The sequence below is a fragment of the Aegilops tauschii genome, chromosome 3, assembly GCF_002575655.3.
Source record: "Aegilops tauschii subsp. strangulata cultivar AL8/78 chromosome 3, Aet v6.0, whole genome shotgun sequence".
NCBI classification, from domain to species: Eukaryota; Viridiplantae; Streptophyta; class Magnoliopsida; order Poales; family Poaceae; genus Aegilops; species Aegilops tauschii.
Window position 1 is genome coordinate 555,651,383 of NC_053037.3, and position 72,089 is coordinate 555,723,471.

General features: G+C 46.6%; 3 protein-coding genes across 3 annotated transcripts; 2 read left to right on the forward strand and 1 right to left on the reverse strand.

The window, feature by feature from the left end:
- Positions 1–16,011: 16,011 nt before the first annotated feature.
- LOC109769961 (histone-lysine N-methyltransferase, H3 lysine-9 specific SUVH4) lies at positions 16,012–26,499 on the forward strand. Its single transcript, XM_020328668.3, has 16 exons — positions 16,012–16,145; positions 16,619–17,088; positions 17,182–17,247; positions 17,379–17,456; positions 17,547–17,601; positions 17,748–17,857; positions 20,351–20,530; positions 20,823–20,921; positions 21,404–21,502; positions 21,910–21,959; positions 22,121–22,209; positions 24,508–24,670; positions 24,746–24,851; positions 25,467–25,649; positions 25,775–26,005; positions 26,097–26,499. The coding sequence occupies exons 2-16, from the start codon at positions 16,639–16,641 to the stop codon at positions 26,208–26,210; spliced, it is 2,073 nt and encodes a 690-aa protein (XP_020184257.1). The 5' UTR covers positions 16,012–16,145; positions 16,619–16,638; the 3' UTR covers positions 26,211–26,499.
- Positions 26,500–26,952: 453 nt separating this feature from the next.
- LOC109769990 (trihelix transcription factor ASR3-like) lies at positions 26,953–28,266 on the forward strand. The gene is made up of 2 exons (XM_020328696.4): positions 26,953–27,722; positions 27,822–28,266. Exons 1-2 carry the CDS (start codon positions 27,212–27,214, stop codon positions 28,187–28,189), a joined length of 879 nt encoding a protein of 292 aa, XP_020184285.1. The 5' UTR covers positions 26,953–27,211; the 3' UTR covers positions 28,190–28,266.
- Positions 28,267–30,984: 2,718 nt separating this feature from the next.
- On the reverse strand, positions 30,985–32,554 carry LOC109769989 (acyl transferase 4). Its single transcript, XM_020328695.4, has one exon. The coding sequence runs from the start codon at positions 32,399–32,401 to the stop codon at positions 31,097–31,099; it is 1,305 nt and encodes a 434-aa protein (XP_020184284.1). The 5' UTR covers positions 32,402–32,554; the 3' UTR covers positions 30,985–31,096.
- Positions 32,555–72,089: the final 39,535 nt, after the last annotated feature.

Consider the following 72,089-nt stretch of genomic DNA (forward strand, 5'->3'; position numbering starts at 1 on the left):
CTAGGTGGTTTCAGCCTGCCCTGTCGCTCCGCCACAAAGTAACAGTCGGGGGCGTCAGGAACCCAGGCCCACCTCTACCGGGATGGAGCCACCAGTCCTTTCAGCCCCCTCATCAGAATCACTTGCGGGTACTCCTCGAGCCGACCCGACTTTAGTCACCACATGTGTCATGTATATAATGTATATAGTATATACCCGTGATCACCTCCCAAAGTGATCACGACCCAGTAGTATAGCATGGCAGACGGACAAGAGTTTAGGGCCACTGATGGAACACCAGCATCCTATACTAAGCAGTAGGATAGCAGGTAAGGGTAACAACTGTAGCAACAATGACATGCTATGCATCAGTATAGGATTAACCGAAAGCAGTAACATGCTACACTACTCTAATGCAAGCAGTATAGAGAAGGAATAGGCGATATCTGGTGATCAAGGGGGGGGGCTTGCCTGGTTGCTCAGACAAGGAGGGGTCGTCGGTGACGTAGTCGACCACAGGGGCATCAGCATCGTCACGGGGTCTACCGAAGAGAAGAGGGGGGAGAAACAGTAAATACATAGCAAGCAAGTGCATAACAGGACAACAGGCAGAGCTAGACGTGTTCTAACGCGGTATGAGGTGATACCGGTGAAGGGGGGAAACATCCGGGAAAGTATCCCCGGTGTTTCACGTTTTCGGACAGATGAACCGGAGGTGAAATGTTGCAGGTTCACTACGCTAGGGACGCGTGGCGGACGAACGGACTGCGTATTCGGATTCGTCTCGTCGTTCTGAGCAACTTTCATGTAGAAAGTATTTTCATCCGAGTTACGGATTATTTTATATGATTTTCTAAAGATTTAATCATTTTCTGAATTTTAATTAATTATTTAATTCAACATTATCCAAAACAGTGTTGCGATGACATCATGCTGACGTCAGCAGTCATCTGACACGTGGGTCCCACATGTCATAGACTGATTCGGGTAATTAGGGTTAACTAATTAATTAACTATTAATTAAACTAATTAATTAAATTAGATTAATCTAAACAGGGTTAATTAACTAATTAATTAATTATTTTTATTTTTATTTTATATTTATTTATTTTTTAATTCTTTTTTTATATAAACGTTCTCAGGGGCGGGCCCCACTTGTCATATGCACAGGGGGTCTTAGCGGGTTAGCGGGCAGGGGCGTGCGGGCTGGCGTCGCCCGTGCTGAGGCCGAGCCCGACCGGGGGGGCAAGGCAAGGCCGCGGCCGGAGCGGGACTGAGCGGGCGTGGCCGGCGTGGGCGACGACCGGCGACTGCGTACGGCAGCGGCGAAGGGAGGGACTGGAGCGGGGGCCAGCGCGTCGGAGGCGGGTGCAGATGGTCGCGGTGGCCGACGGGGTGGCCGCGGGCGGTCCTGAGTAGAGGGGGCGAGCGGGGTGGAATACGCGCGCGGTGGCGCGTGCGGGCGGTGACGGAGCGATGCAGAGCAGCGGCAGGGGAGAGAAGGAGGAAGGAGCGGTGCGGTGCTCACGGTGATTGTAGGGGCACGGGCAATGGGGCGCGGGGGGGGGGGGAGGACGGGGTCAACTGCGAGCGACGACGGGGAGGTAGTCCGGCGAAGAAGAATCCGGCGGAGAGGATGATGCAGAGGCGGTGAGCTTGAGGCCGGGGTCGGGGAAGGCAGAGCAGAGCACGTCGGAGCTCGTGGGCGTGCTCCTAGGCGACGGCGAGCCCGTGGGGCGCGCGGGTGACGACGCCCATGGCGAAGGCGCCGGGCGCTGGCGGATCTGGAGGGGGGCGCACGAAGGATGGTGGAGGGAACTGCGGGCGAGCGCCCACGCGTGCAGGCAGGCCCGTCCACGGCCTGGCGTGGCCAAGGGAGGCGCGTGGCGCGAGCGACACCGGCGAGGTAGAGGCGGGGCGGCGGGCAACGACGCTAGGGGCAATGCGGTCGGGGCGGTTTGCCTCGATCCAGAACATGGGGAGTGGGGGAACGAGAGGAGGAGTGGGGATGCGGTAGGTTAGGGTTTTGGTAGGTGGGGGGATAAGGGAGCGGGGGTGGGCTGGCCGGTTGGCCTGGTGGCCTGGCCCAGTGGGGCTGTGGCCTGCTGGGCCGGAGCCCAGTGGGGGGGGGTTGCTCTCTTTTTTTTAGCTTTGTTTTATTTCTACTTTTTTTTTCTGCTTTCTTTTATCTATTTAATAATTTATAGTTTTACAAAAGTAAAACCCGTACCTAAAATAGAGTTACAACTACTTTCACAGAAAGTTTTACCCCTGATCAAAATAGTTTAGCAATTTATAATATTCAAAAGGTATTTATTTAATAGTTTTACCTACTGTTTTAATCATTTAAGTGCATTTAAACCTTTTATAAAAACATATTTGAAAATCTTTACCGTTTGACTTTATTTTTAGTTTGAATTTCGAATTGATTTTGAACTAACACGAGATTAACAACAGTAATCGTGGTGACGTGGCATCATTAACGTGGGATTACTGTAGCCTAATTATCCGGGCGTCACATCACTCAGTCAGCCTTCAAGGTAGACTTCTGAAACCTTTACAAACTTGTTCACCGGCAATCCATAAATGACTCTTGGATGCTCAGAACATGACGTCTAACCGTCTGGAAGATCGCATTCTTCAAGTGTAACAAGTCTTCGGTTCGCTAAAAAATGTGCTCAATCTTTGAGCTCTAGGTGTTTGGAATTTTTCTCACGGGAAATCTCTCTCGAAAGCTTCGAAGGTGGGTTGCTCTAAAATGACAGAAGCCGTGTAATAACTCGGAGCAACCACCAACTTATGGTGGAAGGGGGCTGCTATTAATACTCAAGGGCAAACCGACATGATACGACTAAAATGAACCTAGGTCAATGGCCAACCGACATGTTTACAAACGATCAGATTTAAAACACATGTGACAACCTTACTTGGGCCACAAGCAAGGCTGAGTCAACCAACTGTGAAATAGACTTTCTCTCAAAGTCTTCACTAGAAGACATGGGATTTTAGGGTGAGCACCACGTCAGTTTCTGACTTCGTATCACCTCGCCCCCACTTAACAGTGTCGTGGTTCCTATGACTCAAGAAAAAAGAAAATGAAACTAGCAAAAGACTAAGTTTCGTCTCATTGTCTTCAAGTGAAAGTTTTCGTGTACCACCATTGTCTTCAAAGTCTCCAGACATTTTTAGGGGCCATCTTCGACTAGTTAAGCCAAATCTCCAGGGACTTCTATCTGTGGTATCATGTGTACACTCACGAACACATTAGTTCCTTAATCAGATTTGTCATCAATACTCCAAAAGCAATAAGTGGTGGCAAGAGTTGCACTTACAGAAACCATCCACGCTGAAACCATTATCGTGTCCACAAAATGCTCATGCTGCACTTTCCTGACTATGTGTATTGTTGGCTGGATTTCAGCGAGACCAACCGTGAAATGCGGCTGGTACATACTCATTATTTATAGCATGCTGCTAGTAATTGTAGTTCATGCTTTCGCGATAGCTGTAACGCCCCATCCACAACCATCGTTTTTCGAACGTTACGCCTGGCTGGATCTAGACTATCCCCACAAACCAATACTAGTCTTTTCTGTGCACTTTATCCTCACTCGTGCACACCCGGGAGCAACTTTCCGGTCGGTCACCATCCTCAAATCAATCCAGGCCAAGCATGCTTAATTTTGGAGTTCTTTGCGAATGAGCTCCCGAAAAAGAAGGAATTCTTTATTGTTATGATTAGTCTATAATTCCTATTAAGTCAGGCTCTCACATACACCCCATCTCAAAGGAAGTGACATCCTCGTCGGCCCATCAGAAACGTTCCCTCTTGGTACAGGTATGCACGTCTAGTCCGGCACACGTGCCATGCCGTTTGCCACAACGGGCCACAGGCGCCACGAGCCACATGCCCGCAAACCTGACCCGCGCATGCCCGTGTAACCGCAATGGCCGGTTCTGATACCAATTGTAACACCCCGACCACAGCCACCAGTTCCCGGCCATTACGTCTGGCGGGGTCTAGACCATACCCACAGGCCAACACTAGTCTTTTCTGCACATTTTGTCCTCACTCGTGCGCACCGGGGAGCAACTTTCCCGGTTGGTCACCCATCTTAAAATCGCTCCAATCCAAGCACCCATAACTTTGGAGTTCTTTGCGAATGAGCTCCCAAAAAAGAAGGAAATCCTTTGTTGATATGAGTAGTATATCATTCCTATTAAGCCAAGCTCTGACAATAGCTCATGACAATCCATACATGTATTCGCATGCCATGAAACGTCGGTTAATCTATGAAAGGTTGACCCGGGTATCTATGTTACCCTCCACCTGTGGAGTTTCGAAGCATACGCCTATTTTTTCTATATTTTTTGCAACACCATTATAATAACACGAAGAACTTTGACGACACTGTTTTTTTACACAAAAAGGAGAGGTACATAGATGGAGTGAAGAGATGAAGCACTGTTCAAAGGACCTATTGTATCCCTACTTCAACACGTTTAGCTGTAAATAAACATCTAGAAGACCTATTCGTTGTCTACAATGCTCAAGGGATTCGTTGCAAGGAAAACATTTTTTTCCTACGAGAAAACGAATAAACTCAAGATCCAATCTACTAGATGCTAGCAAGGAGTGGGAAAAGGTATACGTACCCTTGTAGAACATGCACGTTTAACGATCTAAAGATCGTGGGCGATGTAGTCGTACCTTCGTTGAATCAATTCCATGTAGCACCGCACTAATGATGCCTTCGAATTGCACACACGTCCAGCTTGATGTTGTATCCTCCTTCTTGATCTGGCAAGCGAGGGGGAGAGGTGGATGAGATCGATCTCGGCAGCACGATGGCGTGTGATAACCCACAAGTATAGGGGATCAATTGTAGCCTCTTTCGATAAGTAAGAGTGTTGAACCCAACGAGGATCTAAAGGTAGAACAAATATTCCCTCAAGTTCTATCGACCACCGATACAACTCTACGCACGCTTGACGTTCACTTTACCTAGAACAAGAACAAAACTAGAAGTACTTTGTAGGTGTTTTTGGATAGGTTTGCAAGAAAATAAAGAGCACGTAAATAAAAAGTAGGGGCTGTTTAGATAAAGACACAACTAAATTAGTTTTAGTAGAGAGCTTTTTGTTACGAGAAAGTTATTTGTCCCTAGGCAATCGATAACTAGACCGGTAATCATTATTGCAATTTTATTTGAGGGAGAGGCATAAGCTAACATACTTTCTCTACTTGGATCATATGCACTTATGCTTGGAACTCTAGCAAGCATCCGCAACTACTAAAGATCATTAAGGTAAAACCCAACCATAGCATTAAAGTATCAAGTCCTCTTTATCCCATACGCAAACAACCTACTTACTCGGGTCTGTGCTTCTGTCACTCACGCCACCCACCATAAGCAAATCATGAACATATTGCAAACCCTACAGTGGGAATCCCTCACGCTTGTGCGACACGGAGAGCACCATATGACAGCACCAATAATAAAACATGCAACTCAAACCAATCTTGATCATCAAATAGCCCAAAGGACAAAACAGATCTACTCAAACATCATAAGATAGCCATACATCATTGGAAAATAATATATAGCGTTGAGCACCATGTTTAAGTAGAGATTACAGTGGGTAAGAGAGAGGTTACACCGCTGCATAGAGGGGGGAAGAGTTGGTGATGATGGCGGTGAAGTTGTTGGTGAAGATTGCGGTGATGATGATGGCCACGGCAGCGTTCCGGCGCCACCGGAAGAGAAGGGGAGAGGGGGGCCCTTCGTCTTCTTCTTCCTTGACCTCCTCCCTAGATGGGAGAAGGGTTTCCCCTCTGGTCCTTGGCCTCCATGGCGTGGGAGGGGCGAGAGCCCCTCCGAGATTGGATCTGTCTCTCTATTTCTCTCTGTTTCTGTGTTCTGGTATTCTGCCCTTTCACCGTTTCGTATATATATGGAGATCCATAACTCCGATTGGATTGAAACCTTCGCCGTGATTTTTTCCCGAAAATTAGCTTTCTTGCGGCCAAAGTAGAGCAGCAACCGCCTTACGGGTGGCCCACGAGGGGGGCAGGCGCGCCCCCTGCCTCGTGGCCACCTCGGGCACCGTCTCGCATTGATTATTCCTCCCATATTCTCCAAATATTCCAAAAATATTCTCCGTCTGTTTTTACCCCGTTTGGATTCTGTTTGATATGGAGTTTCTGCGAAACATAAAACATGCAACAAACAGGAACTAGCACTGGGCACTGGATCAATATGTTAGTCCCAAAAATAGTATAAAAAGTTGCCAAAAAATATATGAAAGTTGTATAATATTGGCATGGAACAATAAAAAATTATAGATACGACAGAGACGTATTAGCATCCCCAAGCTTAATTCCTGCTCGTCCTCGAGTAGGTAATGATAAAAAGATAATTTTTGATGTGGAATGCTACCTAGCATAATCTTGATCATGTATCTAATCATGGCATGAATATTAAGATACGAGTGATTCAAAGCAATAGTCTATCATTTGACATAAAAACAATAATACTTCAAGCCTACTAATAAAGCAATCATGTCTTTTCAAAATAACAAGGCCAAAGAAAGTTATCCCTACAAAATCATATAGTCTGCCTATGCTCCATCTTCACCACACAAAATATTCACATCATGCATAACCCCGATGACAAGCCAAGCAATTGTTTCATACTTTTGACGTTCTCAAACCTTTTCAACTTTCACGCAATACATGAGCGTGAGCCATGGACATAGCACTATAGGTGGAATAGAATATGATGGTGGAGGTTGTATGGAGAGGACAAAAAGGAGAAAGTCTCACATCGACGCGGCTAATCAATGGGCTATGGAGACGCCCATCAATTGATGTCAATGTGAGGAGTAGGGATTGCCATGCAACGGATGCACTAAGAGCTATAAGTGTATGAAAGCTCAAACTGGAAACTAAGTGGGTGTGCATCCAACTTGCTTGCTCATGAAGACCTCGGGCATTTGAGGAAGCCCATCATCGGAATATACAAGCCAAGTTCTATAATGAAAATTCCCACTAGTATATGAAAGTGATAAATCAAGAGACTCTCTATATGAAGAACATGGTGCTACTCTGAAGCACAAGTGTGGTAAAAGGATAGTAACATTGCCCCTTCTCTCTTTTTCTCTCATTTTTTATTTTTTTTATTTTTTGGTGGGCTTCTTTGGCCTCTTTTATTTTGATAACCTCACATGGGACAATGTTCTAATAATGATGATCATCACACTTTTATTTACTTACAACTCAATATTACAACTTGATATCTAGAACAAAGATATGACTATATATGAATGCCTCCGGCGGTGTACCAGGATGTGCAATGATCTAGCATAGCAATGACATCAAAAAACGGACAAGCCATGAAAACATCATGCTAGCTGTCTTACGATCATGCAAAGCAATACGACAATGAATGCTCAAGTCATGTATATGATGATGATGGAAGTTGCATGGCAATATATCTCGGAATGGCTATGGAAATGCCATGATAGGTAGGTATGGTGGTTGTTTTGAGGAAGATATAAGGAGGCTTATGTGTGATAGAGCGTATCGTATCACGGGGTTTGGATGCACCGGCGAAGTTTGCACCAACTCTCCAGGTGAGAAAGGGCAATGCACGGTACCGAAGAGGCTAGCAATGATGGAAGGGTGAGAGTGCGTATAATCCATGGACTCAACATTAGTCATAAAGAACTCACATACTTATTGCAAAAATCTATTAGTCATCGAAACAAAGTACTACACGCATGCTCCTAGGGGGATAGATTGGTAGGAAAAGACCATCGCTCGTCCCCGACCGCCACTCATAAGGAAGACAATCAATAAATAAATCATGCTCCGACTTCATCACATAACGGTTCACCATACGTGCATGCTACGGGAATCACAAACTTCAACACAAGTATTTCTACAATCCACAACTACCCACTAGCATGACTCTAATATCACCATCTTTATATCGCAAAACTATTGCAAGGAATCAAACATATCATATTCAGTGATCTACAAGTTTTATGTAGGATTTTATGACTAACCACGTGAATGACCAATTCCTGTCAACTCTCTAAATAGATATAAGTGAAGCAAGAGAGTTTAAATCTTTCTACAAAAGATATGACCACGCTCTAACAAATATAAGTGAAGCAAAAGAGCATTCTACAAATGGCGGTTGTCTAAGTGAAGAGAAACAGGCAATCCAAACTTCAAATGATATAAGTGAAGCACATGAAGCATTCTATAAAGCCATACTCAAAAGATATAAGTGAAGTGCAAAGAGCATTCTATAAATCAACCAAGGACCATCTCATACCAGCATGGTGCATAAAAGAAAAATAAAAACTAAATGCAAAAGACGCTCCAAGATTGCACATATCGCATGAACGAAACGAATCCGAAAACATACCGATACTTGTTGAAGAAAGAGGGGATGCCTTCCGGGGCATCCCCAAGCTTAGACGCTTGAGTCTCCTTGAATATTTACTTTGGGTTCCTTGGGCATCCCCAAGCTTGAGCTCTTGCCTCTCCTTCTTCTCCTCACATCGAGACCTTCTCGATCATCGAACACTTCATCCACACAAAACTTCAACAGAAAACTCGGTAAGATCTGTTAGTATAATAAAGCAAATCACTACTCTAAGTATTGTTGCAAACCAATTCATATTTTGTTTTTTCACTGTGTCTACTGTAATATAACTTTTTCATGGCTTAATCCACTGATATAAATTGATAGTTTCATCCAAACAAGCAAACTATGCATAAAAAACAGAATCTGTCTAAACAGAACAGTCTTTAATAATCTGAACATTAACCATACTTCTGATACTTGAAAAATTCTGCAAAAATTAGGAAAAATAAACAATTTGTATAGAAAGACAGTTCAAAAAGAATCAGAACCATTTGAATTTCCAGTTAAAAATGTAAAATCCCGCACTACAGCCAAAGTTTCTGTCCTGCACCGCACAAACCAACAAGCATTGGAAACATCCTAAAGGCAAACCTTGGCACATTATTTTTATAATACAATGGAATTGTACAAGGGGATAATTATTTTTATTAAAAAGTTTCTGTAATTAAGATTCACAAAGTTTCCGTGAGCATGAACAAAGTTCAAGGAGCTCTCCCACTTCAACAATGCTTGTCTCTCTCACTTTCACTTTCCTTTTTGAAAAGTTTTGGGTTCCCCTCTTTATTTTTTTTGTTTTTAAACTTTATAAAAGCACTCAACAGAAATACATGACTCTCTAAAACTTCTGGGTTGTCTCCCTGACAGCGCTTTCTTTAAAGCCATTAAGCTAGGCATATAGTGCTCAAGTAGGGAATCCACCCGGATCGCAAGGTATATCAAAGCCACTGCATAGAGGGGGGAAGAGTTGGTGATGATGGCGGTGAAGTTGTTGGTGAAGATTGCGGTGATGATGATGGCCACGGCAGCGTTCCGGCGCCACCGGAAGAGAAGGGGAGAGGGGGCCCCTTCGTCTTCTTCTTCCTTGACCTCCTCCCTAGATGGGAGAAGGGTTTCCCCTCTAGTCCTTGGCCTCCATGGCGTGGGAGGGGCGAGAGCCCCTCCGAGATTGGATCTGTCTCTCTGTTTCTCTCTGTTTCTGTGTTCTGGTATTCTGCCCTTTCACTGTTTCGTATATATATGGAGATCCATAACTCCGATTGGGCTGAAACCTTCGCCGTGATTTTTTCCGAAAATTAGCTTTCTTGCGGCCAAAGTAGAGCAGCAACCGCCTTACGGGTGGCCCACGAGGGGGGCAGGCGCGCCCAGGGGGGCAGGCGCCCCCTGCCTCGTGGCCACCTCAGGCACCATCTCGCCTTGATTCTTCCTCCCATATTCTCCAAATATTCCAAAAATATTCTCCGTCCGTTTTTATCCCGTTTGGATTCCGTTTGATATGGGGTTTCTGCGAAACATAAAACATGCAACAAACAGGAACTGGCACTAGGCATTGGATCAATATGTTAGTCCCAAAAATAGTATAAAAAGTTGCCAAAAAGTATATGAAAGTTGTATAATATTGGCATGGAACAATCAAAAATTATAGATACGACGGAGACGTATCAGCGTGGTGGAGGAAGTATGGTCGAAATCCGATAGAGCTTTATTAAGAACTGCGCGGATGAGTGACGTATGGAACGAGAGGGGGGCAGCCAGTGATACGTCCATTTTGCATCATGCTTTTATATCAATATTTATTGCATTATGGGCTATTATTACACATTATGTCACAATACTTATGCCTATTCTCTCTTATTTTACAAGGTTTACATGAAGAGGGAGAATACCGGCAGCTGGAATTCTGGGCTGAAAAAGGAGCAGATATTAAAGACCTATTCTGCACAACTCCAAAAGTCCTGAAACTTCACGAAAGTCAGTTTTGAAATATATTAAAAATATTGGGCGAAGAAAGCACCAGAGGGGGGCCACACCCTGTCCACGAGGGTGGGGGGCGCGCCCTACCCCCCTGGGCGCACCCCCTGCCTCGTGGGCCCCCCGGCAGGCCTCCAGTGCCCATCTTTTGCTATATGAAGTCTTTCGCCCTGAAAAATATAAGAAGGAAGCTTTCGGGACGAAGCGCCGCCGTCTCGAGGCGGAACCTTGGCGGAACCAATCTAGGGCTCCGGCGGAGCTGTTCTGCCGGGGAAACATCCCTCCGGGAGGGGGAAATCATCACCATCGTCATCACCATCGATCCTCTCATCAGGAGGGGGTCAATCTCCATCAACATCTTCACCATCACCATCTCATCTCAAACCCTAGTTCATCTCTTGTATCCAATCTTTGTCGCAAAACCTTAGATTGGTACCTGTGGGTTGCTAGTAGTGTTGATTACTCCTTGTAGTTGATGCTAGTTGGTTTATTTGGTGGAAGATCATATGTTCAGATCCTTCATGCATATTAATACCCCTCTGATTATGAACATGAATATGATTTGTGAGTAGTTACGTTTGTTCCTGAGGACATGGGAGAAGTCTTGCTATAAGTAGTCATGTGAAGTATTCGTTTGATATTTTGATGAGATGTATGTTGTCTTTCCTCTAGTGGTGTTATGTGAACGTCGACTACATGACACTTCACCATTGTTTGGGCCTAGGGGAAGGCATTGGGAAGTAATAAGTAGATGATGGGTTGTTCGAGTGACAGAAGCTTAAACCCTAGTTTATGCGTTGCTTCGTAAGGGGCTGATTTGGATCCATATGTTTCATGCTATGGTTAGGTTTACCTTAATATTTCTTTCGTAGTTGCGCATGCTTGCGAGAGGGGTTAATCATAAGTGGGATGCTTGTCCAAGAAAGGGAAGTACCCAAGCACCGGTCCACCCACATATCAAATTATCAAAGTAACGACCGCGAATCATATGAGCATGATGAAAACTAGCTTGACGATAATTCCCATGTGTCCTCGGGAGCGTTTTCCTTTATATAAGAGTTTGTCCAGGCTTGTCCTTTGCTACAAAAAGGATTGGGCCACCTTGCTGCACCTTATTTACTTTTATTACTTGTTACCCGTTACAAATTACCTTATCACAAAACTATCTGTTACCGATAATTTCAGTGCTTGCAGAGAATACTTTACTGAAAACCGCTTGTCATTTCCTTCTGCTCCTCGTTGGGTTCGACACTCTTATCAAAAGGACTACGATAGATCCCCTATACTTGTGGGTCATCAGCCAGCAACCGGGGTGTGTGGTACTGCGGCCAGCTCATTCCTCCTCTATTTATAGGCGTGGGGGAGGAGGCTTGGCCCCTCCTCCAAGACTCTAGGGAATACGCACCATAGGGGGGAGGAAATCTCCTCCTTCCTTCCCCACCAATCGTGATCCCTCCATTTTAGGGATCTTGATCTTATCCCTTCGTGATTTGATCCTATTCCTTTTAGGGGGGGGGGTATTTTGGTGTGCATGGACCAGAGGTATGGTGCCTTGGCCCACCACCCACGTCCAGGTGGGTCCCACTTCGGAACCTTCTAGAACCTACCCGGTATAATACCGAAAATCCTAAACTTTTCTGGTAACCCCGAAAATACTTTTCATATATGATTTCTTTGTCTCTGGACCATTCCGAAGCTCCTCATGATGTCTGGGATCTGATCTGAGACTTCGAATGAAAATTCGATAACACCATCTTTTATCTCATAAAATCCTAGCGACACCGAAAGTTAAGTGTGTGACTCTACGGGTTCGTGAACATGTGGACATGATCAAGACTCCTCTCAGAGCCATAACCAATAGTGGGGCCATGGATGCCCATAATGGTTCTGAAAGGATCGAGAAGAGGTGTCTAGAGGGGGGTGATTAGACTCTCAACAAAGAAAAGTAGCAGTTTTTAATTTCTTCAAGTTGAGGTGGAGTTCTAGCACAAGTATCAACATACACAATACATTTGAAGCAAGCATGGCAAGTGTATATGAGCAGCGGAAAGTAAAGCATGCAAGTTGCGAGAATGTAAAGGGATGGGATTGGAGTGTGCAAACGCAATTGGAGACACGGAGATTTTTGGCGTGGTTCCGATAGGTGGTGCTATCGTACATCCACGTTGATGGAGACTTCAACCCACGAAGGGTAACGATTGCGCGAGTCAACGGAGGGCTCCACCCACGAAGGGTCCATGAAGAAGCAACCTTGTCTATCCCACCATGGCCATCGCCCACGAAGGACTTGCCTCACTAGGGTAGATCTTCATGAAGTAGGCGATCTCCTTGCCCATACAAACTCCTTGGTTCAACTCCACAATCTTGTCGGAGGCTCCCAAGTGACACCTAACCAATCTAGGAGACAATGGTGTGTTGATGATGAACTCCTTGCTCTTGTGCTTCAAATGATAGTCTCCCCAACACTCAACTCTCTCTCACAGATTTGGATTTGGTAGAAAGATGATTTGAGTGGAAAGCAACTTGGGGAAGGCTAGAGATCAAGATTCTTGTGGTTGGAATGGAATATCTTGGTCTGAACACATAAGTAGGTGGTTCTCTCTCAAAAAATGTATGCTGGAAGTGTAGGCACGTTCTGATGGCTCTCTCCACGAATGAAGAGTGGGTGGAGGGGTATATATAGCCTCCACACAAAATCTAGCCGTTACACACAATTCACCAAACTCGGTGAGACTGAATCATGAAACTCGGTCACACCGATTTAGTTCAAAATGTGAACGTTAGGATTTTCGATGGGACCGATATGATCAACTCGGTGGGAGCGATGTGCTAGGGTTAGGGTAGAACCTCAACTCGGTTTGACCGATTACACAAACTCGGTGGGACCGATTTTTGGTAATAAGCTAAACAGAGAGTTGGTCAGGCAAACTCGGTGGGACTGATTGCTTATCTCTGTGGGACCAAAATAATTGCAACAGGCAACAGAGAGTTTGCAAGCTCATCTCGGTGAGACCGAGATCCCATCGGTGAGACCGAACTGAATAGGGTTTCTGGCAGTGGCTATGTCAAGTGAACTCGGTGGCGCAAGATAGATCAAATCGGTAGGGCCGAGTTTGACTTTTGGTTTGGGACATATGTGGATATGAGAAAGTGGTTGAGGGCTTTGGAGCATATCACTAAGCACTTTGAGCAAGCAAGCCATTAAGCAACACCTCATCCCCTTTTAATAGTATTGGTTTTGCCTATGGACTCAATGTGATCTTGGATCACTAAAATGAAAATGTAGAGTCTTGCGTTTTTGAGCTTTTGCCAATCTTCTGTCCTTAACAACTTGAAGGGGTTCCACATTCTCTTGTCCACGCCACTCCACTGTTGAACTCATCTGAAATATACTAGATAAAGGTATTAGTCCAACAAGAGATATGTTGACGTTAATTACCCAAATCACCCAGGGAGCACTTGTGCTTTCAGGTTCCGAGATATTCCAGAAAGATATTTCATCGATTGAACCACGATGTCAAGGATTCAAATAATCCCGTAGACGATTCACTTTGTCTGGCAATATGTTACTAGCCCGAGATTCGATCATTGGTATCACCGTACCTAGTTAAATCCCGTTACCGGCAAGTTCTCTTTAGTCGTTCCATAATACAATACCCCCTGACCAAACACATTAGTTACATGCTTGCAAGCTACTTAGGATGTTTTATTACTGAGAGGGTCCAGAGATATCTCTCCGTCACATGGAGTGAGAAATCCCAGTCTTGATCCATGCAACCCAACTAGTACCTTCTGAGATACCTGAAGAGCACCTTTATGATCACCCAATTACGAAGTGACGGCTGATGCCCACAAAGCATTCTCCCGGTACCAGGGAATGGCATGATCTCATAGTCTAAGGAACAAATACTTGACATTAAGAAAGTTGTAGCAATTTAAACTTAGCGACACGATCAAATGCTAAGCTTATGATTGGGTATGTCCATCACACTATTCTCCTAATGACATGACCTCGTTATTAAATGACAACTCATGCCCATGGTTAGGAAATCTTAACCATCTTTAATTAACGAGCTAGTCTAGTAGAGGCTTACTATAGACACAATATCTGTTTATGTATCTATACATATATTTAAGTTTCCGGTCAGTAGAATTATAAGATGGAGAATAAACACTCGTCAAGAACAAGGAAATATGAGAATAACAACTTTATTATTGCCTCTAAGGCATATTTCCAACCGATGCACTGCTGGCTTGTAATTCTAGTTAGTGCTACCAACTACTATAGTTGTATTGCCAGACAAGATTTCAGCAAGACCACTTGTATAATACAGCCATAGTACATATTCATTGTTTGTAGGGCACCAATGTCTCATACTTGCAGTTAATGCTTTTCACGCCAACTCGTGATACAATTGTATTCTCATACCGGATTTCAGCCAGACTAGCTATAAAATACTCCCTCCGTACCATAATATAAGAGCATTTTTAACACTACACTAGTGTAAAAAACGCTCTTATATTATGGAACGGAGGGAGTACAAGCGCAGTACATATTCATTGTTTATAGCATACTATTGTCTCGTAATTGTAGTTAATGCTCCCGCGTCAGCTTGTGATAGTAAAATCGTACATGTATGCCCACACCATGACACATCGACTAATCTACGCCTAACCGTCCGGATTGTTTTTTTAGTTGCGCTCGGTAACCGATGCTACCTTCTACACGTAAATTCTAGAAGCGCGTGCTTAAAGCTATTTTAAATATATATTCTGCAGCACCACTAAGAGTATACAAAACTTTTCAAACCATGCCGCTTACCCAAAGGAGAGATGAGCATAGATGGAGATAGAGCACCGTTCAAACTTTTCAAACTCCGACTGCTCTTGTTTTCCGAAATAAAATAAAATTAATGAAGAAAACGACCAATGCTGCAACTATTATCGTTCCAGAAAATGTTTTTTGTTCTCTTCCTTGGCTGCGCGGATTGTCTGACTAGATTCCAGCGAGACCAGCTGTAATCGTCGTTTTGTAGCGTGCAGTGGGCTCGTAATTGCAGTTAATGCTCTCGCGTCAGCTTGTGACAGTAAAATCACACATGTATGCCCGTTTATTTACACACAAAGGAGGGCATGCTAGTTGCTAGATGGAGAGGAGAGTAGGAGCACCGTTCAAATTTCAAAATTTCAAAGCACCCACGGAAGCAGCCGCGCTTTCCACAGGAGTCAAATAGGGGTGACGCAAAACGGGAATGGAAACCAGCGTGGCCTATGATGGGCCTATAGGCTGGCAGGAGGCACGAAGAAGGAAAAAAAAGGGTCTCACGGGCTCGCACTGGCCCGTTGGGGCTCCCCGCACTGGCGCGCGCCGATTTGACTGCCTTCCGAAATAAAATAAAGCCGGCTGCCCCCACCCCCATCGGACGGCAGCGCGGAGCGCGCGGCGAATCCTGGGCCGTCCGATGCCCGGCGCGGTGCGCCCGCCCGAATTTCAAATCCGCCCCGCCCGTGCGACGCCCCGCGTGCCACACGCTTTGATGGGTGGCAGCGGCGGGTGATTTGGTCGTACCTTCGGGGGCAATACGGTAATCCCGCCTCGGAAAAGGCGAAGCGGCAGCTGGCCCTCGCTATTTTGCTTGCTCTGTGTCCCCTGTTTCCTGCCCCCCTCCCCCATCGCCTTCCCCTTCCTCTCCCTCTTCCGTTTCCGCCGCCTCTCCACCTCCTCCGCCTCCGCGTCGCTCCTCCGCGCCGGTAGAGGTGAGTTTCGCTCGGTCTACTCCGTTCAGCCGTCTCGTGCTCGTGCTGCCGCGCCGGTCGGTGTGGTTTGGTGGCTTCGTCATGTAGAGCGGGGGTTTTTGGCGTCGAATTTGGGGGGTTTTTTGCTTGTGGTTTTCTCGGCGATTTCCTGCCGATTGTTCGTCTCCGGACGTCGTCGCTTCGTCCGTGGGTGTTATCGGGGTGGTAGGATGGAAGCTGATGGTACCGTTCATTTTTGGGGGTTTTGGCCATCATATTTGGGGGGTTTGTGTGGGGGGTTTTCCGGTCGATTTCCTGCCGATTATCCATCTCCGGTCGCTGTTTCTTCGTCCGGGGCTGTGATTAGGGTGGGAATTTGCAATCTGGTGCTTCCGGTCAACACGGCGAGGGTTTTGGTGGGGTTTTTGTGTGCGAATTTCTGCTCTGTTTTTGGGAGCAGAGTATCTGACTATACTCTGTATTTTTTGCTGCAGTGTTTGCGGAGCTCCCGCTGATGGAGGCGATGGATTCGGTCGCCGTGATGGAGGTGACCCCGGTCCCGGACCCGCTCTTCGTCGGCGCCACTCCCCTGATCCCGGCGCCACCGGAGTCGGAGCTCGTTCTGCGGCGCAGCGCCCGCTGCCTCGGCAGGCCACGCGTCCCAGTCTACGCGGAGCCGCAGGAGCCCAAGCAGTCGACCGGCCGCCGGGGCCGCCCTAAGAAGAAGAGGGATGAGGAGAACCAGGACCCGGCTCCGCAGGTCGCGGCCAAGGTGCCCCGGAAGACCGCCAAGGTCGAGCCAAAGGAGAGGAAGCCGATGCCGGTGGTTGGGCCGGAACCGGTTCCTGCTGATTTCACCGGAGCTGCCGCGGAGGACGACGCCCTGGGCACCGGGAAGAGTGCCAAGCTGCGGGTCAAGGAAACCTTGCGTGCCTTCAACAGCCACTATCTCCACCTTGTCCAGGTAGCCTCGTCTGTCTGAACTCTGAATGTTCAGGTTCTTTTCAGTTTACTGTATGTTTTGTCTGACTCTGACTCTCTGCTTATCTGTGTGCAGGAAGAGCAGAAAAGAGCACAGGCTGTCATACAGGAGATTGCAGCCAAAGGAGCTGCCAAAAATAAGGTGTGGATTCTCGTGCAGTTCAAATTATGTTTCTACATGTGTCATGCCGCCTGTCTCTTAGTGCTGTAACTCCTGTTCATTGTGGTGAATGGTCAGATTTGTAAGTTCTTCTGTATTCCTTGTAAATGTAGGATGGCAAGAAAGGCGGCGAAGGTGAGGCCAAAGAAAAGCGCCCATCAAAGCGGCCTGATTTGAAAGCAATTACAAAGGTGTTCTGTTCTCTGCTTTTATTTTCATTGGTGCAAACCTACTTGAGTTCTTTATTTAGGCTGACCTTGCCATAATTGTTGAAATCTTAGATGCAAGAGAACAACTCTTTTCTTTATACGGAGAAGGTGTTAGGGCCAATACCAGGTCAGTCTGTCCTTCTAGTTCTATACCAGGAAGAAAATTTGTAATTTGAGTTATTGTGAACATGATTTCAGTTTTTAGTATCCACCATATTTGATATTACGTTATCACCCTCTGGATGTATGATGCCCTGATATCCTCCTTCTCAGGGATTGACGTCGGGGATCAGTTTTATTCTCGTGCGGAGATGGTTGTCTTGGGAATTCACAGCCATTGGCTGAACGGAATTGACTATATGGGTATGAAATACCAAGAAAAGGTAACATCAATAAACATTTCCATAGCAACTGTCATACCGATCATCTTTTCCTCTTTTATCCCTTTAATGGTTGACGACAACTTGGTTAGTCCCAATAGTTTTTCTGTCCTACCACATATGATTATTGCCAATGTGGAGGAGTGAAAAGGATCAGAGAGAAAATAGCTGTCTCTTGATTTGGAGTCTGACTCTTGTATTAGTTAAATGTTGAAACTGCAAATTCAAAGCTTAGTGCCTTTGTGCGCTGCTGTCTCCTTGTATTGACTCTTCATGTATACAAAACTTAAGTAACAAACCGCTGTACAAGTTGTGTTTAGTGTTGACTCTACATTATCTAGAGAGTATAACAGTCGTCAGCCGACTACTTTTCACGTGCCATTGTGTGACTGCAGGTTGTGACCCACTCATAGCAGCACTGTTCATGAAAGTGTTTTTAAGTGACGCTTAAGCGCTGAGCGATGGCAAAACGTTTTGCTTTGGCCCTAAGTGGTAGATTGAGCGTTTTTTTAAATTGACCAGAATTTGGCTGTTTTTAAACAACTTTTGCTTGGCTGCTTGCGCAATAATGGCAATTTGCTATTTGTCTTAATATTAGGGTCTAATTGAACTGAACTGCATTTTAATTGGTAATTTGCTTGCTGTGTGAACCTCATGTGTATTTGCTATGGTGTGAACTGAATTTTAGATGCTATTTAAGTTACTTGTGTGCTATGTTTCCTATTTTCCTGTGCATATTATTCAAAAACAGTCAAATTCTGGCATTTTGAAAACGCTTAGTGCAGCTTAAGCGCTCTTAAGCGTTTTTAGGGTTAGGGTTTAGGATTAGTGCTTCCGCTTCGCTTTGCTTATTAGAAAATGAGGATGCACCCCCGGCCTCTGCATCTGGACGATGCATACGGCCATTTTATTAATTATTAAGCACAAAAGACCTTACTAAGTAGTACATCAGTAAGCCTGAAGCCACCATCTAGGCAACATCTGTTGCTACTCCTACCCCCTTGATGTAGTGGTGCCGAATGTCCGAGCCTAATACCAAACAGACATCGCACTAAATCCTAACATCTAATGCCGGATGCCCCATCCTAGCCACATACCGGGACTGGGTCACACACCGGTCCGGCGCACTCACCGAGGCTGCCGCCGCCTTCTTCCACCGATCCATCTCCAGAGCAGGTACTGACGCACAGACCTTGCCAGGCCTGCCGTCGACGCCACCATGGTGCCAGACAGCTCGACCACCCTGCGCTCGTCCATCCAGCCGCATCCGTCGTCGATATGCAGTTGCATCATGCCGCCAGCACTCGTCATCAATGACACGGTAGATACAACGCCGCACCACCGGGCAACCTCCACACCATCGCCACTGCTGGAGCTACTCGGAGCCCACCATCCACAACATCTCTCCCCCGAACAGCAGTTCCTCCCAAGACGGCGCCTCCATGGAGGATACGACGCGCAGGACGCCGCCGCCGCCCAATCCAGACTGAATTTTGGACTTTCATCCGGGAGGGGTTTGGGGGTGGATAGTGGGGACCTTGGCTTCGCCTCCAGGAAGGGTACCGGCGTCAAGTGACGTCGCCGATGCCGGACCTTGGATTCGGCCGGTCCCCATTCTATGCCACCAAACCTCCGTGTACTCCGGATCCGGCAAGCCACGATCCGAAACCCGCGAAGATGAAAGAGCCATGGGGCTCAACCCACCAGAAAGAAGGATCGAGAAGAACTCCTTGTAGATCTCCAGACGCCGAATCCAACGATCCGACGTGGCCTGCGACGATCATCACCACCCCGCGGCGGCCGACGGAGTCCGAAGAAAGGATCCAGATGGATCCGATCTGGATCCGGCGGCACCTGCGAGCACCGGGCAGGCCAACGCAGCCACCACCTCACGACATGCAGGTCGCCACCGCCGCGCCACGCACGACGCCGATGGGAGACCCGCCCGCCGCGCCGCCGGACCCCACGTTCGCCCGGTGTTCCTTTGGATCCCGCTGTCCCGTGCCAGCCAAGACGGAGAGGATGGGGAGAAGCCCCGCCGCCGCCCAGCCGTCCAGGCTTCGCCCGGCGGCGCTATGGACGGCGGCGAGGAGGGGAGAGGAGGAGGAGACTTGAGGGGCGGCGGCTAGGGTTTTCCCCCGGGTCGCCCGCGGGGGCAACGCGAGGGGCGAGGGGCGAGACCAAAGCCTCTGGAAAGTCCTCAGTATGCGGAGGTCCTGGTGCAGTCAAATTCGCTTTGCTTATGCTTTCTCATTTTTTTAAAATTGTATAGCAGTAAGCTATATAACATTTCCACTTTAGATCTCCTAACCGTCGAATTGATTTGCTGGGTGCAATTGTAATCCCTACCTAAATTCTACTCTAGTTACCTCCTATTTCATCTCCAAGTTGATAAGCAACCATAATTTGATTCATGCTAGAGTAGAATTTGTCCAGATCATCTTCATATGTTTTGTTGGTATTTTTAGTTAGCTAACACTTTTGACATTTATGCAGAAGGAGTACGAGAACTTCACTTTCCCCATGGCAACTTGCATCGTCATGTCAGGGATATATGAAGATGATCTGGACAAGGCTGATGAAATTATTTATACTGGTCAGGGAGGAAATGATTTACTTGGCAACCATCGCCAAATTGGTTCTCAACAACTGAACCGTGGAAATTTGGCATTGAAGGTTAGTTTTAATGGTTCTTATCTGTTACATGTCATTAAAGTAAATCTCATTAAAGAAATCTAATGTTGTTTGTAATAGTTTCTCAATTTGTTTGTCAGTGATAACTTAGTCCATCTTCTAACTTGAATCTTCTTATATGTTAGAGTTTTGGTTGCCATACAATCTTGGAAGCTATTTATCTTTATTTCACTGGAATCATGCCTAGCAATTTGCAATTTGCTGATTTTCTCACGCATCAATAGCAATAGCAATTTTTTGATATATTGTATGTTCATTTCTTGTCATGTCGCAGAATAGCAAGGATAATGGCAATCTGATACGAGTTATTAGAGGTCACGTGGCCAAGAATAGCTACACCGGCAAAATCTACACATATGATGGCTTGTACAAGGTCTTATCCTTCACTTATCCCACATCGGTCACATTTAGACAATGTCACGTCAACAATATGTATCTTTCACTGTTACTATTGTATGTATATGTTAGTAGAAAATTATGAATTGTTTCATTGATACTAGTTTTGGCCTTTATCAATATGACCATTTTTGTATATTAAATTAAATTATAAAAGTTGACTGCGTACTTTCTAGAAACTCTTGTATTTATGAACGGAGGTAGTTTCATTTAAATGAATTAATTTTGTTTGATTACTTCCTTTACCACACTAGTTGTTACTTGTTATTGATGAATGCTGGGTAACTCTCTCTGCCCTTTGGCACTCAACCACAAGCAGGATAAGAAATAGCCAAATCCTTACCCGGAAATATAGTTGTTCATGAAACAACAAGATATGGTTCTGCTGGCATCTGCTAGTTCTGTACTTCTGTTATCTTCCTTTGGCTAATATTATTCCCCTCTGTTTTCAATCTGTAGGTTGTAGATGACTGGGTGCAGAAGGGAGTACAAGGACATGTGGTATACAAGTATAAATTGAAGAGGCTTGAGGGTCAGCCGTCGTTGACAACCACTGAGGTATATATGCGTGAAACCTGAACTTAATTCCCACTGTACGTTGTGGTGGTGCTACAGAATTTCTTCTGCAACCGTGTACTATCTGATATACAGATACAAATTACATTATGATTTGAGGGCATAAAATTTGCTCAAGTTTAGCCTACAGTAAGTTACATGACTGATGCTGGTGTAAGAATGCGCAATCGATGCTTGTTTTGGCGCTATAGATGGGTCTGAATAGAACAAAAAATCTGTCACAAGGCAGATTTATCTCCAGTATGCTCACTGCAGGTTGGAGTAATCTAAAGATGATTGGTCTCTGTTTTTTATATCTTGATGCTGGATATATTTAACACCTTAACACACATTTATCTGTATTTTGTTCTTTGCCTTACTTTTTCCACATAAAATGTTTATTTCTGCAGGTGCGATTCACTCGTGCGGAAGCTCCAAGAAAGATTTCTGAATTACCTGGGTACATGATAGCTTTCCCGTTTTACCTTTCGTGATTTAATATGTTTATGATGGAGTTTTGATTTTTCAATCGAGGAATCTCAAACTGCTGAACTATTAATGTTTGTTCCCCACCCTGCTACCTATCCTAATAGGAATCATGTGCTGCCTTTTATTTGATAGGTTGGTTTGTGATGACATCTCTGGAGGACAGGAGAACATTCCAATTCCTGCTACTAATGTGGTCGATGACCCACCTGTTCCTCCATCTGGTATTACTAATTCATGATTTACGTTTTTTGTGTGCTTAAGTTTCAGCAGACAGCATATAACACCCAACAAGTAAAAACAACAATAAACAAACAAAGACTCCTAGTCCCAAACTAGTTGGGGTAGGCTAGAGTTGAAATCCATAAGATCTCAAAACCTAGTCATGGTTCTGGGACATGGATGGCTAACTTCCACGCACCCCTGCCCATGGCTAGTTCGTTGGTGATACCAGTCCTTAAGGTTTCTCTTTACAGACTCCTCCCATGTCACGTTTGGTCTACCCTGACCTCTCATTATCATCACGCTTTATCCTTCTGCTATGCATTTGTGCTTCTGTAGGCCTGCGTTGTATATGCCCAAACCATCTCAGATGATGTTGGACATGCTTCTCTTCAATTGGAAACTAGTTCAAATCAAACTCAAAAGCAACTAGGCAATCCAACTTCCATTGCAGCAGCTTCCCTGGAACTAGTTACCCCAACTCTATCACATATATAATAATTCCGGACCCGATCCTTTGTTGTTTGGCCACCTATCCACCTTAGCATGTGCATCTCTAGTATACTAGAAGCTTCGTGCCACTTCATCCACCCGACTTTGATTCGACGACTCACATCTTCATTGATATCACCATCTTTTTGTTGCAGCAACATCAACAAAACGTCTGTTGATGCAGCACTCTCAGGTTAAGATTTATTTAAATTCAAGACCAGATATTTCTCCATGCATGTTCTAGTATCTCTCAGCAACAACTCAACCTGGCAATGGGGCCAGACCCATGCCCAACTACACTATCGGGTCAATCATCAACCCATGACCCTATCAATGGGTCTAGAAAGGGACCCATTCCCGAACCCACCGGGTAACCCGACCCAGTTGGGCACCCATCGGGTATGGCAGCACAGGCCATTTAAATATCTTTTTATGTTTATCAATTTTGCTTGCCCAAAATTTCAAGGAAGGTGGGGTCCTTTCAACCCAATTTTTTATAACAAAGCTTTTATATGCCATATGCCACAACCAGTAACTAGTAGTCAGCCTCCTGCTAGCTTTATAGTGATACAGATGCTTTCAATCTTCCTGGCTGCTCGAGGTGGTACTAAACTACCTGCAGTTGTGAGGCAGTAGTGTCGTGCGGCTGGTATCTGCATGGGCCGATCTCAACGAATTTTGGACCCGTAATGCTTCAGACCTGTGTGAATGATAAAAGGAGCAAAGCCTTCTCATGTGTCAGATTGTTGGTTGAATGACGAATTTTGGTCTGAGTTCGTCTTGGACTCCTTGTTTACTGCATGTGCACTGTGGCCTGTGTACCAGTCGATAGTAATAATATAGTACTCCCTCTGTCCCAAAATAAGTGTCTCATGCTTAGTATTAACTTTAGTATGGTTAAGCACTTAGGCTGCACGTTGTGGGCTGACCAATGATTACTCTATTTTGCTGGGAAAGCTGGCAGCTAGTTCTGAACTGCATAGCGCAGTCTACTGGATGCTATTTTAGAGAAAAATGTCTATATAAAGTGACCTTTTCAAATAGCAATTGGCAAGTAAAACAAATAAATATGATTATTAATATTAATCGGGTGACCCATGGGCGCAAACTTACGCCCACACCCTAGGCAAGACCCATGGGTGAAGATGGCAACCCATACCCTACCCATTCAGGTCGGGTGGCCATGGGCGGCCAAGCCCATGGGTCGGATTGCCGGGTTCAGCAACAGCCAAGGTTTTGGTTACCGGTCGAAATTTCAAGATTTCCCATGGTTACCGCGTATTTCCGTACCCCTCGGTAAATCGCCATACCGAGCAAAAAATACCAGTTTTTTGAAATTATTGAATTTAAACACTCGATTTATAGTAAAGTACGTAGGATCTAATTAATACCATGAGAGTTGGTTCTGGCATGTTGGTAGCATCCTAGTTCCTGTTTTGAGAGGTCTCTGGTTCGAATATTCGTTCATTCACTTATTTGAATTCAAAATTCAACTATAAAATTTGCTCGAAATATTCTCGGTATTTCTCGGTAACCGTGGTAACCACATTTATCCGTCCCCCTCGGTAAAATTGCCTCATTCGGTAACCAAAACCTTGGCAACAGCTGTAATTAATAGTCATCAGTTTTTATCATATACAGATTTCTTATGTCAGATTTCTTTTAAGTGTTCTTCTATCAGCTTAACTACCATGTTCTTTCTATTTTGTTTGTCTCCATGTCCTCTTTTTGTCTTCAAAATATGCAGTACTCTTTAGTGGCTAAGCTGTTGTCTGCTTTTGGATCCCTTACCTTTGGCAATGCTGTAGGTTTTGTGTACTCCAAATCACTAAAAATCTCAAAAGGCATAAAGATTCCATCTGATTGTGCTGGCTGTGACTGTGAAGGCGATTGTGCTAATAACAAAAATTGTTCATGCGCTCAACTTAACGGCTCAGATTTGCCGTATGTATCATTTAAGAATATTGGCAGGTAAAGTGTAATGGTCCAAATTCCTTAGTTAAGCACGACCATCTCTTGCTTTGTGAGCTAATGGTTTTTCTTTAGGTTGGTGGAGCCCAAAGCAGTTGTATTCGAGTGTGGTGCTAACTGCAGCTGCAATCGAAACTGTGTCAATAGAACATCTCAACAAGGGCTGCAACATCGCCTAGAGGTTTGTATGCTCTTCCTCTAATTTTTTAATGTTTCCAGTTTTCACTTTTCTACCTTGCTAGGAACTTTCACATGTGCTAATCTGATAATTGTGCAATATTATAATATAGATGTAAGTGTAGTTGATAATGATGGCTTTGGTATATTTTGTGTATTTGTATTTGTGGTAGTAAAATTCCATAGATAAATCACATGTTATATACGTGGGCTCAACTTAAATAGTTTATTTTAACCAAACATCACTCATTCTCTATCCATTCTTCAGTTTTCGTCCCTATAGGTTTATGTACGCCACTGCCATTGTTTATCCTGCGTATTCCCTACTTTCATTCAAGGAAGACACTACACATTTTAGTGATTCCAAATTTTGATATTAGCCTGCCCAATGCCTGGAAGCAACCGTATCTGTTAATTTAACTGCTGTCCTATCTCTTGTTATGTTTGCTATTTTCATTCAAGGAAGACTCTACACATTTTAGTGATTCCAAAATTTGATATTAGCATGCCCAATGCCTGGAAGCAACCGTATCTGTTAATTTAACTGCTGTCCTATCTCTTGTTACGTTTCCTATCTTTTATATGCTGCAGTTGCTCAACAAACTGAACCCCAATGTAGGTGTTCAAGACGGCTTCCAAAGGATGGGGCGTTAGGACCTGGGACACGATCCTCCCGGGGGCTCCAATCTGTGAGTATGTTGGGGTGTTGAAGAGGACTGAGGAAGTGGATGGTTTGCTACATAACAACTACATATTTGACATTGATTGTCTTCAAACTATGAAGGGTTTAGATGGACGGGAGGTACTAATTGCTTCACTTCAAGCTTTCATTTTGCTTACATTACATCATTTGTCTCATTGCTTGGTTTTTTAGCTTGTTTCTGAAAAATAGAGGGTTTTAAATTATTTGTTTCTGCTCTTGCACAGAAAAGGGCAGGGTCTGATATGAATATGCCATCACTTCACGCTGAGAATGATTCCGAGGCACCACCGGCACCGGAGTACTGCATAGATGCTGGCTCTATTGGAAGTTTCGCAAGGTTCATAAACCACAGCTGTAACCCTAACCTCTTCGTCCAGTGTGTCCTAACCAATCACCACGACGTCAAGCTAGCCAAGGTGATGCTTTTTGCTGCTGACACGATACTTCCACTTCAGGTGAGATGATTTCTGTTGTGTCTCTGTAATTTCTGCAGTTACTACCCCATAACTTCTCCTTGAGTTCTAATAACTGTTATGTGCTTTACAGGAGCTCTGCTACGACTACGGCTATGTCCTGAACAGCGTCGTTTCTCCGGATGGTAAAATTGTCAAGCTGCCATGCTGCTGTGGTGCCCCAGACTGCCGCAAGCGACTCTACTAGCGGAGCTCTTCTGTTCTGGATTTTGGAGGAAGCAGAAGTATATGTAGTATTGGGAGCATGAATGCGGCCATGCCTGCTGTGTATATGACAAGCAGGACATACTATGGTTATTAGCGAAAGAAGCGCGTTCTCATTTTGTGTAGAATAGATGACATGCTGGACATGCTAATTATATTTAGCAAACGAAGTTTGTCTAGGTGGTGACATGCTGGTCATTATGGCATGATATTTTGTGAACAACTGATCCATATAAGTGATGGAAGGATTAACCGGTCTATTGACATTTTTATGTGTTCCTCGCATCATGCTTCTGAAATCCCTCTTCATATTTCAGCATATTACACATAATTTGGTGTGAGTGGCTGAGTGCTGTGTTCTGCTGTCAAAATTATGACAGAAGACGAGATCTAGGGGCTGTTCGGCAATCCACTGCTCCCTGAAATTCAAGGATCTGCAGAGCACCTGTTCCCCCGGTCCCTACTTTTTACCTTCAGCTCCGCCAACCCCGGGAGCAGAGCGTGGAGTCGGAGGGATGCCGAACAGGCCTCTAATTTGTCACCATAATTTTTCATTCTGTCTGTCTCATTGCTTGAGAAATGCCAGCCTTTGCTCTCTGTGGCTGTGGATGCCAATTGATGCTGCTGCCATACTGCTGTCGAACAAATTAATCCTCGCCAAATTCATATATCAGCATTGATTTATATCTCCTCTTGGGTACAGGTAATGTTTGTGGTGGCATATTTGTTGCTTTACAAGTTTAATTTCCTGCTGATTTTGGCCTTTGCTGCCAGCAGTGGTATGGCAGTAAATCTATTAACTTTTTTTTGGATAAGTGCAATGAGATATAGATGGCACTAGCTGTGCAGGGTTAAGTTCTTGCCAATTTCTGCCATGCCGATTTTAATGGCCAAGGAAACAGCAGTGCATAAATCTCAGCCTGGCGAGGCCTCTCGATCTCGACGCGTGCCCATCCTCTCCTCCTGATCGAGACCGGGCAAGAAATGATGTCTGCCAACGGCGACTCTCCGGCCGGCGCTGCCGTGACGACGCCGAGGTCGCGGCTGCCGCGGTGGACGCGGCATGAGACTTTGGTGCTGATCCAGGCGAAGCGCGTCACGGAGCAGCGGGCCGCGCAGCCGGTGCGGCTCAAGTGGGCGGTGGTGTCGGCCTACTGCCGGCGGCACGGCGTGGAGCGCGGGCCCATGCAGTGCCGCAAGCGCTGGGGCAACCTCTCGTGGGACCTCAAGAAGATCGTCGCCTGGGAGAAGAAGCACGCCGCCGCCGCCGCCACGGGCGACGCGGACTCGGCGGCGCCGGAGCGCGAGTCGTTCTGGGACATGCGCGGGGAGCAGCGGCGCGCCAGGCAGCTGCCGTCGTCGTTCGACCGGGAGGTCTACGACGCTATCGTCGGCGCCGCCAACCAGCTGAAGCCGGACTCCGCCGAGGAGATGGAGCTCGCCGACGACGCCGACGAGCACCCGCCGTCGCCGATGATGGTCATGCCCATCCAAGGTAAGCGCCGCCACACCCATACATTCGGACGCACGTACTCGCTACTTTGCCACTTGCCACGTACTCATACGTGTCGCACGTTTTTTTGCGGCTGCGCAGCGAGAATGTACGTGCCGCCGGCCTCCTCCCAGTCCCAGCACGAGTGCTCCGATCCGGCGACGGAGAGCGCCAAGAAGCCGGCGTCGGACAAGAACTCCACGTCGCAGCAGGACAGCGAGGCCACGTTCGGCGCTGGAGTCGGGGCGGAGGACACGGACACGGCGACGGCGACGCCAACGGCAGCGGCGGGGACGACGAGCATGGGGAGGCAGATGTCGGAGGCGCTGGAGAGGGGCAACCGTTTGCTGGCGGAGCAGCTGGAGGCGCAGAGGGCGAACTGGGACGCGGACAGGGAGCACCGGAGGGCGCTCCTCGCCGCCGTCAACAAGCTCGCCGACGCCGCCGCCAGGATCGCCGAGAGGCTCTGACGTCTCGACCGGATGAATTCTCGTCGTCTCGCCGATCGATAGCAGAGATAGGAGATGAAGCCGATTCAGAATTTCAGATACTACTAAGTTAGATCAAAATTAAGAATGATACTTTCCGTATGACTATCAAATCTATCATAGATAATGTTGAGTATTCTTCTCTAGTTGTTCCTGATGTGAATTGTGAATTGGCCTGATATGATGATGGAATAATGTTTGTTGTCTAGATCAAGGCCCCGTTCGGTGTCCATCCGCTCCACTGCTCCGCTCCGGGAGCGGACAGGGCTGCAGTGAAAAGTCTTGAAGCGGGCGAAACGATGCTCCGCAGATCCGCGGATTTCAAGGAGCCGGCGCATTGCTGAACGGGGCCTAATTCCTTGTAGGATGTACAACTAGGAATACGTCCAGGTAATCGCTCAAGCTGGATCAGTTAACTAGTGTTATTTTTTGAGGAGAAACATATTGTTAGATAAAATGAGAAATGGACAAATAAATTTTCTCTATTTGTGTTGGGAGGAAACTTTTTTTCATGACTTGTGACGAGAGCACGGAGATCTTATAATTGGCGCATTCTGCGTCGGTCTCGCGCCCACACACAAGCAAATATGCGCAGGCCCCTAAGGCGCGCGAGCGATTGCTCGCCCAGGTTGCACCTGGTTGACTGATCAACCGTTGACTTTTGCAAAACAAAACATAAAAGAACAAAAAATCCAAAAGAAATAGCAAAAGTTTGAAATAAAGTTCGTGAATTAAAAAAAATCATGGGTTTAAAAAATACTCACTCCGTTCCAAAATAAGTGTCTCAACTTTGTACTAGCTTTAGTGTAAAGTTGTACTAAGGTTGAGACACTTATTTCGGGACGGAGGGAGTAGTTTGCAAATAAAAAACCATGAATTTGAAAAAATTCACGGATTTTGAAAACAAATCATGGATTTGAAAAAAGTTTGCAGATTTCGACAAAAAAGTTTGAGGATTTGGAAAAAAGTTCATGGATTTTTTTTTAAAATAATTAAGAATGCTGCTTTCCCCACGGGTGAATGGTGAATTAGAATTTCGGATACTAAGCCGATTCGGAACTTCAGGTACTAAGTTAGATCAAAATTAACAATGCTGCTTTCCCTATGACCATCAAATCTATCACAGATAATTTTGGCGTGCCAAATTAGAGTTTGCGACTCGACTATGGGTGAATGGTGAATTGGCCGGATTCAGTTGATCTTCATCCGTGATATGGTGATAGAATAATGTTTGTTGTCTTGATTCCTTGCACGATGTCTGACAACTAGGAACTTGGTTCAGGGGAACGATCAAGATAGATCACTTACTTGATATATATTGTTAAACTTATTTTTAGGAGAAACATATTGTTAGATAAGATGAGAAATAGGCAAATCATTTTTCTTTTTTTGCGGTGAGATATACAAGAGTATGGGTCTAAACTAACATATACTCCTACATGATACACAAGAGTAACAGTCCTAATACTCCCTCAAACTCAAGAAGAACATGAAACGACATTGTGCTCTAGTTTGAGGCATGATGAAGAAATCTGCCAACTGAATCTCTTATGGAACATATTGGAGACAAGGGTGGCACTTCCGAACCGCAGGTGGACAAGGGTGGCAGTTCTGGATATGTTGTGTCGCCTGTCGCCCGCCGCCGCAGTGCTTTCGTCGGAGTTGGACCTTCCTGCTCCGCGTGCAGCATCGCGCGGGCAGCTCACTCCGCGCCGCCCTTCCGTCGACCTTTCCCCCTCCGGCCGCTGCTCTGGCAAGGCATCAATGGGTTTTAATGGCCGCTCCACCGGCGCCAAGGACACCCACGCTTGAATTGGAGGCGCGCGCTGCCCGCCGCAAGACGCAACGGGCAAGGGAGGAGGCGGGCACGTCGGAGGCGGTCGTACAGTACTCTCGTCGCCTTAGAGGTCCGCAAAGCTGCATATCAGCGATGGTGATCCGTTATTTTTCTCGTTGGTGGCTGCTGTAGTGGTGTCGGAGATAGATGACGGGCGTTGGTGTCAAACTCAGAGATGTTCTGCTATCATTTCAGTTTTGTTATGTCAGTCTTTACATGACTTGTACTTTAATTTTTATGATATAAATGAGACATGTTTTACCACGCAAAAAAAGAGAGAATGTAAATCCAGAAAGCCAGTTGGTTTCCATGATACCCCAATTGCTTCTCGTTGAAATTGAGCCTCTGCATCGACAGAGAATGTGGTCACGTGTCTCATCCACGCGCATCTGTTTCTAATTTATTATAAAAAATGCCTAAAATCCGACGTCAGATTCTTTAACCATTGCAAATCGAACATTTTCAGATGGCAAATTTGCAATTTGTACAGCTTTTCATCAGGCAACACACATTCTCTATCCAACGGACCAAGATGAAGTTTCCATGTTTCCACTGAATGTATGGTTTTCACAAGATATGTACTCAATGCTAAAAATCTAACTTCAGATTTTTGAGCATAGCAAATCGAACATTCTCAGATGGCAAATTACGAGTAGCGGCAAATCCTGGTAAAAACTAAACATGCCAGAATTTACCGTCAGGCTCGACACGTAATTTACCCTAAAAAAACGTTCAATGGGCCATGTTTAAAATCCTTTATTTTTTGAAGGAAATGCAATACGTTTCCATTTTATTAAACTGTTTTGCTAAAACTCATCTAGATGAGATTTAATTTGGTCTCATTCACCTTTTATAGTATTGGATGTGATGCTATAAGATATGTGTGCTAACATGGGGTTGTATCCGATCTTGTTTTCCACGTGAATGAGATCAAATTACGTCTCATCTAGATGAGTTCTAGGTACTCCCTTTATTAAAACACCGTGAAACGCAACTGCGCAGTGTCACATTAATGGACGGACATGACCAAGAAACGGGAAGCAAATGATCATCTAGGCGAACTTGGCGAGCTCGACGGCGAAAGCGGCGGCATGAGGCTCCTCGACGCAGCGGAGGACCACCCGGACGCCTCCACGCCTGGGCGGTGGCGGCCTGACGTAGTGGAGCTGCACGATGAAGTTGTTGTGGTCGTTGAGCGGGGACACGTATCCGGGCGCGCCGAAGCCGTAGTCCACCTCGTCGAAGCCGAGACGGCTCCAGTCCGACAACGTCACCGTGCTGTAGTCCAGCGGCGGCACGTCGTACTGCTCGACGCCGCGCATCCAGCCCGCGAACCGAGCGGGGACCGCCTCCTTCGCCTCCCGTACCGCGCCGACCACCTCCGCCAGCGCCGCCTCCCGGACGGCCTTGCCCGTCCTAGCGACGCACGCCAGGAATACGCAGTTGCCGTAGTATCCCTCCACCGTCGGTATCGGCAGCACGCCGCGGAGAAGGCGACGGGTGCTGACAGCGAAGGCCACCCGGACCTCGGCGTCGTCGTCTGGGAGCGCCGACGCCAGCGCCAGCGTGCGGCACTTGAACACGATGGCCGTCACCGCGTCGAAGGTGGAGCAAACCTCCCCCGTCGATGCCGCGGAAGCTTGCTTGAACTCGTCCTTGACGCGCGCGATACTCTCCGCCGAGATGTCGGCCACCTGGGTCACGAGCCTGAACTCCGTGACCTGCCCCGGCAGCGGGCTCGGGGCGTCTGGGATCGTGTCGCGGTCCCATACCGGAGCTACCGACGGTGCCTTGAGCCCCCGCGCTAGCTCCCCGACCGCCGTCAGAAACTGCGCCGCCCCCTGCCCGTCGAACACCGCGTGCCTGAAGATGATCCCGACGGCGAAGCCACCGCAGGTGAACCTCGTCGCCTGGACCATGAAGATGAGGCCGTCGAGCTTCTCGCCGGGGGGAGGGCGCGGGAGGAGGAGCTGCTGTGGGATGGGAAGCGGGCAGCACTCGAGGCCGTCCACGTCGGCGAGCACGCAGCTCGCGGCGGCCTCCACGAACCAGATGCCCTCGCCGGTGCAATCCACCGCGAGGCCGCTTGGGGCGATTCGTCCGGCCACTGGGTAGTACGGTACAAGCGCCCTCGCGAATCCATCACGCATTGCGGCCACGGCCGCGGCGGCGCCCAGGTCTCTGCGGGCGGCGGAGAGCGAGGGAGGGGAAAACACCTGGATAAGGCACACGAAGCCGGAGCCGGCGACGGTCTTGTCGATGGAGGAGAGCGAGAGTGTGCCGCGGGGAGTGGGCCCCGCCGGCGGGATGAGCGCCGGCGGCGATTTGGTAACAGTGAGCGTGCTACTGCTGGTCATATCGAACCGAGCAAATGAGCCAATGGGGCAAAGCGTCGTCGTTGGCGGCGGCGGGAACTGGGAAGGCAATTGGAGATGTTCACCTCGCGGTGTAGTATTATGCTACTCTGCATCTTTGAATTTCCAGAAGATTAACTCGCTGGCGGCGACTTGTCACGTCGACGTGTGGCTGTATAATCCCGTCGATATCACATCTTTGTACTCCCTGCGTTGTGGAGTATTTTCAGAAGACTAACATGATTTGGCCTACTCCCTGCGTTCAAACATCCCCGCAGCAGCCTTCCCGCTGCCGTGCCGCGCCCGCTCAACAGCCGGGCGTCGATGGCGTCGAGCACCGGGTCGTCGCGCGTCGCTGCGCACCATGCGGCCCATGTCCCCGAGCGTAAGCGCGTGCGGGTGCTGCCGCGGCGGCACGTCCCACTCCCACTGGATGTGGTGGAGATCGGATCGTGGTTGGCCACGGTGGGCACGACACCAACCTCGGCGCGTTGCAGAGCACCGTCTGGAAGTAGCCCTCCGGCGACGACACCAAGTTGGCGTAGTACATGAGCAGCGTACACCTCACCACGTACTCGGCCAAGTCCCGCGTCAGCGACCCCGTGTGCAGCTTGAACGCCGTCGGCAGCTCCCGCCGGGTGGACGCGTAGAAGAGAAGATGTCCTAGCCTCGGGTCCACGATCATGCCACAATCACTCGCCGCGGGCCGTCAGTTCCAGCTCATATATAAATATCGATCGCCGGGGGTGGGGAAGAAGGAAGAGTGCTCACTCCTTCCAGCCGAGGCGGCTGGTGTGCTCGATGAAGTTGGCATTGCGCGGAAGCGTCGAGAATACGTGCATGACATCTGTGTCGCCGCAGTTGGTTAGTCAGCCAGCGGATTCGATTATGGACAGACAGATATATCGTGTCAAGCTAAGAGCATCTTCAGCCGTTCGGCTCCCATGAGCTTGAAATAGTGTCGTCTGGGATGAACCGGCAATAATTTTGGCGTGGGGCCGATTGGGTTCCAGCCATCGCCCCTAGGTCGTTCCCAGACGCCGTTTATTAAAACATAAAATCGGTCAAACATGACACAATTTCATCTAAACTAGGCGATTTCATTGATATTTGTACAAAAATTTAAAAATACAAACTAAAAACGCCAACTACGCCCAGCCACTGCCGCCAACCGCCTTCTACATGTCGAGGAGCCTATAGAACCGGGTGTAGTCGCCGCCGTCGTCCCTGCTGCACCCCTGACTAGCGTAGCCTATGCGCGGGGGTTGGACTGATGAAAATATGCTCCAGAGGCAATAATAAATTGGTTATTATTATATTTCGTAAATCATGATAAAAATTTATTATTCATGCTAGAATTGTATTGATCGAAAACTTAAATACATGTGTGAATACATAAACAAATACCGTGTCCCTAGTAAACCTCACCTAGACTAGCTCGTTGATCAAAGATGGTTAAGGTTTTCTAACCATAGACATGTGTTGTCATTTGGATCATATCATTAGGAGAATGATGTGATGCACAAGACCCATCCATTAGCTTAGCATAATGATCGTTCAGTTTATTGCTATTGCTTTCTTCAAGTCAAATACATATTCCTTCGACTATGAGATTGTGCAACTCCCGGATACCGGAGGAGTACCTTGTGTTCTATCAAACGTCACAACGTAACTCAGTGATCATAAAGATGCTCTACAGGTATCTTTAAAGGTGTTTGTTAAGTTGGCATAGATCAAGGTTAAGATTTGTCACTCCGAGTATTGAAGAGGTATTTCTGGGCCCTCTCGGTAATACATATCATAAGAAGCCTTGTAAGCAAAGTGACTAATGAGTTAGTTGCAGGATGATGTATAACGGAACGAGTAAAGAGACTTGCCGATAACGAGATTGAAGTAGGTATGAAGATACTGACGATCAAATCTCGGGCTAGTAACAACCGATGGACAAAGGGAATTACGTATATTGTCATAACGGTTCGACCGATAAAGATCTTCGTAAAATATGTAGGAGCCAATATGGGCATCCAGGTTCCGCTATTGGTTATTGACCGGAGAGGTGTCTCAGTCATGTCTACATAGTTCTCAAACCCGTAGGGTCCGCACGCTTAGCGTTTGTTGACAATATAGTGTTATATGAGTTATATGATTTGGTGATCGAATGTTGTTCGGAGTCCCGGATAAGATCACGGACATGACGAGGAGTCTAGAAATGGTCGAGAGGTAAAGATTGATATATAGGACGATGGTATTTAGACACCGGAAGTGTTTCAGGTGATACCAGGTACTTGTCGGCTCACCGGAATGAGTTCCGGGCAACCCCGGCAAAGTAATGGGCTTAATGGGCCAAGTGAGGGAACACACCAGCCCACAAGGGGCTGATGCGCCTCCTATAGGTGGCCGTCCCTAGGGAGAGAAGGAAAGAGGGGACTAGGTCCCCCCTTCCTTCCCTCTCCCCCTCTTTCCTTCCCCCTTGGGGAATACATGGCGGGGGGGGGGGGGGGGGGGGCTCAGGGCAATGCAGGAGCCGTAGTGGCCGGCGGCCAGCCCTAGGGCGCGCCCTGGCTCCCTCCCCTCCCCCACCTATATATATGGGGAGGGGGCGCCACACAAGGACACAACATTGTCTTAGCCGTGTGGGGCGCCCCCGTCCACCGTTTACTCCCTTAGTGATATTTTCGTAGTGCTTAGGCGAAGCCCTGCGGACATTGCATCACCATCACCGTCACCACGCCGCCGTGCTGCCGGAACTCATATACTACCTCGCCATCTTGCTGGATCAAGAAGGCGGAGGACGTCACCGAGCTGAACGTGTGCAGAACGCGGAGGTGTCGTGCGTTCGGTACTTGATCGGTTGGAGTGCGAAAAAGTTTGACATCATCAACCGCGTTGTTAAACGCTTCCGCTTACGGTCTACGAGGGTACGTAGACACACTCCCCCCTCGTTGCTATGCATCTCTATGGATAGATCATTGCGTGAGCGTAGAATTTTTTTTGTTTTCCATGCAACGTTTCCCAACAGTGGCATCCGAGCCAGGTCTATGCGTAGATGATATGCACGAGTAGAACACAAAGAGTTGTGGGCGGTGATAGTCATACTGCTTAACACCAATGTCTTATTTTGATTCAACGGTATTGTGGGATGAAGCGGCCCGGACCAACCTTAACATGTCCACGCACATGAGACTGGTTCCATCGACTAACATGCAACTAGTTTTGCATAAAGGTGGCTGGCGGGTGTCTGTTTCTTCTACTTTAGTTGAATCGAATTTGACTCTGGCCGGTCGTTGAAGAAGGTTAAAACAGCAAACTTGATGAATCACCGTTGTGGTTTTATGCGTAGGTAACAATAGTTCTTGCTAGAAGCCCGGCAGTCACGTAAAACTTGCAACAACAAAGTAGTGGACGTCTAACTTGTTTTTGCAGGGCATGTTGTGATGTGATATGGTTAAGATATGATGTGATATATGTTGATGTATGAAATGATCATGTTTTGTAATATCGACAACCGGCAAGACTCTTAGGGTTGTATCTTTATTGTATGAAGTGCAAGCGCCATGTAATTACTTTACTTTATAACTATGCGTTAACGATAGTTGTAGAAGCAATAGTTGGCGTGACGACCTCGACACAACGATGCTACGATGGAGATCATGACGATGCTTTGGAGATGGATATCAAAAGCACAAGATGATGATGGCCATATCATGTCACATATTTTGATTGCATGTGATGTTATCCTTTATGCATCTTATTTTGCTTAGAACAACGGTAGCATTATAAGATGATCCCTTCACTTAATTTCAAGATATAAGTGTTCTCCCTGAGTATGCACCGTTGCTACAGTTCATCGTTTCGAGACACCACGTGATGATCGGGTGTGATAGCTAGACTCTACGTTCACATACAACGGGTGTAAGACAGTTTTGCAAAATACTTGGGTTAAACTTGACAAGCCTAGCATGTACAGACATGGTCTCGGAACACTGAAGACCGAAAGGTCGAACATGAGTCATATAGTAGATATGATCAACATAGAGATGTTCACCATTGATGACTACCCCATCCCACGTGATGATCGGACATGGGTTAGTTGATTTGAATCATGTATCACTTAGATAAACTTGAGGGATGTTTATTTAAGTGGGAGTTCATTAGTAATTTGATTAGTTGAACTTAATTTATCATGAACTTAGTCTTGATAGTTTTGATATCTATGTTGTAGATCAATGCTAGCTATATAGCTCCTATATATTTTTGATATGTCTCTAGAGAAATCTAAGTTGAAAGATGATAGTAGCAATGATGCGGACTGAGTCCGTGATCTGAGGATTGTCCTCATTGCTCCACAGAAGAATTATGTCCTTGATGCACTGCTAGGTGACAAACCTGTTGCAGGAGCAGATGCAGATGTTATGAACATTTTGCAAGCTCGATATGATGACTACTTGATAGTTTAGTGCGCCATGCTTTACGGCTTAGAACCGGGACTTCAAAAACGTTTTGAACGCCATGTAGCATATAAGATGTTCCAAGAGCTAAAAAATGGTATTTCAGATTCATGCCCGTGTCAAGAGGTGTGAGACCTCTGACAAGTACTTTGCCTACAAGATGGAGGAGAATAGCTCAGCCAGTCAGCATGTACTCAAAATGTTTGGGTACTACAATCGCTTGAATCAAGTGGGAGTTAATCTTCCAGATAGGATAGTGATTGACAGAGTTCTATACTCACTATCACCAAGCTATTAGAACTCCGTGATGAACTATAATATGCAAGGGATGACAAAAACAATTCCCAAGCTCTTCGCGATGCTGAAATCGGCGAAGGTAGAAATCAAGAAAGAGCATCAAGTGTTGATGGTTAACAAGATCACTAGTTTCAAGAAAAAGGGCAAGGGAAAAAAAGAGAATTTCAAGAAGAATGGCAAGCAAGTTGCCGCTCCCGTGAAGAAACCCAAAGCTGGAGCCAAGCGTGAAACTGAGTGCTTCTACTGCGAAGGAAATGGTCACTGGAAGTGGAACTGCCCCAAATACTTGGCGGATAAGAAGGATGGCAAAGTGAACAAAGGTATATTTGATATACATGTTATTGATGTGTATTTTACTAGTGTTCGTAGTAACCCCCAGGTATTTGATACCAGTTCAGTTGCTAAGATTAGTAACTCGAAAGAGGAGTTGCAGAGACTAGTTAAAAGCGAGGTGATGATGTGTGTTGGAAATGATTCCAAGGTTGATATGATCACCATCGCACACTCCCTCTACCTTCGCGATTAGTGTTGAACCTAAATAAATGTTATTTGGTGTTTGCATTGAGCATGAATATGATTAAATCATGTTTATTGCAATACATTTATTCATTTAAGTCAGAGAATAATTGTTGTTCTGTTTACATGAATAAAACCTTCTATGGTCATACACCCAATGTGAATGGTTTGTTGAATATCGATCGTAGTGATACACATATTCATAATATTGATGCCAAAAGATGCAAAGTTGATAATGATAGTGTAACATACTTGTGGCACTGCCGTTTAGGTCATATTGGTGTAAATCGCATGAAGAAACTACATGCAGATGGACTTTTGGAATCACTTGATTACGAATCATTTGATACTTGCGAACCATGCCTCATGGGCAAGATTACTAAAACTCCGTTCTCCGGAACAATGGAGCGAGCAAATGACTTATTGGAAATAATACATACCGATGTACGCGGTCCGATGAGTGTTGAAGCACGCGGCGGGTATCGTTATTTTCTGACCTTCACAGATGATTTGAGTAGGTATGGGTGTATCTACTTGATGAAACACAAGTCTAAAATATTTGAAAAGTTCAAAGAATTTCAGAGTGAAGTGGAGAATCATCGTAACAAGAAAATAAAGTTTCTACTATCTGATCGCAGAGGCGAATATTTGAGTTACGAGTTTGGCCTGCATTTAAAACAATGTGGAATTGTTTCACAACTCACACCACCTGGAACACCACAGTGTAATGGTGTATCCGAACGTCCTAACCATACTTTATTGGATATGGTGCGTTCTATGATGTCTCTTACCGATTTACCACTATCGTTTTGGGGTTATGCATTAGAGACAGCTGCATTCACGTTAAATAGGGCACCATCTAAATCCGTTGAGACGACACCGTATGAACTATGGTTTGGCAAGAAACCTAAGCTGTCGTTTCTTAAAGTTTGGGGTTGCGACACTTATGTCAAAAGGCTTCAACCTGATAAGCTCGAACCCAAATCAGAGAAGTGCGTCTTCATAGGATACCCTAAGGAAACAATTGGGTATACCTTCTACCACAGATCCGAAGGCAAGATCTTTGTTGTCAAGAATGGAACATTTCTAGGGAAGGAGTTTCTCTCAAAAGAAGTGAGTGGGAGGAAAGTAGAACTTGATGAGGTAATTGTACCTTCTCTCAATTTGGAAAGTAGCACATCAGAGAAATCCGTTCCCATGATGCCTACACCAACTAGAGAGGAAGCTAATGATGATGACCATGAAACTTCAGATCAAGTTACCACTGGATCTCATAGGTCGAACAGAGCACGTTCCGCACCAGAGTGGTACAATAATCCTGTCCTGGAAGTCATGTTACTAGACCATGACGAACCTACGAACTATGAAGTGTTGGGGAACGTAGCATGCAATTTCAAAAAATTTCCTACGATCACGCAAGATCTATCTAGGAGATGCATAGCAACGAGAGGGGAGAGTGTGTCTACGTACCCTCGCAGAACGAAAGCGGAAGCGTTAGTTTAACGCGGTTGATGTAGTCGAACGTCTTCACGATCCAACCGATCTTTGTACCGAACATACGGCACCTCCGAGTTCAGCACACGTTCATCTCGATGACGTCCCTTGAACTCTTGATCCAGCAGAGGGTCGAGGGAGAGTTTCGTCAGCACGACGGCGTGGTGACGGTTATGGTGATGTGATCTGCGCAGGGCTTCGCCTAAGCACTACGACGCTATGACCGGAGGAGTAAACTGTGGAGGGGGGCACCGCACACGGCTAAGAGAACAATCGATGTGCCTAGGGGTACCCCCTGCCCCTGTATATAAAGGTGGGGAGGAGGAGGCGGCCGGCCAGGAGGGGGCACACCAAGGGGGGAGTCCTACTAGGATTCCCATTCCTAGTAGGATTCAGCCCCCCCCTCTTTTCCTTTCTTCACCGGAGGGAAAACGAAGGAGAGGGAGAGGGAGAGGGAAAGGGGGGCGCCGCCCCCTCCCCTAGTCCAATTCGGACTGCCATGGGGGGGGGGGGCGGCCACCCCTTGCGGCCCTCCTCTCTCTCCTCTAAGGCCCATGTAGGCCCATTAATTCCCCCGGGGGGTTCCGGTAACCCCTTGGTACTCTGGTAAAATACCCGAACCACTCGAAACCATTCCGATGTCCGAATACTACCTTCCAATATATGAATCTTTACCGCTCGACCATTTCGAGACTCCTTGTCATGTCCGTGATCTAATCCGGGACTCCGAACAAACTTCGGTCACTAAAACACATAACTCTTAATACAAATTGTCATCGAGCGTTAAGCGTGCGGACCCTACGGGTTCGAGAACTATGTAGACATGACCGAGACACATCTCCGGTCAATAACCAATAGCAGAACCTCGATACTCATATTGGTTCCTACATATTCTATGAAGATCTTTATCGGTCAAACCGCAATAACAACATACGTTATTCCCTTTGTCATCGGTATGTTACTTGCCCGAGATTCGATCGTCGGTATCATCATACCTAGTTTAATCTCGTTACCGGCAAGTCTCTTTACTCGTTCCGTAGTGCATCATCCCGTAACTAACTCATTAGTCACATTGCTTGCAAGGCTTATAGTGATGTGCATTACCGAGAGGGCCTAGAGATACCTCTCCGATACTCGGAGTGACAAATCCTAATCTTGATCAATGCCAACCCAACAAGCACCGTCGGAGACACCTGTAGACCATCTTTATAATCACCCAGTTACGTTGTGACGTTTGATAGCACACAAGGTGTTCCTCCGGTGTTTGGGAGTTGCATAATCTCATAGTTAGAGGAATATGTATAAGTCATGAAGAAAGGAATAGCAATACAACTTAACGATCATTATGCTAAGCTAACGGATGGGTCTTGTCCATCACATCATTCTCTAATGATGTGATCCCGTTCATCAAGTGACAACACATGTCTATGGTCAGGAAACTTAACCATCTTTGATTAACGAGCTAGTCAAGTAGAGGCATACTAGGGACACTCTGTTTTGTCTATGTATTCACACATGTACTAAGTTTTCGGTTAATACAATTCTAGCATGAATAATAAACATTTATCATGATATAAGGAAATATAAATAACAACTTTATTATTGCCTCTAGGGCATATTTCCTTAAGTCTCCAACTTGCACTAGAGTCAATAATCTAGATTGCATAGTAATGATTCTAACACCCATGGAGTCTTGGTGCTGATCATGTTTTGCTTGTGGAAGAGGCTTAGTCAACGAGTCTGCAATATTCAGATCCGTATGCACTTTGCAAATCTCTATGTCTCCCTCCTTGACTTGATCGCGGATGGAGTTGAAGTGTCTCTTGATGTGTTTGGTTCTCTTGTGAAATCTGGATTCCTTCGCCAAGGCAATTGCTCCAGTATTACACCTAGATCGGGTATGAACTCCTTCATTCAGACTCCTTCATTTGCTGCTTCCGAAGCAGCTATGTACTCCGCTTCACACGTAGATCCCGCCACGACGCTCTGCTTGGAACTGCACCAACTTACAGCTCCACCATTCGATATAAATACGTATCCGGTTTGCGACTTTGAGTCATCCGGATCAGTGTCAAATCTTGCATCGACGTAACCATTTATGACAAGCTCTTTGTCACCTCCATAAATGAGAAACATATCCTTAGTCCTTTTCAGGTATTTCAGGATGTTCTTGACCGTTGTCCAGTGATCCACTTCTGGATTACTTTGGTACCTCCCTGCTAAACTTATAACAAGGCACACATCAGGTCTGGTACACAGCATTGCATACATGATAGAACCTATGGCTGAGGCATAGGGAATGACTTTCATTTTCTCTTTATCTGCTGCAGTGGTCGGGCATTGAGTCTGACTCAACTTCACACCTAACACATGCAAGAACCCTTTCTTTGACTGATCCATTTTGAACTTCTTCAAAACTTTATCAAGGTATGTGCTTTGTGAAATTCCAATTAAACGTCTTGATCTATCTCTATAGATCTTGATGCCCAATATATAAGCAGCTCCACCGAGGTCTCTCACTGAAAAATTCTTATTCAAGTATCCTTTTATGCTATCCAGAAATTCTATATTATTTCCAATCAACAATATGTCATCCACATATAATATTAGAAATGCTACAGAGCTCCCACTCACTTTCTTGTAAATACAGGCTTCTCCAAAAGTCTGTATAAAACCATATGCTTTGATCACACTATCAAAGCGTATATTCCAACTCTGAGATGCTTGCACCAGTCCATAAATGGATCGCTGGAGCTTGCACACTTTGTTAGCACCTTTAGGATCGACAAAACCTTCTGGTTGCATCATATACAACTCTTCTTTAGGAAATCCATTAAGGAATGCAGTTTTGATATCCATTTGCCAAAATTCATAATCATAAAATGCGGCAATTGCTAACATGATTCGGACAGACTTAAGCATCGCTACGGGTGAGAAGGTCTCATCATAGTCAACTCCTTGAACTTGTCGAAAACCTTTCACAACAAGTCGAGCTTTGTAGACAGTAACATTACCGTCAGTGTCAGTCTTCTTCTTGAAGATCCATTTATTCTCAATGGCTTGTTGATCATCGGGCAAGTCAACCAAAGTCCACACTTTGTTCTCATACATGGATCCCATCTCAGATTTCATGGCCTCAAGCCATTTCGCGGAATCTGGGCTCATCATCGCTTCCTCATAGTTCGTAGGTTCATCATGGTCTAGTAACATGACTTCCAGAACAGGATTACCGTACTACTCTGGTGCGGAATGTACTCTGGTTGACCTACGAGGTTCGGTAGTAACTTGATCTGAAGTTTCATGATCATCATCATTAACTTCCTCACTAATTGGTGTAGGAATAACTGGAACTGATTTATGTGATGAACTACTTTCCAATTAGGGAGAAGGTGCAATTACCTCATCAAGTTATACTTTCCTCCCACTCACTTCTTTCGAGAGAAACTCCTTCTCTAGAAAGGATCCATTCTTAGCAACGAATATCTTGCCTTCGGATCTGTGATAGAAGGTGTACCCAACAGTTTCGTTTGGGTATCCTATGAAGACACATTTCTCCGATTTGGGTTCGAGCTTATCAGGTTGAAGCTTTTTCACATAAGCATCGCAGCACCAAACTTTAAGAAACGACAGCTTAGGTTTCTTGCTAAACCATAGTTCATATGTTGTCGTCTCAACGGATTTAGATGGTGCCCTATTTAACGTGAATGCAGCCGTCTCTAAAGCATAACCCCAAAACGATAGCGGTAAATCGGTAAGAGTCATCATAGATCGCACCATATCTAATAAAGTACGGTTACGATGTTCGGACACACCATTACGCTATGGTGTTCCAGGTGGCGTGAGTTCCGAAACTATTCCACATTGTTTCAAATGAAGACCAAACTCGTAACTCAAATATTCACCTCCACGATCAGATCGTAGAAACTTTATTTTCTTGTTACGATGATTTTCCACTTCACTCTGAAATTCTTTGAACTATTCAAATGTTTCAGACTTATGTTTCATTAAGTAGATATACCCATATCTGCTCAAATCATTTGTGAAGGTCAGAAAATAACGATACCCGCCGCGAGCCTCAACACTCATCGGACCACATGCATCAGTATGTATTATTTCCAATAAGTCAGTGGCTCGGTCCATTGTTCCGGAGAACGGAGTCTTAGTCATCTTGCCCCATGAGGCATGGTTCGCAAGCATCAAGTGATTCATAATCAAGTGATTCCAAAAGCCCATCAGCATGGAGTTTCTTCATGCGCTTTACACCAATATGACCTAAACGGCAGTGCCACAAATAAGTTGCACTATCATTATTAACTCTGCATCTTTTGGCTTCAATATTATGAATATGTGTATCACTACGATCGAGATTCAACAAAAATAGACCACTCATCAAGGGTGCATGACCAGAAAAAATATTACTCATATAAATAGAACAACCATTATTATCTGATTTAAATGAATAACCATCTCGCATCAAACAAGATCCAGATATAATGTTCATGCTCAACGCTGGCACCAAATAACAATTATTCAGGTCTAAAACTAATCTCTAAGGTAGATGTAGAGGTAGCGTGCCGCTGGCGATCACATTGACCTTGGAACCATTTCCGACGTGCATCGTCACCTCGTCCTTAGCCAATCTTCGTTTAATCCGTAGCCCCTGTTTCGAGTTGCAAATATGAGCAACAGAACCAGTATCAAATACACATGCGCTACTACGAGCATTAGTAAGGTACACATCAATAACATGTATATCAAATATACCTTTCACTTTGCCATAATTCTTATCCGCCAAATACTTGGGGCAGTTCCGCTTCCAGTGACCAGTCCCTTTGAAGTAGAAGCACTCAGTTTCAGGCTTAGGTCCAGACTTGGGCTTCTTCCCTTGAGCAGCAACTTCTTTGCTATTCTTCGAAGTTCCCCTTCTTCCCTTTGCCCTTTTTTCTTGAAACTAGTGGTCTTGTTAACCATCAACACTTGATGCTCCTTCTTGATTTCTACCTCCACAGCTTTAAGCATCGCAAAGAGCTCGGGAATTGTTTTTTCCATCCCTTGCATATTATAGTTCATCACGAAGCCTTTATAGCTTAGTGGAAGTGATTGAAGAACTCTGTCAATGACACTATCATTAGGAAGATTAACTCCCAGTTGAGTCAAGTGGTTATGGTACCCAGACATTCTGAGTATGTGTTCACTCACAGAACTATTCTCATCCATCTTGCAGCTATAGAACATGTTGGAGACTTCATATCTCTCAACTCGGGCATTTGCTTGAAATATTAACTTCAACTCCTGGAACATCTCATATGCTCCATGACATTCAAAACGTCTCTGAAGTCCCGATTCTAAGCCGTAAAGCATGGCACACTGAACTATTGAGTAGTCATCAGCTTTAGTCTGTCAGACGTTCATAACGTCCGGAGTTGCTCCTGCAGCGGGCCTTGCACCTAACGGTGCTTCCAGGACGCAATTCTTCTGTGCAGCAATGAGGATAATCCTCAAGTTACGGACCCAGTCCGTGTAGTTGCTACCATCATCTTTCAACTTAGCTTTCTCTAGGAACACATTAAAATTCAAGGGAACGGTAGCACGAGCCATTGATCTACAACAACATAGATATGCCAAAACTATCAGGACTAAGTTAATGATAAATTAAAGTTCAATTAATCATATTACTTAAGAACTCCCACTTAGATAGACATCCCTCTAGTCATCTAAATGATCACGTGATCCATATCAACTAAACCATGTCCGATCATCACGTGAGATGGAGCAGTTTTCAGTGGTGAACATCACTATGTTGATCATATCTACTATATGATTCACGTTTGACTTTTTGGTCTCAGTGTTCCGAGGCCATATCTGCATATGCTAGGCTCGTCAAGTTTAATCCGAGTATTCTGTGTTGGGGAACGCAGTATTTCAGAAAAATTCCTACGATCACGCAATATCTATCTAGTAGATGCATAGCAACGAGACAGGAGAGTGTGTCCACGTACCCTCGTAGACCAAAAGCGGAAGCGTTTAGTAACGCGGTTGATGTAGTCGAGCGTCTTCACGATCCAACCAATCCAAGTACCGAACGTACGACACCTCCGTGTTCAGCACACGTTCAGCACGATGACGTCCCTCGAACTCTTGATCCAGTTGAGGACGAGGGAGAGTTCCGTCAGCACTACGGCATGGCGATGGTGATGATGAAGTTACCAGCGCAGGCCTTCGCCTAAGCACTACGACGATATGACCGAGGTGGTAAACTATGGAGGAGGGCACCGCACACGGCTAAGAGATTGTCTGTTGTGCTTTGGGGTGCCCCCTGCCCCCGTATATAAAGGAGGGGAGGAGGAGGCCGTCCACCAAGGGGTGCGCTAGGGAGAGGGGAGTCCTACTAGGACTCCAGACCTAGTAGGATTCGCCCCCCACTTTTTCCTTCTCCGGGAGGAGGAAAGGGGAAAAGGAGAGGGAGTAGGAGAAGGAAAGGGGGGTGCCGCCCCCTTCCCTAATCCTATTCGGCCTCCTCCCTTGTGGGGTGCGCACCAGCCCCTTGTGGGCTGGTTAGCCTCCCTCCTATGGCCCATATCTTTCCCCGGGGGGTTCCGGTAACCCCTCTGGTACTCCGATATGTACCTGATACACTCCGGAACCCTTCGTGTGTCCGAATACTACCTTCCAATATATCAATCTTTACCTCTCGACCATTTCGAGACTCCTTGTCATGTCCGTGATCTCATCCGGGACTCCGAACAAACTTCGGTCACCAAAACACATAACTCATAATACAAATCATCATCGAACGTTAAGCGTGCGGACCCTATGGGTTCGAGAACTATGTAGACATGACCGAGACACATCTCCGGTCAATAACCAATAGCGGAACCTGGATTCTCATATTGGCTCCTACATATTCTACCAAGATCTTTATCGGTCAAACCGCATAACAACATACGTCATTCCCTTTGTCATCGGTATGTTACTTGCCCGAGATTCGATCGTCGGTATCATCATACCTAGTTCAATCTCGTTACCGGCAAGTCTCTTTACTCGTTCTGTAATGCATCATCCTGTAACTAACTCATTAGTCACATTGCTTGCAAGGCTTATAGTGATGTGCATTACCGAGAGGGCCCAAAGATACCTCTCTGATATACGGAGTGACAAATCCTAATCTTGATCTATGCCAACCTTACAAACACCTTCGGAGACACATGTAGAGCATATTTATAATCACCCAGTTACGTTGTGACGTCTGATAGCACACAAGGTGTTCCTCCGGTATTCGGGAGTTGCATAATCTCATAGTTAGAGGAACATGTATAAGTCATGAAGAAAGCAATAGCAATAAAACTAAACGATCATTATGCTAAGCTAACGGATGGGTCTTGTCCATCACATCATTCTCCTAATGATGTGATATCGTTCATCAAATGACAACACATGTCTATGGTCAGGAAACTTAACCATCTTTGATTAACGAGCTAGTCAAGTAGAGGCATACTAGGGACACTCTGTTTTGTCTATGTATTCACACATGTACTAAGTTTCCAGTTAATACAATTCTAGCATGAATAATAAACATTTATCATGATATAAGGAAATATAAATAACAACTTTATTATTGCCTTTGGGGCATATTTCCTTCAGTCTCCAACTTGCACTAGAGTCAATAATCTAGTTCACATCGTCATGTGATTTAACACCAATAGTTCACATCTTTATGTGATTAGTTCACATCTCCATGCGACTAACACCCAAAGGGTTTACTAGAGTCAATAATCTAGTTCACATCGCTATGTGATTAACACCCAAAGAGTACTAAGGTGTGACCATGTTTTGCTTGTGAGAGAAGTTTAGTCAACGGGCCTGCCACATTCAGAGCCGTATGTATTTTGCCAATTTTCTATGTCTACAATGCTCTCCATGGAGCTACTCTAGGTAATTTCTCCCACTTTCAATATGTATCCAGATTGAGACTTAGAGTCATTCGGATCAGTGTCAAAGCTTGCATCGACGTAAGCCTTTACGACGAACTTTTTGTCACCTCCATAACCGAGAAACATGTCCTTATTCCACTAAGGATAATTTTGACCACTGTCTAGTGATCCACTCCTGGATCACTATTGTACCCTCTTGCCAAACTCATGGTGAGGTACACAATAGGTCTGGTACACAGCATAGCATAATTTATAGAACCTATGACTCAGGCATGGGGAATGACTTTTCATTCTCTTTCTATTTTCTGTCGTGGTCGGGTTTTGAGTCTTTACTCAACTTCACACCTTGCAACACAGGCAAGAACTCCTTCTTTGACTGTTCCATTTTGAACTACTTCAAAAACTTTTCAAGGTATGTACTCATTGAAAAAACTTATCAAGCGTCTTGATCTATATCTATAGATCTTGATGCTCAATATGTAAGCAGCTTCACCGAGGTCTTTCTTTGAAAAAATCCTTTCAAACACTCCTTTATGCTTTCCAAAAAATTCTACATCATTTCTGATCAACAATATGTCATTCACATATACTTATCAGAAAGGCTGTAGTGCTCCCACTCACGTTCTTGTAAATACAGGCTTCACCAAAAGTCTGTATAAACCCATAAGCTTTGATCACCTTATCAAAGCGTATATTCCAACTCCGAGATGCTTGCACCAGTCCATAGATGGATCGCTGGAGCTTGCACACTTTGTTAGCACCTTTAGGATTGACAAAACCTTCTTGTTGCATCATATACAACTCTTCTTTCAGAATTTCATTAAGGAATGTAGTTTTGACATCCATTTGCCAGATTTCATAAAATGTGGCAATTGCTAACATGATTCGGACAGACTTAAGCATCGCTACGGGTGAGAAAATCTTATCGTAGTCAAAACCTTGGACTTGTCGAAAACTTTTTGCGACAATCCGAGCTTTGTAGATAGTAACACTACTATCAGCGTCCGTCTTCCTCTTGAAGATCCATTTATTCTCAATGGCTCGCCGATCATCGGGCAAGTCAATCAAAGTCCATACTTTGTTCTCATACATGGATCCCATCTCAGATTTCATGGCCTTAAGCCATTTCCCGGAATCTGGGCTCATCGTCGCTTCCTCATAGTTCGTAGGTTCCTAATGGTATAGTAACATGACTTCCAGAACAGGGTGACCGTACCACTTTGGTGCAGACCATACTCTGGTTGACCTACGAGGTTCGGTAGTAACTTGATCTGAAGTTTCATGATCATTATCATTAGCTTCCTCACTTATTGGTGTATGAATCACTGAAACTGATTTATGTGATGGACTACTTTCCAATTCGGGAGAAGGTAGAATTACCTCATCAAGTTCTACTTTCCTCCCACTCACTTCTTTCAAGAGAAACTCCTTCTCTAGAAAGGATCCATTCTTAGCAACGAATATCTTGCCTTCAGATCTGTGATAGAAGGTGCACCCAACAGTTTCCTTTGGGTATCCTATGAGGACGTATTTCTCCGATTTGGGTTCGAGCTTATCAGGTTGAAGCTTTTTCACATAAGCATCACAACCCCAAACTTTAAGAAATGACAACTTAGGTTTCTTGCTAAACCACAGTTCATATGGTGTCGTCTCAACGGATTTAGATGGTGCCCTATTAAACGTGAATGTAGCTGTCTCTAATGCATAACCCCAAAACGATAGTGGTAAATCGGTAAGAGACATCATAGATCGCACCATATCCACTAAAGTACGGTTACGACGTTCGGACACACCATTATGCTTTAGTGTTCTAGGTGGCGTGAGTTGTGAAATTTATTCCACAATGTTTGAGATGAAGGCCAAAATCATAACTCAAATATTCACCTCCACGATCAGATCGTAGAAATTTTATTTTCTTGTTACGATGATTTTCCACTTCACTCTTAAGTTCTTTGAACTTTTCAAATGTTTCAGACTTGTGTTTCATTAAGTAGATATACCCATATCTCACTACAAAAAAAAGACACATCCGTGACATTTTGGGCCGAACGAATTTTTTTCTGTCATACTTATGACACTTCTATGACGATAATTGTGACAAAACCCGGTATCATCATAAATGTGGTGGGCTCCTACTTCTATGACAAAAAATCATGACAGAAAATGGGCTTTTCGTCCTGGGCGGGCCGGAGGCACAGTTGCATGACATTCTTTGGTCCGTCCATGACGGAAAAATCGTGGTAGAAGCGAGGGCAAGGAAAATATCAGGGTGTTCCCGGTTACGGTGGGTGGTCGGGCCCGAGCGATGCGCGTTTCTCTCGTACACGCACGCGCGTGGGTGCGAGGCGTTGGGCTCTAACTGAACCCGAGCGATTGCACTGCAGGCTACGCATTACTGAACCCGAGCGATCGATCGATGGCTGTTAACTGAACCCGATCGAGCGATTCCTTCGCTACTGCTGCTAACTAAAGCCGATCGATGCTGCCTCTGGATGAAGAGTGAGCGTTGCTGGGGGGTTTGGATGAACAGGACCCCGTGGTATTGCCTCTGGATGAACAGTGAGCGTTGCTGGGGGGGTTTGGATGAACAGTTCCCGGTGGGGGTGGATGAACAGGACCCCGTGGTGTTGCCTCTGGATGAACAGGACCCCGATCGATCGAGCCGGTTGGGGCTGGATGAACAGGACCCCGTGAAGGGCTGGATGAACGGGACCACCCCGTGGAGGGCTGGATGAATAGTAGACGGTGGAGGGCTGGATGAACAGTAGCCCATGGAGGGGTGGTTGAACAGGAGCCCATGGAGAGGGCTGGTTGAACAGTAGCCGGTGGAGTAGCGCACGGTGGAGGCTGGATGAACAGGAGCCCGTGGATGAACAGTCGCAGGTGGAGGCTGGAGGAGGTCGACGGTGGATGAACAGTATCCCGTGGAGGCTGGAGGGGGTCGACGGTGGAGATGAACAGTATCCCGTGGAGTCCCGTTTTGCGGTACGCCACACCCCTCCCGATGAACAGGACCCCCGTTTTGACCGTAGCGCTCCAACATAAGTCTGTTTCCTCCGTTTTGCGGTACGCCACACCCCTCCTGATCAACAGAACCCCCGTTTCGACCGTAGGAGGTCCGTTTCCTCCGTTTTGCGGTACTCCAGACCCCTCCCGATGAACAGGATCCCGTTTCGAACGTGGCCGGTCGAACACAAGGCCGTTTCCTCTGTTTTGCGGTACGCCAGGCCTCGTTTCCATCGGCTGTTCCGTCCAAGCCCTGCCGATGAACACGACGACGCATTCCGTTCCGACCCAGCCGGTTGGCTCCCCATGAACACGACGACGACGCTGTTTCTCCGTTCCGACCCAGCCATGTACACGAGCCCTGGCCATACGTACGCGCGAGTAGGCGTTCGAGACCCCGCCCGTATGTACGTACGTGGCCGTATTTACTTTCTTGCACCCTGGCCGCTGTACGTACGTGTACATGCTACGTGCGCGCCTCTACTACGACACGTGCACGCCTCTACATCGACCAGTATGTACGTACACGTTCGCGACCAGAATGACAACGCTACGTACGCTTCGACCAGGTGGGTCCCGACTGTCAGGCACTTCCTTGCGTGCGAAGATGTAGCTGGTGGGTCCCAGCAGTCAGGGGGGCGAATTGTTTTTTTGTTTGCCCGGACGCACTTCCTTGCGTGCGAAGATGTAGCTGGTGGGTCCCAGCAGTCAGGGGAAACATTTTTTCGCGAAATACGGTGGCCCGTCCGGTGGTCCCCGCTGTTAGGTGGAGGAATAATTATTTTGCGCGTAATAAGGAGGCACTTCCTTGCTGCGGTCGTGGACCCAGCTGTTAGCCTCTCCACGTATAGTACTCTTCCGATAGAAGTTGGTCGTTGACCACATTGACCATGCCACGCCGAGAGCACCACGGCGGTGGACGACGGTGAGGCCTAGGAAGGGGATGACGCGGAGCCGGGGAAGACGCGGCAGTGGATACCCACGCGGAGAGGAGTACGAGGGTTCACTGGTTCGGCCGCGGTGTGAGGCTGCCGTTGCCACAGAATAACAGGGGGTGTGGGTGAGTGGAGGGATGGCCTGGCCAGCGGTGGGAGTAGTAGGGGGCGGTGAGGCCTCCGTGGCAGCACAGCTGGCCACGGGAGGCCGGAGCTGGCGGCACGACCGGCGCTGCTTTGGGCGGCTGGAGCAAAAAGACCAGAGGTTGAAGAAGCACGACGGCCGTTGGATGGACATCGTACGGTCACTGCATCTAGAATCGTTTATATTGACTAAGTTGACAAAGCCCTTGGTACGCGTCAACTTAGTAGGCCCACAGGTCAGCTTCCAAAATGGTGAGCCCCAGATGTCAGGGGGAGGAATCATTTTTTGGGCGGGTGAAGCTAGAATATGCGAGATTGAAGAAGAAGCACGGCATTCGTTGGATGGACATCCAAACGCAACTGCTGCTAGAACCGTTTGTTGACTATAAGTTGACAAAGCCTTGCATACGCGTCAACTCTCTTTTTTTTAGGGGACGTGTCAACTTAGTAAGGCCACAAGTGTGTGGCAGAGAACTTATAGCCCATTTGAGATTTGTAAGAATGTGCAGCCAATTTTTGAATTCTAATGGAATTTACTACAACCCATTTACAGTTTGTTAAAAGTACAGCCCATTTCAACCAACCGTTCAAAACAGAATTCAATAAAATTTCCCACATTTTGACGGGATCCGAAATATTTTTATCCCAAAATTTCTAGTCAGATTAAATACAATTTCAATATACGTAAAAATCCAACAAAACATTGTGCTCGCAACAATTAATGAAATTAAAATTTTCAATATCCAAAAATAATATTTTATAAAGTAATTACGTGTTTGGTGCATTTTTTATAGTTACTGCCGAGTTTTTATAATTACATCCCATTTATTATTTCTTAAAGCCCATTTTTCTTGTTAAGCTTAATGCATCCCTCCTAGGAAAGATTTGCAGCCCAGCGGGGCGGAGAATAACAACTTGACCTTGCCTGGGTATTCCTACAAAAAGTATAGCTGGGCTAGCCATTTTCAGCTTGAAAAAAATTAATATCTGGGTTGGATATCTGGCCTGGGCTAGACGGGCCACAGCCCGCCTAGTTAATAGCTGCAGCGATGTTTTCGTTGTTGTTCAGAGGAGAAAAATTAATATCTGGGCTAAACATCGCTCAAGAAAAACTCTGCAGTGCTCACACCTCAAAAACACAAATACTGCTCGAGCTGCTTGGTCCCAGCTGTCGGCCGCTTCTTGTGCAATTCTCTGGTTTATTGACTACATAGGTTGACAATGGTGTGGGACCGTGATGTCAGGAAACCATGAGGAAACAAAAAAATTATAGTTTTATATACTAATAAGGAGGCACTTGCGAACGTGCGGCTATCGCCCTGGTGGGTCCCCACTGTCATCCTCTCCAAGTAAAGTCATCTCCTCATCCTCATGTCCGTTGACCATGTTGACAACGCGAGACGGCGGCGCCACGGCGAGCGCAACAACTAGAAGGACGACGGAGAGGGCCTCGCGGGCCCTACGGATGGTCTAATACAGCGCCCGCTGCTCATTCGGGAAGCCAGGATCATAGGGCCACATGTCCGCGACGACATTGTCATTTGCTTGTTCACCGGTGCTCGTTGAGGAGACGGAGGTTGCAGCACAGGTCCTCCTGCGCTGGTAGCTCTTCCACAATTAGGGCGTCGAAGTGCGGCCGCACCTGCTCTATGGTGAACACGGCATGAACCGGCTTGGTCAGTGGAGCCGGCTCCTGGTCGGAAGCTACGTCCATTGTCTGATTGTCGTTGCTCAGCTCGGCGAGGTAGCTGGCGAGCCAGCATGTCCGGCTGTTGGACCGACCCGCTGCCAAGCACGAGTCTGACTGCCCTGGCCCACCCAGACCGCCTCCCTCGCCCCCGCGCGCTTTCCACCCGGAACGGTCAGCGCCACCCGCCCCGCTTCCCGGTGCATGCGATTGCTCCGCCTTCAAACGACACAAGTGCCGTCCGTCCGTCCTTCTGCCGCCCACATTAATGATACGCGGTTGCCGAGGCAGCTACTCCGGCGCCACATGTCCGTCCCTCCGCCGCCCACCATTGCTATATAAACTGCTGCGCCGGCCATAGCCGCAGTCATCCGCATCCGTTCCTATTCTCCTGTCCACACCACTACTGCCCACCATGGCTTCCTCGCGCTCCAGCGCTCTTCGGGACGGGCGGACGACGGACCACAAGGAGATGGCAGCCATTGCTGCCGACTGGCTGGCCGGCAGGCAGCCGGAGGACGACGACGCCCCAATGGAGAACATGGTAGTCGACGATCCGGCGCCAACCCCTCCTCCGCGCCATCCTCGCCGGTGCATTGCACCATGACCATCGGCAAGGCCCATGCCTAATATATGGACATGGTGAGGCAGAAGCGTGAGGAGCAGTTCCGGGAGGCGCGGGCCGACGCCGCCTACAACCACCATCTCCTCCATGAGCACCTGCAGGCAGAGGAGCAGATCGCCGCGGAGCGGGCGAAGCAGGAGGCGCTGCTTGACTCGTACCGCTCCGCCCGCGAGGGCCGCCTCGAGCACTGGCGGTACCGCATGCGGGTGGCGGAGGCTGCGGCCGCCTACAAAGAGGGCGATGAAGCGGGCAAGGCGCTGTTTGGCGAGACCGAGGACGAGGCAGAGGACAATGCCGGCTCTGACGAGTCCCCGCTCCGCTGGCGTCGACGAGGCCCTGCTCCGCTGAGGCCCCGTGGCACCAACAACGAGGCAGAGGACACCGCCGGCTCCGCCGAGGCCCCACCCTGCCGGCAATGAGGGGGAGGATTTCCCCCGCTCCGCCGAGGCACCGCCCGCCGACAACGAGATAGAGGACATCGCCGGCTCCGCCGAGGCCCCGCCCCGTGGCCAACGAGGCCGCGCCACACAGAAAACAAGGAAGAGTAGAACACAGTAGGTCGCCGCCGCTCGGGTCCAAGTAAGGCCACCACTGCTACCCTCCGGTTGCTGGCACTGAGCTGTACATCATGGAGCAATTCTATGATTACAGGATGATTGAAGAGCGCTCCGTGGTTGAGCAAGCTCATGAGATACAGTCATTTGTGTAAGTGCATCTAGTGCCCCTTAGTGATTTTGGTGTATTGAAGACTTATAGGTTAAGGGACTAATGTGTTTGTGAGTGTACACAGATCTATAAGTCTATGAGGAGTTTGATAATTACAGAGAAAGTTGACCCCTAAAAATGAAGTTCTTCGACTGAAGACTTTGGATTTCTGAAGACTTTGAAAGTGAAGAAATTGGTGTGACCTTGAAGACTTGGTATTCATTTGAGGAATATGAAGCATGAAGACTTTTGTTTTCGTAGTTTCATTTTCTCTTTCTTGAGTCATAGGAAACACCGTACTGTTAAAGGGGGTCGAGGAAATACTAAGGAAAAATTTCCATGTGATGCTCAACTCAAAATCCTACACCTACCAATCCCTTTGAGTGAACCCATTGGAAATTTCATACAGCTCAGTCATATTCTTCAGTGGCAGAGACGAAGTTCTTCTGGTCTTTGAGGAATTTGTTCTGACTGAGGAGTTAGGAATTCGCCAGTGCGGATTGCCTACACAGTGAGGAACATGATAGCCCTGAGGAATTTGAACCTCAAATTTCCGACCGTTGCTGTGCTAGGAGCCAGCTGTCCCAAAATATCTACCCACCTAACGGCATATCATTGAAGGGCATTTATGTCTTATCATGCGGGCTGCTCCCTAGGCTATAAATAGCCGCCCCCTACAACCACTAGCTGGTTGGCTGCTCCAAAAGAAACTGACACTTGTCATTTGAGAGCGTCCCATCCTCCGAGGACTTTGAGCGAAAATCATCAACCCAAACACCTACAAACCCAAAGTGATTGAGCATCACTGAAGAGATTGATCCTGCGTGGATCCGACGCTTGTTACCTTTGAAGACTGTGCTTCTTCCAGACGGTTAGGCGTCATGGTCTAGAGCATCCAAGAGGAAATTGTGGATCGCCGAGTGACCGAGTTTGTCAAGGTTTGGAAGTCACCTGAAGACTTACCACGAGTGATTGGACGAGGTTTGTGTGACCTTAGTTCAAGGAGAATACGGTGAGGACTGTGTGTCCGGGACTGGGTGTCCTCAGGTTTAAATACCTAGCCGCTCCAACCAGACGTACAACTGAGACAGCAGTTGGAACTGCTCTACCAAATCATTGTCTTCACCAACCCAACTGGTTCTATTTCCTCAACTCTTTCATTTCCTCATTCCTGTGTTGTTCAGTAGCTCATATCTCTGTTTGAAGACTTTGACTGAAGACTTTCTCAATTTCCTCAATTCAATTTCCTCAGTCTGTTTGTCTTCATCCTGTGTTATCCTGTGTTTACCATTTCTGTACTCTGTGCGTGTTTTCATTTCATCATGATGACTATGCTTGTGCTCTGCTATGCATACTTGTGAGTACTTATTCCGCTGCAAGTAGTTCTTCGCTAAGGAATTTCCTCACCCACAAATTCCTCAGTGAAGAATTTATAAAAATCGCCTATTCACCCCCCTCTAGTCGATATAACGCACTTTCAATTTGCTAGAGAACTTGAGCACTTCAGTTGTATGCTACCAGACAAGTTTGTTGCCGGAGGTATCATCACTAAGCTTCCTCCTTCGTGGATCTCATTGGCACTCTTGATGTGGAAGAAAAGGCGAGAGCAAAGGACACACGTGCTCGAGGAATTGAGGGAGGATCTAGTGCCAATCTGGTACAGAAGAAGAACTTCTAGCCCCACAAGTTCAAGAACAAGGGCAAGTTTTATGGTAAAGCAAAGTTTGATGGGAAGAACAAGGCTGTGCAACACACGAACTTCAAGAAGAAGAATGACAAGAAGAAAGGTGTTTGTCATGTGGGGATCCTGATCATTGGGCTCCTAGTTGCCCTAATCGCTATGACAAGCTAGGCGGGTTGACCACTGACGGCCGGTTAGCTTCTTGGCGGCGACGTGGAGTTGGAGAGCTATGTTGGAGAAGGACACTGCTTCTAGTTAACTACTGGTGCAGTTGGCTGACTGACACATGGGCCCAACAGGCATCTGGGCCACATGTCAGTTACGCAACTGCACCTGCAGTTAAGTCACTTAAGCTTCTGTTCGGCTCAGTCGGACACAGGTGGGTAGCTTCAGTTAATTAATTATACCTCCGCGCACCCCTTTTTAGTTGAAGAATGTATGAAATGTAATGAAATCTGGCATGTTTATATGAAATCCGACCATGTATGAATGAATTTATTTTGATTAGTTCGAATTCTTGTATCACTGGCATTGGATGAACATGCAAAACAATACGTACTAGCATTATTCCCAGGGGGATCACCTCGTTTGCAGCAGTTTCACATGTACTCCCTCCGGTCCTTTCTAGTCTGCATACAAGTTTTGTCTGCAGTCAAAGTATCTCTACTTTGACCAATCTTATAGAAAAAAGTATGCACTTTCACAATGTGCGAAGTAAAAAGGAACAGAAGGAGTACAAAGAGTTTGACCAGCTTTTTAGCGTTCCTGTACATTGCAATCAAACACACAGGCCTGGCAATTCATGGAGAACACTCAAAACAATCGATGATTATGCATCTCAGCGATTCACATGTCAGAGCCAATATTTACTTCACAACTAAAGAATAAAGAAAAAAATGGATCGACACTGCTGACAGCAAAGGGCGTCCCATTCCAAAATATCAAACGCATGTTTTCTTGCTAAAATCAATGAGCAAAATTTGACAAGGTTTTCCCATTCCAAAATATCAAATGCCTACAATTGTGGAATGGGCAGGGTTTGCCATCAGTTCGGACATTGACATGGCACCTCGTGCTAAATAAACCAGCTGTTCTTTTTGTGCAGTTCCACCAAAATCAACCAAATTCGCGCGTAGCTTGTATGGTTTCGCCCTTATATGTTGCAACGCCTTGAACTTATCGGCACCTCCTTTCTTGTGGTGGAAATGAATGATTCGATGTATTCATGAACATTTTGTGCAGTTCCCATTGAAATCAAGCTGAGCACCCCTGTTTGCACAAATACAAAAAAAGTGATTAGTATAAAGCAAACTGTACTATGAATTGACAATTTAAACAGGCACCTACATGGTCCATGTAGAGCACACTTTTAGAAAAATGGAACTCACCGGAAAGAATCCTAGAACAACATTGTACTCACGCATCACAGCAAGAAAATGGAAATTTGCCAGTCCTTCTGAGCTGAAGTTAGTTTGGTCTTGTGGGGGGTAATGTAACCATCCTTCAACTGCTCCTTCTGATGGGAAGATAGACAGGGCTTCTTCATCCTGGCATAATCGGAACTAGTCACTTCACGTACTCCATATTCTTCTTCAGAGGAGGATGATCCTATTGTGCAAAGACAAGAGGATAACTAAATGCTAGCATCCCTATTTGCTCGAAAAAAAAGGAAATGAAATATTTAAAACAGCACAGATGAAGCACTTCTCAAGGACAATACCACTTTTTGATGACAGTATCTAAACAGTAGCACAACACCAATAGAGATGACAAAGCTCAATCATATGGATGAAATCAGTGGGCGAGTACCAACCTTTGTCAGGAGGCTTATTGTGTAGAGCATACAGATGACGCACTTCTCCGAAACCATCTGTTGCTATCTACTGTGGTGGCCATGCTTACTATATACTCCTCGATTAGATTAATGTTTCCAACATCTTCTTGTGCAGTTCCACTAAAATATATGGTATCTTCAAAGAAGATCCCTGTTTGCACAAGTAGAGATAATTACGTATTACATTAAGAGTGGCATCAAATCAGTGGCAAAACAATTGCTCGTTCCAGCCATAGCAATAAATTAAGATGCAAAACTATATCATTACTTGTGTCATCACAGTTCCAGTGCTTCATTACAGCACCAGGAGTTGATTTTTGTTTTTCTTCCGCTTGTTCTTCCCCTTCATCACTTGGTTCAATAACAGACAAGCTTCGCCTTCAATGTAAGATTTGGCATGTCAATTAGGTTGCACAAGTATAGCACTAAACAATGACATTAATTTTCTGATGAAAGTGGCAAAATACAACCCAACAGTTGCAAAATATCCTTGTCTTACCTCAATGGGATATTGCGGTGCACATACAGATTGGAAGTCTTGTCTCCATTTGTGCAGTTCACTAAAATCAAGCAACATTACCGTACAAGTAGCACAACATATGAAAGCACACTGCAGAATCATGTGAAAGAAGGCTAGTACTGACCTCTCATGACGCAGAATTCAAACAACTCACAAGAAGAAGATCTGAACCAAATTTGCCAACACGGATAGGAAGTAAGATCTCCTCTTGTGCAGTTCCACTAAGATCAAGCAATCAAGCAACGTTGTCAGTGTGACATTTTGGTTGAATTGCACAAAACACTCTTAAAACAAAAGTGTTTTGTGCAGTGCAACAAAAGGTCACAATGGCAACGAGGTGAAGTAGATAACCCTGTTTACACAGAGGTGCAAAGGAAACAACTAGTGGTCAATAACGATGGATGACACAGAAGCCAACAAAAAGAAGCATCTACCTTATCTAAATGGGAAAGAAAGCAAGACAGTAGCATTTCTCAAATGGTGGCATTGATTAATATTAACAAAGAGATTATATTAACAATAAAATTCGTTAAACATGTAATTTGCTTTTAACTGTGGCATTGCATCAATTTTCCAGCGGCATTATTAGAGGGTGTTTGTTTACAGGGACATTTTGGTGGAGGGACTAAAAAACTCCGTGTCAGTCCCATCTAAACCAAACAGGAGGGACTTTTAGGGGCTAAAAGTGGGCATTCGGACTAAAGAAAGAAGACCCCGAGGGAGAGTCTTTTTGGGACTTTTCCAACAGTTGCCCCTGCCGCGGATCACACCTTGTCTCTATTAGTTCATTACTAGGGGTAACATGGTCTTTTAGCATGTCATTTAATAACCTCTAGTCCAGGTTTAGTCCCTGGAACCAAGCAGGTAGGGACTAGGGAGTTTTTAACCAAACATGGCCTTAGATTAACAATAGCTAAAGAGTTGCACGGGACAGTGCACGCACCAGCACCATGTGCATCTACCGATGTACTGGGGTGATGCACAGACTGTTGCAACAAAGAACAAACAACCAAGGAGCATATTTGTGTTGGTCCCAGTTTTGTTATCTTTAAACACCTTTCCCTATGTGAGCGCAGCAAATCTAGTCCTGCTCAAACTCTACAGCCTTGTCCCCCAAAACAAAAGATCAGTTCGTTACAGATGTGCGTACTGTGTTTGTCATTGTTTTCCCTTTTCGACCAACGTAGGTGCTGGATAGCCAGTCTGTACTAGTACTTTCCCCATTTCCTTTCCTCTGTGAACCACGTCTATTTTGAGCTCCGTATCCATCCATTTTGACCAGTCAAAGAATCCTCCTGGCACGAATTATGCTCAAGTGTAGTTATCGAACCCGAGACCTCAAGTTTGATGAGCGAACAGGCTAACCAGCTACACAACCCTCCCGTTATGTTCAACGAGAGGAAAGTAACCTTTTATACATTCCTGCATTCGTGTGACAAGCATGCCGTGTTTTTTTTTGTGTGTGGGAGTCATTGGGATTTAAATCATAATCGTGTCATGTGGCTTTGGTGGTAAGACTATCCACAGTGGTGCAGAAATAATGTAGCCTTAGTCACCTTACCTCTCTCCACGTAGTACGTTGGGTCCCACCAGTCAGAGGGTGAAACAAACAAATTAATAAGAAAAATTAAAAGCGCCAGCGGTGTATCTTACCTCACACATCTCGCTACTGCTCGGGAACACTGTCCAATTGATCCCTTTGTTCGCTCACGTACTATTTTAAGTGAATCCTTATTATAACATGCACACAATTTTGGGCACTTGTATTCGACCTAAGTCAGTGTGCCACCGTATCTCATACGACTCCCTCCATCTAGGTGTAATAAGTCACGTTAGAAGGTGCAGCGGGACCAAGGTGCAAGCAGATTGGAGGAGGAGAAACTTGACCGGTCATTCCTCCAATCAAAGCCCTGATTTCTGTCTCTAAACGCAACAATTAATCCAAACAACTAAGAGATGCCGTTTTAGCTACCATGCAGGGCCACGTATTAACTCGCATGCAAGCCGACTTTGATTTCTTGACTGATCAACGCGTAGTTGCGCTCCATGCATTGGGTTTCCGGGGGAGATAACAAGGCAGAGTAAGGAGCGTTTGGTTACATTGATAAGGCTGGTCATAGTGGTGAGTAACTTGGACTAGTAACATGCATACGTTACTACTACGCGAAGTTTGCCGTCGGAAGCGAGCTGATCTGGCTCTCCTGAGCTAGCAAGGTTTTTCTAGCCCACCCAAGCTAGCTGGCCCACAAAAGCTAACATATTTTAACAGTTCCAAAACGCCTAACCTTGTCGGGCTATGCTATAAGCTATTCTTGCTAAGGATCCAAACGCTCCCTAAGTAACAACGCTTGCTAGCAACGAGGCCAGGAGGGGATTGAGATGCGAAGTTAATGGACGACGCCTAAACATTCTGGGAATATCTGATTTCCGTAGGATGACTTAACACCTAGACGGAGGGAGTACTACTCCTCAGTCCAGGTTTGATGGAATATTCGTCACCTCTTCTCTTCTTGTACGTACTCCATTGTATCTCACTTCCTGTGGCTTCGCACTCGCACGATTTTCCTATTCTATGAACCTGTGTGTGCGTGCGTGTGTGCGTGTGCGTGTGCATGTGTGTGTTTAACAGCATGTGTGTGTTAGAGAGAGCGACAGATCGACCTACTCCTATAGAGAGATGGTGTGTAGTGTACGATTTTAGCCGCGAGAGTTGGTGCATCCTCTCGTTTCCGGGCATCCGGTAGGGACAGGCGGACAGCTGCAATGCCCGCTCCTGACCAGCCTGGCCCACCCAAAGCCCCTCCATCGCCCGCGCGCGCTTCCCGTCTGAAACGGTCAGCGCAGCTCCAAAGAATCGGTGCCGCATTCATGCCCAGGCAGAGCGTACGCGACCTCTCACTGGCGCCTGCGTTGAAGCGAGAAGCGGATTCAAGAGTGATGGTTGCTTTGTCCGTCCAACTTACTGCTGGGTCTATGTGATTTGACGGCTCATTGGTCATTATTACTGAGGTGGTAGGACTGCTGGATGTCCAATGCTTTCGGCGAAAGGAGGTACTACTAGATTACAATTTTCTCCATTCTTACGACGGAGGAGTGCAAGAGCAGTGAAAATACGCAGGCTCAGTGATTACATGGCCCACCTCACACTATCACCATATTTTCTGGACACCGTGCGACAACTAACTCTTTACATAGTACTCCCTCCGTTCCTAAATATAAGTCTTTGTAGAGATTCCACTAGGTGGACTACATACGGAACAAAATGAATGAATCTACACTTAAAATGCATCTATATACATCCGTATGTGGTTCATGGTGAAATCTCTACAAAGACTTATATTTAGGAACGGAGGAAGTACTTGTATAGTACGTACTGTAATTTATCAGCGAGATAGTACAATGCTATGAAGCTTCCAGCTTCTGTTACATGTATCTTGCGTCCAAGGTTGCCCGTTGCAACATTTCATCAAATACAGAGGAGACTAACATGCATGCTATTAATTTCAATGATTGAAAGATCATAGCAAATATGTACTCCCTCCGTTCCAAAATAAGTGTCTCAACTTTATGCTACATACGGAGCAAAATGAGTGAATCTACACTCTAAAATGCGTCTATATACATCAGTGTTTGGAGTATGTACTAGTAGTTCATATTGAAATCTACTAAAGGACATATATATTCCAAACAATATGATAATCTCTCTAACCAAGGTAGTGGGGTCGAGGAGTAAACAGAGGGATTAGTAAAATTTTCTCCTCGTCCTGCGAGCCACCGCACACGTGGGCGAGGGAGCGGGCGTAAGGCGTACAATACTACTACTAGTAAGCAAGCTTCACCTCATCCTGCGAGCCACCGCGCCCGTGGGCGGGGGAGACGGCGTACTAAGCAAGCTTCTCCTTGTTCTGTGAGTTGACGGGACACATCAAAAGTACTCAAGTGTATAGAGCCTTGCCTCTAAGGTAGGCCCCACATGGTTTGCCTCTTTTTTAACATAACGCGTCAAGTCGCAATTTGTTTGTTCACCCGTGGTAGACGATCCTCCCTCCATCTAGTGGACAACCAGTACACGTGTCAAATTACCATGTGGGCTGCCTTTTCGTACATAAATGAGCTCCACCGTGTACCTGCGCGGGTGTGGTTGGGAAAGAGACGGGAGTACGTGCTCCGTGCGTGCACCTCTTCTCTTCGTGCACGTCCCCCACCTACGTGGGTGTGTGTGAGAGATACAAACCTAGACAAATGGCTTGTGCGTTCGTGAGTGTTTTTTGTTTGGGGGGGGGGAGGTTGATTTCGGGAATGTATTTGTGGGAATATGTGTCGATGAAATCTCAAACAAAATTTTGCATGCAATGTGTGTGAAATGGAGGCCTATCCATATCATATATAGAGGGTCGGGCGATCCACGAGAAGAGAGGGAGGGGTCATAGATATCGATAGAGTCGAAGAGAGGAACAAGTGGGTGGGTGCGAGATCGATGAAGAGGGCCATCGAAATTGTGTGTGTGTGCAAGTCAAAGATATAGGGCGACTGACCTAGCTACCGGAACGTCAGAGGGCACAGGTCAAGTTTGTGTGTGGCAGGGAGACATGACTAGAGCGCTCGATGTATTGGTGTGTGTGTGTGGGAGGGGGTGGGGGGAGGGGTAGGCAGAGGCCTAACTATAGAGGTAGAATGACTCGTATATGTGTTGAGAAGGAGAGACCCAGCTATGTCTTGAGGGAGATCGGTCGACATCCATACATAACTGAAGGACGGGAAATAGGACGGGTCAGAGAGAGAGAGAGAGAGAGGAGAGAGAGGGGGAGGGAGAGGGGTAGAGTGCTGGATGGGTGATGGAGTTGCTTCTCGAAGATGGTGGGAGAGGCATACTAGACAAACTGAGGGTGGAACTGCAATATTATCAATAAGAGTGGGGATGTGTTTCTGTGTGTGCCTGTGCATGATAGATCTGTCGGGACACATCCATGGATGATGAAGGGGAACCATGTGTTTGGTAAGCAAACCTAACTACATCGGTAGATCAATTGTTGTTTGTCGGAGGAAGGGAGAGACATAACTAATGCGGTAAATCGATCGACGCTTGGGGAAAAACGAGTTATACGGACCTAGCTAGCTATATGTATAGCGGGAGATCGGTCGGTGTACGTCCATTTGTTAGAGGCAAATAAGGCCCGGCGAGACGGATAGACAAAGAGAATGGAGCTAGGAGGTGGTGCGAGAGGCCTAGCTACTAGCTAGATAGGGGGAGGAGTGTGCGGTTGTGAGATCGATGAAAAGAGGGGCGAGAGTTTACACGTGTGTGGGACCGTATGAGAGAGACGAGGCAAGGACACATAAAGGACGAGATTGAAGGTGCGTGTGTATGTTGTAGGCAGACATCGCTGGAGAGGTTTATCGATCGGTGTGTGTCGGAAAGGAGTTGTGGAGACTGTGGGAGAACGACCTAAAGAAAAAAATGAATGTGCGCGATGGATAGAATGCTGAGGGAGGGGGAGGGCGAGGAGGGCGTGTGCATGCACGAGAGAAAGTTAGTGGTAGCTACAAAGGTTAGAGGATTGTGTGGGTGTAAGAGACTAACAAAGATCATAATTTGATATGAAAGTGGATTCATATATTTGAATAGGAGATCGTAGTGTTTTAAACATATGCATGCATGAATATAGCGGTGATACGCGTGTTGTGGTTTTGCACATGTTATACCATAATGTGATAATGCATGGCGTTTGCAACTCACAGCTAAATGTCAAACAATCTAAACCATACTATACATCGAACAATCTCACATTTTATTTGAATTTGTGATAATGTGTGGCGTTTGCAGCTTACAACTAAATATCGAACAATCTAAACAATACTATATATCAAACATTCTCACATTTTATTTGAATTTGTGGTAATGTGTGGTGTTTGCAACTCACATCTAAATACTTGTAGGCGTAGGCGGCGGGGCACCATACATAATGTGATAAACACATTATACATATGAGACATGGTTTAGTTTGTGAAGATCTAGCTAGAGCTTGAAATGTACTATGATTTGAAATCAACATAAAGTGGATTCAAAAAATCGAGTTCGAGTTCATATAGTACACATAGTTCATATGCAACTCGAGACTAATCATGTGGTGTGCTGTGAAGATAATACACAAACGATGGTTTAACTTGACAATAATGACGATTGTAGATCTTATTAAAACAGAGAAACGAATTCAAATGCTTTGACTTCACAACAATCATTATTGTAGATCTTATTCAAATAGAGAAACGAATTCAAATTTAGTTCATATTGAAGCGGTAGTATATACGTTTGGAATGCACTAAAACATTCATTTGAGTACTAGGTTGCATGCATTATACACGTAGCGAAATATTTTAATTGAACATAACATGAATTCAAAGTTTTGAATGACATCTGTAGTGCGAATTGATTTGGTACAGTACACGTTAGGCTTGTCCGGAAATTTCAACCCGCGCTTTGTTAGCCCGAAATATTTAAGATATATCTTTGTCTCGTTGTGCTCCGACAACTCCCTCCATCTCAACCCGCGCCTTGCTATTCCAAAATTACAACGCGCGCGAAAACTCCCACCTCTTGTGAAATCCCGACACGCGAAATGCCCGTGATACCCCTGAATCGAAAGAACCACGTCAAATAGGTGGGGGTACTTTCGTAACTTACCCCACATTTCGGACAAGCGCCTCCCTAAGCCATGGTTCCCCACTCCCATCCCATCTACCCACCCATTCGTACACCGAGGCCGGGAAAACCCGCGAAGCCCCACACCCTCCTCCGTCCGCCACCCAGCCGAAGCCTCTTTCCCGACGACGTCGTCCACAGCAACACCTCGACATCCCTCATCCACCGTACCGGATGAGGATCCGTCATCGATCTGGTCGTCCCGCCGGTTCACCCACCCCGTCCTCCACCTCCAAGGAGCTGCCCCGACGTTCCCCTCGTCTTTCGCACCACTTCCATTCCCACACCGCCATCTTCACCTGCACCACCAGAAGAGTATCATCATCACCGTTTCCTCGGATGAAGCTGCGGCCTAAGCGGCGCCACCAAAGAGGTTGTACACTAATCGCCGCATTTTCTTCTTGATTCGATCTCACGGTGCTGCTAGCGCTCGGTCCCGAGCCGACACGGCACGGCTTCATCCACGGCGGTGGTCACCGGCGGTGGTGGGGCGGTGGCGTGGGGATCGCCGGAGAAAAAGCTCAGCACGGGGGGGCCTAGAGGGATGGCCGGGGCGGTGGCAGACCGGCGGTGGGGAGTGTTTTCGGGGCGGGCGGGGCACCGCCGGCCGTGGGCGGCAGGGGGCGGCTGTTTGGCCGGTGGTGGCTGGCGGCTCAGGGGGGTGGAGGTTGAAGATGAACTGCAGGCCCTTGATTTCGTATCCAACGGCTGCAAAGTCGACTGACCAGAGATGAAAAAGTCAGTCGACTGACGTGTAGCCTCACCTCTAGTGCGTTCAGTTTCGACAGTAAAATTCAGTTTCGACAACAAAATTCAGTTTCGACAGTTAAGTTCAGTTTCGACAGTTAAATTCAGTTTTGACAGTTAAGTTCAGAGATGATCGGCTGATGTATAACTCTAGCACTTTGTGGTATGTATTTTATGTCATCTATTGGAGATGCTATTAGAATTCCACTCAGGTTAACGTTGTCCCTCTTGTCCTGCTTCAGCCTCGGCGTCGTACAACTCACCGGAGCTGCTCCAACGACGAAACCCTCCATCACAGCGGAGCAGTACCTCGGGCTCCATCTCCAGACGCCTAAGATCTTCTTCCCCTCCTCCGACAGCCAAGTCAGCCAGAGAACCCTCACCGGCCAACCCAATCACGCTGAGATCGACATGGCTTCGCCAAAGAGGTTGTACACTTCTTGTGGTTTGACTTAATCTCACCATGCTTCTTTGCATCCTGTGATCTTCCAATTCTTGTGAACCAAACACCCAGATTGGCAGAAATCCGGTGTTTTCAAATTCTCTGTATAGCACGTGCATTCCTATCCTATTCCTGTCTATTGTGACGCCCCCGATTCAATCATACACTAATCATACACGCAAACGTGTACGATCAAGATCCGGGACTCACGGGAAGATATCACAACACAACTCTAAAAATAAAATAAGTCATATAAGCATCATATTTCAAGCCAGGGGCCTCGAGGGCTCGAATACAAGAGCTCGATCATAGATGAGTCAGCGGAAGCAACAATATCTGAGTACAGACATAAGTTAAACAAGTTGCCATAAGATGGCTGTCACAAAATGTAATACAGATCGAAAGAGGCGCAGGCCTCCTGCCTGGGATCCTCCAAAACTACTCCGGGTCGTTGGCGGCCTGAATGTAGTAGTAGGCACCCTCGGTGTAGTAGGGGTCATCATCGACGGTGGCGTCAAGCTCCTGGGCTCCAGCATCTGGTTGCGACAACCAGGTAGAATGGAAAGGGGAAAAGAGGGAGAAAAGCAACCGTGAGTACTCATCCAAAGTACTCGCAAGCAAGGATCTACACTACACATGCATGGGTATATGTGTAAAGGGGCCATATCGGTGGATTGAACTGCAGAATGCCAGAATAATAGGGGGATAGCTAATCCCATCGAAGACTACGCTTCTGGCAGCCTCCATCTTGGAGCATGTAGAAGAGAGTAGATGGTAAGTTCACCAAGTATCATCGCATAGCATAATCCTACCCGACGATCCTCTCCTCGTCGGCCTGTGAGAGAGCGATCACCGGGTTGTATCTGGCACTTGGAAGGGTGTGTTTTATTAAGTATCCGGTTCTAGTTGTCATAAGGTCAAGGTACAACTCCGGGTCGTCCTGTTACCGAAGATCACGGCTATTCGAATAGATAAACTACCCTGCAGGGGTGCACCACATTACCCAACACGCTCGATCCCCTTTGGCCGGACACACTTTCCTGGGTCATGCCCGGCCTCGGAAGATCAACACGTCGCAGCCCCACCTAGGCACAACAGAGAGGTCAGCACGCCGGTCTAAATCCTATGCGCGCAGGGGTCTGGGCCCATGGCCCATTGCACACCTGCATGTTGTGTGGGCGCCCGGAAGCAGACCTAGCCCCCTTAATACAAGAGCAGGCTTACGGTCCAATCCGGCGCGCGCCGCTCAGTCGCTGATGTCACGAAGGCTTCTACTGATACGACGACGTCGAGTGCCCATAACTGTTCCCGCATAGCTGGTTAGTGCGTATAGGCTAGTGGCCAGACTCAGATCAAATACCAAGATCTCGTTAAGCGTGTTATTTTGAAGTAACCGCGGACGCCGACCAGGGCCAGGCCCACCTCTCACCTAGGTAGTCTCAACCTGCCCTGTCGCTCTGCCACAAAGTAACAGGCGGGGGCCGTCGGGAACCCAGGCCCACCTCTACCGGGATGGAGCCACCTGCCCCTTCAGCCCCATCTTCGAACAGTATCATAAGTAATGTAACAGTATAAAGTATATAGCATATGCCCGTGATCACCTCCCGAAGTGATCATGGCACAGTAGTATAGCATGGCAGACGGACAAGAGTGTAGGGCCACTGATGGAATACTAGCATCCTATACTAAGCATTTAGGATTGTAGGTAAAGGTAACAACAGTAGCGGCAAAGACAGGCTATGCAGCAGAATAGGATTAACTGAAAGCAGTAACATGCGACACTATTCTAATGCAAGCAGTAGAGAGAAGGAATAGGCGATATCTGGTGATCAAGGGGGGTTGCCTGGTTGCACTGGCAAGAAGGAAGGGTCGTCAACAACGTAGTCGGTCGGGGCACCAGTAGCGGCGTCGGTCTCGTAGTCTACTGGAGAGACGGGGGGGAAGAAACAATGAATACAATGCAAACAGATGCATAACGATGCATGACAATGCAAACAGCGGTGCTAGGAGTGCCCTAACGCGGTAAGAGGTGATACCGCCGAAGGAGGGGGAGGGGAACATCCGGGAAAGTATCCTCGGTGTTTCGCGTTTTCGGAAAGATGAACCGGAGGGGAAAAGTTGCGTGTTCGCTATGCTAGGGATGTGTGGCGGACGAACGGGCTACATATTCGGATTCGTCTCGTCGTTCTGAGCAACTTTCATGTAGAAAACATTTTCATCTGAGCTACGATTTATTTTATACTAATTTTAAAAGATTTAATCAATTTTTGGATTTAATAAATTAATTTAATTCGAAAATTAATTAATGCATCAGCCTGACGTCAGCATGGCGTCAGTAGTCAACGTTGATCGTTGACCTGGTCAACCTGACATGTGGGTCCAATGGGACCCACCTATCATAGACTGTTCAATTAAGTAATAGTAGTTAATTAGTTTAATTAGTTAATTAGGTTAACTAAACACAATTAATTAAGTTAATTAAGTTAATTAATTAATTAATTAATATTTTATTCATTATTATTATCATTTATATATTCTTTTTTATTAAAACCTTTTTTTTCGTTCTGGGCATGGGCCCCGTTTGTCATAGGCCCAGGGGGGCCTAATGGGCGCACGGGCGAGCGGGCGCTGGGGCGTTGAGGGCGAAGCCAAGCGCGGGTGCTAGGCGCCCGATTGGGCGAGGCCATCGGCGCGGGGTGGGGCTCGGCGTTCGGCACCGGCGAGGCACGGCCGGCCGGAGTGGTGCAGGGCGGTGGAGCGGTGCAGCAGCGGTTGCGGTGGCGGGAGCGGGCACGCACGGCCGCGGCAGAGCAGGGAGAGGGAGCGGCAGGCGCGGGTGATCCAGAGGCAGCAGCTAGCGGCAGGCAAGGCCGGCGAGGCCAGCGGGCGGCGCGCGCGTGGTGGCGACCTTGGCGACGCACGGGTGCGCGCGGAGGCGCACGTCGGGTCGGTTGTGAGCGGCGAGCGGCGTCGCGGCAGAGCGAGTCGAGGCTCGGGAGCGCGCGCGGGGGCACGCCGGGCGGGGTGGCGCGCGGCGGTGCAGGGACAAGGGCGGGGCGCGGGGCGCACGGGAGAAAGGGGGGGCGGCGCGAGCGAGGGCGCGTGCGCGCGCACGGGGACATGGGAGGGAGAGGCCTGGGGCCTCACCCTGATTCGTAGGGACAGGGGCAGCGGGGGTCGGGGTGGTCGATGGGGACGACGTCGGAGAGGAAGCAGGCCGGTGGGGAGGAGGAGGCAGGCTGGTGGGGAGGTCCGGCGAGGTCGTCCTCTAGGGGGGTGGCGATGCGGTGTCGACGAGGTGGCGTCGGGGACAGCGAGCGGCGTCGGGGCGCGTCGGGGAGGAGGCGAGGCGGCGGGGGCGGCGCCAACGGGGACCAGGTCGGCGATGGCGACGAGCGCGGGGGAGGGGCGCCGGCGCCCGATCCAGATCGGGATCGGAAGGAGATGTGGGCGAGAGGGGAACGTGGGGGAAGTGGGGTGTGTGCGCTAGGGTTTCGGGGGTGGGGAGGTTAGTAGGCGCGGGTGGGCCGGCCTGGTTGGCCCGATGGCCAGCTGGGCCGAGGCCTAGTGGGGTGGAAGGGGTCAGGCTTTTGTCTTTTTAGTTTAGTTAGGTTCTGCTTTTCTTTTTATTTAATTGTTTTGTTGTTTCCATCCACTATAAAATATCTAGGCATTTTATAAAAATGTGTTTGTTGTATCTTATTTACATATGCAAATTATGGCACCTCCCGAACATTTTTGTTTTAACTTTTGAAAACTTTTATTGTTGACATTAATTTGAATTTGAATTTTGAAACGGTTTCGAATCATCGCGAGGTTAACAACAGTGACCGTGGTGACGGGGCATCATTAGCGTGGGATTACTGTAGCTTAATTATCCTGGCGTCACAAATCTCCTCCACTACAAGAAATCTCGTCCCGAGATTTAAGAGGGGAGTAAGGGGGAAAGTTCTGGTTACGATATTCTAACGGATCTTATCGAAGAAGTTAATCCCTTTCATTGATGTCTTCAATTCTTTATTCCAATGCATCATGATGAAGTTTTCGTCCTTTCTTCGGGAACCCCATCGTACATACGAAAGGATAAGGGGGTATTACGGAAGAACGGACCACTACAATGTTTGCTTATCTAGTAGATAACATCAGGGAAGGTGGCAGAAAGTAACTCTCGAATCTAATCTTAAGAAAATATCGAGAGCAAAGTAAGAAGGTGCAAAATAGAAGTTTCAAGTGCATAGGCAATCGTTCATTGCCTGAGTCTGAAAGGGGTTCAGAGTAATGGGGATAAGTATTGCGTCTGATACCAGATTAGATCACTAGGTAGGTGGTCCGTGAATTACATACGAAGTCAAGCGCGAGGAACAACCTTGGGAACAGGGGGTGTACAGGAGAGTCAGGTTTTGATCCTGTGGAACTATGGGTTATGGGCCCACCATGTGGGTTAAAGGTAGGAAGGTGCTAATCAATTTGCACGGTCAAGATAGCAAGGCAGGTCAGAGTATTGCCTGTCAGTTATGTCAGCAACAACATCAGTACCAAGGGCGAGGAACGAAGAGAACTATTTTCCTGCTCGTTGAACGAGGCGGAGCAATAGGCAAAGTTCTCGTCCATCGGTGGCTACCGGAATGTCATCAACAATAGTAACAGGGTCTTGCTGACAGAATTGTACACCGAGATGTTTACGTAAGTAGGAGAATATTACTGCTTAGATCATATAGATCAGAAGCAACGTTATACCAACCAATGGAAAGGAAAATAAGATTATCATATTAAACAGAACAATGGAAAGGAAAATGTGTTTAAACACATATTTCATGGGTATATCCTTCCCAAGGACGAGCAGAGCATGATATCCAGGCCAGGATAGAAAGTAGAAAACCATTTAGGTAAGGGGAGAGGAAGTTCATGACATTACCCAAACAACGGTGTTTGAATAATTGATAACGAAAATTTAGCATTGTGCTTCAAATGTTTTTATTGAAGATCGAAGTACCACAGACATGCTTTGAGATATCATTGATATGGTCTTCAAGCAATGTCGGACTTGGGATAAACAAAGGATCCATTAGGAACAACTCATAGAATAAGTCTTACACTTTCCTCATGGAAGAATGGCTAACCTTGCTAAAAAGGGAACTATAACAATAGGTCCTCCGGCTAGGTGTGCTAGGCATGACATCACCTTAATGGGCCATATAACGACAAAATGTTATAACTCTTGGAAATATGTTCCAACCATCATATCTGACCAAGATTCAGATCTAATTGGTGTCAGGATACCTCAGACTCAGGAGGCCTGAGAAGGAAAGGTGCAAGACAAATTGTCGAGATGACATTGTAAGATTCTCGGGGAATGAACTATGGAAGCGAGTTCTGAAACAAGAGTTCATCATTAAACCAAGGTGAGAGTGAGGAGTTGGTTGATAGACTCAACGATAATTCATCAAGAATTCCAACAAGATGGATTACCACAATTATGTAAACAAGGTGATAACATTGGTTAGATCAAAAGATATAATGATGTATGCTCGAGGAGAACATCCACGAGTAAACATTGGTTGAAAGGTGCACCCAAAATATGGGCATAGGTAGCATGATCAATGTTAGAATGGTGATTTCATAACCAAAAGACTTAGAATGAAGCTATCGACCATCAACTTCAAAGCAATAGAGTTGCTAGAAGTTTTGAATTCACACATCATAGTTCAATTCCCGGTATTCCAGTTAGAAACAACACGGGGACCAAGAAAGAATGGTGATGGTGAGAAGTATCACTGTACCAAGAATTCTTAAGAGGTGGAGTAATCCTCACGACATTCTTGACATAAAAGATGGTAATACTCCGAGGTAAATAAGAACTAATGCTGGATAGCAAGGAACTCAAGGTATAACACAGAACACGAACAAGTTTGTGTTGGAGGGGAGGCATTAAAGTGGTCGATGACAACACAAATCATCGAGGGAAAGGATGGTATTTCT

Bases quoted from the DNA above. Each gene is read 5' to 3' on its own strand.
- LOC109769961 (XM_020328668.3), top strand. From the start codon at position 16,639: ATGGAGGCGATGGATTCGGTCGCCGTGATGGAGGTGACCCCGGTCCCG. The intron at 17,089-17,181 runs GTAGCCTCGTCT...ATCTGTGTGCAG, and splicing joins ACTATCTCCACCTTGTCCAG to GAAGAGCAGAAAAGAGCACA. The intron at 21,960-22,120 runs GTACATGATAGC...TTTATTTGATAG, and splicing joins AAGATTTCTGAATTACCTGG to GTTGGTTTGTGATGACATCT.
- LOC109769990 (XM_020328696.4), top strand. From the start codon at position 27,212: ATGATGTCTGCCAACGGCGACTCTCCGGCCGGCGCTGCCGTGACGACG. The intron at 27,723-27,821 runs GTAAGCGCCGCC...GCGGCTGCGCAG, and splicing joins GATGGTCATGCCCATCCAAG to CGAGAATGTACGTGCCGCCG.
- LOC109769989 (XM_020328695.4), bottom strand. From the start codon at position 32,401: ATGACCAGCAGTAGCACGCTCACTGTTACCAAATCGCCGCCGGCGCTC.